Raw genomic sequence first — 72,089 nt, forward strand, 5'->3', positions numbered from 1 at the left:
TTTTTAACTTTCAGGTTGTCATGGATACTTTGAGTTATGTGATTTATTAAAAAAAACGCTACGACTTTAACAATGATAAAAATTGTTATAAAAACAAAAGAATTAAATTTGCTAATACGTTTGTAATACACGTAGTGTAATAATATACTAAAATAATTATATTATAGTAGGTATAATATAAATAAATTATATATATTGGAGAAATCTTAGAGAGAAAATTCCTGGTTACAAATTCCATTAAATTATTTCTTCACTAATGGATAATACAGGCATTGTAACGGCGGATCAACCACAAATATGTAAGCCTGGACCTTTCCCCCTAATGAATTCACGCTTTAAGCCATCAGTATGTGACCCCACACTGACTGTACCTCCGTCGAATAATGTTAGTAATGTTGGCATCGCTTCGAGTTCGAAATCTTCGTTACCACATTTTTTGTCTCATATAACGCAAAATGATCACAATACCTCCACACCTTCAATATCGACTGATCTAAACAGCAATTTAATCCAGCCTCTTCAAGCCATCACTAAACAATTACAACGTTTTTCTGATATCATTACTGCCAATACTCGTCAATACAAATATGGTGCATCTTTCGATTTGCAAGCAGCTATTAACTACTTACAACTACGCCAAAATGAACCTACACTTAGGCATCGAGATGCCATAGAAATTCGTTACATTCTTGCTTTCTTTCCTTTCATTGATCGGTTATTGGAACCAGATCGTCAGTTCCTTATTGAACGTATCAAGTTGTTATGTATTGCCCTTCAATATAATTGGCGTACAGCAGTATTCAACGCCTCTATTACAACTATTCCTGGACTTAACATTCAATTTCCTCGACAACTATTTCAACGGCAGACGGGAACAAGGAAGAAGAATAAGACGAAAATAAAAAATATAATACCAATTCATAGAATGAAACAAAGAAGAAATAAAGAGAGATTTCATTTCAATGGGTAATTCCTTAATTTTCATCAATAGGTATTTTTGAATCAGTATAATATATATACAAAATGGTAAATGGTAAAATGTAGCCGTATTTTGAACCTTAGGTATTCTAAACCATATAAACTATAGCAATAAATTCCAAATCTACACAACATAGAATGTATCATAATGGAGAATCAAACCTTTTATAATTCTCCACTGCACAGACTCTGTTTCGTGGTGGCCACTGCTCTCCAGAGACAAGAATATGACATAATAGAATATACAAAACTGTCGCCATTTATATCAGATTGTATGCGTATTACTTTCAAGCAGTTTACGGAAATATCTGATACTCTAGAAAAACTAAATATATTTAACAAATTCCATTTGGAAAAATTGTTTCTCGCTTTAGATATTAATGTATTTATTTCCTTTTTATATTACCATGTGAAATTTAATTACTTTCAAATCAAATTTCACAATATTAATGATGCATATGAATTTCTAAAATTGAACAAAATTCACCCCAAATTGCATGATATAACCTATAAACAACTCGCAATAATAAACACTATATTTCATTCTTCTGATTATAGCTATAAAAATGTTGTATTAAAAATAAAACATAATAACACATTACGAATTCCTTGGAATCATTTCATTCTTGCCAAACTTGCACAACAGCTATGGCAATCTACCAAATGTATTAGTAACACTACTTGTGGTAATTCGGCTATTGTTTGTATAGCAAATGATCACTCAATTCTAAAAGAAAACATATATACGTTACAATATACCCGGGCAACCTTATACACTGTTGCAGAAAATTATTTTCGAATGTCCATGAATGAAGTACTGAGAACATATGAAACAATATTTCTTGAAAGTTACCAAAAACAATTTCTATTATCGGAGCCATGTTCTCCAATGATAAATGGAACGGCATGCACTGGAAAGAGTACAATACTGGCGGAGTGTATTAATAGAATTAATGAAGAAATTGACATAAATGCTAAAGTACTGAAAACATCAAATTTGGGAGGGTTTGCAGGGAAAGATGAAAATCAAATCTTAGCCTTGGAGTATCAAATTGTTTCTGAACAATGTGCACGAATCTATTATACTTCTGTGTTTGATCGATGTTTTTATAACAATTTAATTTGGCGAATAATTTTAGACTTAATGGATCATACAGAAAATGTTGTAGAACGTTTTATCGATAAATTGGCTTTATTCACACCAGTAATGCTCTATTCTATGACCAGACAGCCTATAATTGTATTTGTTGATAATGATGTGTTAGCTAATCGAGAAAGAATGTTCAATAGAAATAAAGGAAGTGATTTATATCGGTATTCTATTGAAAATTATACTAAAGTGCAAAACATGGTTTATGGTACCCTAGCATACATATGTGGATGGATAGTAGTAAACAGAGCTGGCAGTTATGAAATTAATGAAAATTTAGTAAAGAAAACAATACAAGATTTAATTATTAAAAAAATAAAAGAGAACATAAAATATCATCATAATACGCTCCCACCAGAACCACCGATTTCTCATAAATTAAAGACCAATGATAATAATGGGTTACAGAAAACAAAAATTAGCAATACTACTAGATCTTTTAAATTTTCACAATTATTAAACATTTTTAAATAATATGCAAACTATATTATAGTAAATTTTTATTTAGCTTATTAAGTACCGCTTTATGTTAATGCGAATAAAATAGATAAAATAACGATGTGTGCGTTAACTGTAATGGATCTAAAAAAGAATATTTTTGCCGGTTTTTTACTTAGTTTGGTTTTTATTTACTGTTTTCCTAAATTTGCTGTAATCATTCTAGTTGTTATACTAACTGTTTTTATATGGAGTTTATTGGTCGATTTTGATTATTCTAAGTTTATTACCAATACTTTTAAAACTGCCATAACTAATCCGAAGACCAACAAGAACACGTCAAAGGAAGATAGTGAATTTAGTGATACTGAAGAAGACGAAGAAGAAGAAGAAGAAATCATTGAAAGCAAAGAGGCAAAAGAGTAATGGAATCTTCTCAGATAATATATACAAAATGTTTATTAAAAAAATTAAACAACCATAAACAATGGATAAATTGTACAACAAAAAGTACTCGAAAACAAGTTAAGAAAATTATTAAAACCACATGGCCAAAGACATTTAGAAATTTGGAAGAAATGAAACCATTGTTATACAAACTTATTCGCACACTTTTTCCAAATACCTTTATAGCTTCTCATATTTTTACATATATTATACACTACATAGAACAACAAATTGTTGGTAAATATTAGCTAATCCTTTGGTCTACCAATATTTTCTTTTCCTAATAATAATTTTATATAATTCATTAAATTGACTTTCTGATAACTAATATAATACATGCACATCACAAAAAGGACTAAAATTGATGAAATAATTTTAAAAACTAAATCCATTTTTGAAGTTATTACAATAATTATTAACACAACCAACGGGAATACAATTAATGTCGGATACAGTAAATTATAAGATTTAACATCACTTTTTATATGTTCATGTTTATTCTGCAAAGCATTAAGTGTTGATTCATACATATCTATAGCCTCTTTGCCATTTGTTGCGGAGTAATTTTCATTAACGTTTGGCTGTGTGGTAGTCATTATGTTATACCTTAATTTGTATTAGTTAATATTTTCGGGGTATTTTATAAATTTTATCAAGTTTTTGAAAATGTTTTATATAATTTACTAACGATTGCACAGAAAAATAATCATACAAAGTAGGACAAATATTAAACTGAAATGTACGAACATCTTTTGTTAACGTCAACATTTCGTATGCTATTGCAGTCTTGTAATACACACACAGAATTGGTTCCAAAAAAAGTTTACTACAAAATGCTGAGCCAAGTGTTTTATTAACAAACTTACAAAAGTCAATAAAATTCAAACACTTTATATCTTCTATTTTTACTTTATTAATTTTTGGTAGTTGATATACGTAAAATTGTTCATGTGTAATATTTTCTGTCGTGAAAATTTTGTCTGTTGTGTGTTGTTTTATTGAATTAATACTAACATATTGCGCTGGTGATATGTGAAATAAATTATGAATTTGAAAACTTTGTTCATCATTGTTTGTTTTATTGGTGACAACTAGAGTAGTTGTATATGCGCAAAAGTTCTTAACATTAAACGTCGTAGTAATTTCATTTAAATTCATATAAACAAAGTTGAAAAATTGAAACATAATAATTTTTATTAAAGAGACAAAAACATTATGATGAAATGCGTTATATGCAAATCCTCGATATTCTTTATGTATATATATAACGATATTCTTCACTTTCAATGGCACACAATTTGGAGAATAAGGTTTTTTTAAAATGAAATAATGTGAACGTAAAACTGAACCTTCATTTGTTATTCTACCAGTATTCATTATGTCAAGTTTTTCTTCAAACATTGGACTACATTCTAAACAGAAAATTGTTTTTTGTATAAAAACATTTCAGATGCTATAATTAAAGCGATAAAATAAATTGTAACATTTAGTTTATTTGAAATTTTTAATATGTGCGTGTCTTTGAAATGACACATAGGAATTTATAACTTGTTGAGGACGGAACACTTATAAATTTAAAAGCGAATTCAAAAATTTACACATTAACGAAATTAAGAATTATAGCAATCTTACTTTCTATATTTGTATGGAACAAGTTGAATTCACTCATTTATTGAATCTTTCTGGTAGGTAATCTTTACCAACTCCTTTGTTTATAGTTATTAACAGTACATTGGTATTATTTGTAAAATTATTTTACAAATTTCAGCAACTTAAGCAACTTCCTGTAGGACCTTCATGAAATATGGAACTAAATTATTTGAGTTATTAATTATACTACAATACAAACACATTTATACATTTATATTACTTTAAGTTAAGCATCTCATGTACTTGCTTTTTAATCTCCATCAACTTATATGCTGCCACACGTTTATATTCATTTCGAATGTTTGCGACAAATAAATTTAAAAATCGATTAATTACGGTTTTATCTAACCGCGTATTATCATCATCATCATCACCAAACAAACATTCACGGTGAAGAATAAATACCTCTCGGCATGCTTCTTGACAAATTTGAATTAATTGTTCGGCTGTTATAAATGCCGATCGATCCATAGGCAATAAATGTGCATGGGTTCCTTTATTCAAAAAGTCTGCAATTGCATAGCACAATTTATTTTGAGTAATGCCACCACCGCGACAAAATTCTGGAGCTTTATATTTCCAACAATTAGTTTGTGGTGGCATTGGACGTACAACATAACCTTCAATCTGAGTCAGATATTCGAACATTAACGATTTACTAAATGTAACAAGTTCATTATTATGAATAAAATAAAATTGTTTTTTACTATTACAACGCGCCATCCATAATTGCACATGATCCAAACCCACACAATCCATAGACTTTATAAAATGGTCGTATGTTAGGGCTAAAGTTTTACGCTGACCTTGATTGTTAAAAATGGCATAATCAAATAAAAAGAAATTTTGGTTATATGGAATACGTTTTTGTATATTTGGTCCAATCAATTCACCATACAGTACTAACACATCTTTCGCATTCAATTGCCAGAATTTATATATTTGAGTTAGCTTCTGATTTAACTTTTCCTCACCATTATATTTATCAAAAAGTACTTTATCCACGTTATTGATCACAAATGGATAACAATTGCGCGAACCAAATGTAATAGAACATTCTTGACCTTGTTTCACAATACGTATATTGCATCCATCCAATTTTTCAGTTAACCAAAATAGCATACTATATCCTCTTTCGTCTTCTTGTTCTGTTTCGAATGACAGCCAATGATTCCATTTTGGTATGGTTGGGTATTTGGTAAGTTCGTTCCAATCCATTATGATGATGTTACAGCTTACAGCAAAATGGCTTCTTATGATTTAGTTTTAAAAACAATTTACCTATTCTTCTAGTTGTTGTTCCTAGTTAAAAACAAAACAAATATACACTTAATTATTTACATTATTTTTTTATCGTTTTATTACTGGTTGCAAGTTTAAAATCAATTAATTCGTTTGCAAACGATGGTTTTTACTTTAAAATGTACTCCACCTGTAGGATATTTTATCAATTCCATTTTGTTCTTTGAAGCCCTTGTATATCTCATATCCACCTTTAAGCGCGTTATACAATATGTTAATACATACCTCCTATGCCCATGCTCGTTTCAAGAGAAAATAAACATTCCAAGAGTATTCTTCATAGAACAAAGTAATATTTTTAATTATTCTATTTTATTTACTTATGAAAAATAGAAACATTAATGACAAAACTCAATTTCATGAATATAAAAAGTAAAAAAAGTGAAAACACAGTTTAAATTCATGTTTTACAATGGAGCGTAGATTACCTTCTCCGAGTTCTTCATTAGGTTTACACCAGATATAATATTAACCAGATATAATTAAATTCCCTTCCGTTTGCGATTAAAATAGTGTCCCAAAACTGAAGTCTCTGTCTTCTATTACCCTTGAGGTAACGGACGGTTTTTTACGGGTTACGCTTCCATGTAAATAGCTTCTTCTTAAAACCAATCTATTAGTTTCGGGATGCACACTTTTATTAAGATATTCTGATACCTCTCTTTACAGTTTATGAGGTTCTTGTCTTGGTTTTTTTATTAACATGTAGTTCAATCTATCGTTCGTCTGACTTTGAAAACACTCTAGGTCTACCACGTTTTTGGTTTATTTTCCGCTGACTTAGTTGATTTAAAACGTCTAATAATATCATGAACTGTGCAATGTGACTTATTTACTATTTCCCAAATATCTCGAACTGATTTTCCCTCTTTATAATATTTTAAAATAAGTTCTATTACTTCTCAAGAAGTTTGACCACGTTGCCTTACCATTTTAACTGTTAAACACATAACTTCACCCAAGGAAAATCAGTACGGCCTCAATACGAAAAGGAAGAGAGTGTTGCCACGTGTCAGAGTTCTTTTTGACATAGATTTTATCTGTATTATCACTTTTTGTATTTTCTGTAGTCTTGCAATTGAGTTTTGTTATTGTTGTTTCTATATTCCATAACTAAATAATATAGAGTAATTAAAATATATTGTTTTTCTCTAAAGCATACTCTTGGAATGTTTGGTCACCCTTAGAATGCGTAAGTAGGTATATGTCCGACGTCTTTATTAAGCCACTCTAAGTATTTTTAAAGCATATTCGCCAGTACTACTTACAAATATAGAGACTAGAGGAAAAATTGCCGCCTTTTCATATATTATTTCTCTGATCTAATATTTTGTTGTTAGAAACAGCCAAATCCAAATTTGATTAGTTCCGGATCCTTGCAATCCGGATATCTGATCTCGGAAATGTGTACGATTCTCATCTGAAGATTGTAGTCGATTCTAATGCAAACGGAAGTTACATACACTAATTCTACATGTACAGTAGGCCTAAAGAGGGAAGAAAGACAAATATTTTCTCAGGGATAAGTTGTGCTTTTATATAATAATCGTACCACCATCAATATCTATTAGATATGGGTTGTTATCAAAAGTTTTCGGTTTATAGAAGACGGAGAGAGTATGTTATGATCACCGGAAATATTTGATACATATGACTTATGCCTAGATTCTCAGGTTTTATTTTCAGTTATCTATATTTTTTTTAAAAAAAAAGAACAATGGTTATCTCGACTGTTTTCGGTGACTGTAGTTATGGAATCAATTTCCGAATAGGTATTCAAAAATTCGGCATTTACCCAACATCTTGAGGAGAAATTGAGGTATTATTTGAAGTAAAAGATATCGGACTAAAGCCTACAAAGCTGGTATTAGGAACTTCGAAATTTTACTATTAAATTTTATACAATATTTTGTATTCAGATGATTTGCAGAACTCCGCATATTCAATATATATAATTAATAAATTTTTTATGAAAGGAGAAATTATATACCAACACGAGAGTAAGTTTAATTAAATTGGTTCATTATGGTGTATGTTTATTTAACATATGCAGAAAAAATAAATATAAAAACACATAAAAAAATACAGTTATTTTTAGAAGAACCAAATGCATTAAGCAAAGTACTGAAATTAAATGTTAAAAAACAGACTATTTTTTGTGCACGTTTACAAGATACACTACTATTTTGTACCCTACAAAAAGTTATTCAAAAATATTTCTATCATTGTACTATGCTAATTATAATTGATAACAATTATACGTTTAACAAGTACAGTAAATTAGAATTTTTTATTGATTTAGCTGAACATTGTAATAATATTACCGAATTATATTTTCCGTTTTAATTATTACTATGTTTTCTCAATTATTAACGCCTTCATTTGTTGGTAGGATGACTCACTATATGTTCTAACATACGTCCCAGTAAATGATAAAACCTCATTTTTATCTACATCCGGGGGTCTTACAGTAAATCTCAAATACATAAATTTAAATCGATTACAAACAACATTCTCCTCTCTCACATGAGGAGATATATATATATCATGCAATGTATTTTTTATACGAGGTTTATTCTTGTCATCTCTTACTCTAACCATTGGATTAAATTTCAATTCCACAATATCCCAACTTTCAGTTCCCCAAAGGAAATGAGACTCTATTTGCTTTCCTTTATATAGTTTGAAAAAAATGTAAGATTCAGAATTAAGCCTAACTACTTCTGGTTTTACTTTAACAGGAATGTAACCTCCAAGACTAGGTTTAACTATTTCTCGGTTTACTTCAGTCCCGGTATTAGTTGCATAACAAAAATAATAGGGCCAGCGATCTTTACAAATTCCAACACCTAAAAATTCAATTGAAATTTGCTCGCCAAAACTGGATGGGAAAACGACTTCGTGTTGTAACATATTAATTGAATATTTTTTATTTATATCTAAATTTAGTAATTCAAATAATTTTTCATTTGCTGGCGAATATTGAAACGCAATTGATATGTCTCGAAATATAGGTGAGTTGATATGGCCATATACGTTTATGCTAAAATATTGTAAATTTAATACAGCATCCGGACCTTTATCTCCCATTAGTATGCGACCATTTGCTGACAACCTAATTGGTATACAAGAATTATCGAGTGAAATGCATTGAGCTACATTATTCTTAATAATCATTCTACCATTTGCGGGTCTTCCGGTTAGTGCACAAATACGACATGGGTTTACTAAAAACTCACCATTAAAATTAATGCTAATTTTCGAACTGAAGTTTGTAATGTGCTGAATAGGATGTTGGAAATTGAAATGTTGTGTATCATAGAAATTGAATAATTTAACTGTAAGTGGTTGGCATGTTGGTACATTTGCTGATTCTAACTTTACACTAGTGAAACCAAAGGGACAAACACAAGATATGTTTTGCAAAGGCTGATTGATATCATCAACATTTCCATCACAGATGAAGGGTGTGTTACACGATCCAAAAATATCAGTATTACCAATATAACCAGGATTTGTGCAAACACATAGAAGTGCACTCTCGGCAGAATTTGCTGCAAGTTGAACCAAAGTTAAATTACCATGAAATGGGTTACATAAATTTGAGAGTTTATCAACAACCAAACAATAACCTTCGTTTGTAATATAATTTTTTGGTATTGTAATTTTGTTAGCGTTTATATCGATAAAATCTATGTCACTATCAAAATGAATACATTTCGCAACTAAATTCTGGCAACCGAAACATGATGTGGGATCATTAATGAGACACACACGCAAATCCGCTGGTGTACAACTATATGGATTATTCAAATTTATCAGAGATGGGGGAGGACTAAAGTGAATGTCATAAGAAAATGACTTAAGTTTGAGTTCGTTTGATTTTATAATTTCACTTTTTTTATTATTATAAGATTTTAAAAGAAGATTAAACTTCCATATAAAAAAACATATTATAGATATTACAAATAAAAATATAAAAAGCCGAGATCTCATTAGCATAACGTTTGACTCAAAACGTGAATCTTTGATTTTTTATAAATAATATTACAAATTTGAATGATTGAATATGCCTGTAAGTTACCCGTTGTTGTCTAAAATTAACAACTTAATTCTATTTTACATTTGAAGCATTGTAAATATGAAGATACAAGCACAGGACTTACTCTTGACGATACAGTGTGTGATAAATGGTTTATAAACTAATATAAACTTGGAGACTACATATTTTCAAACAATAATACAATGAGTACGGCTTTTATAACAATAATTGACTCGAAAATAAAAAATAAAAGAAAAATAAAAAGCTACGAAAAGTTTCTAATTCAAATATCCAATATTTATGAAAAAATTAAAATTATCAATAATAATTGCTGTTACTTTCTTTTCCGATCCAAGTTGTTAGAAGGATTAAATATATATACCATAGAATGTATGGAATATTTAAATTCCAGATATAGTATTTGTATATTTATTGGACCCAAAAATGAATCAGAAAATATCATTCACAGCTACCAAAATGAAAAGAAGAAGCATGCATGTATAGATTATGAAATAATTTTTATTAATACTCTGGAGAAGAATTGCAATGATGTTTATGAGAGTTTAATACAAAAAATAAAAGCATTTCAAAATCATGCTATTTCCTCAAAATCTGTAGTTGTTTGGGACTTAGATGATACTATTATTAACAGCGAATATAATTTAATGATAAAAAGATTAAAAACAATATTTTCCCACATTTGTCAGCTATTTGACTATAAGGTTTTATGGTCGCATGGTAATTTGGAACATGTTGAATACGCATTAAAAATGCACAATTTTTTGAAATTTGATTTAATTATTGCTAAACCTAATGAAGATGAAGAGAAAGAAGATCAAAACAAAGGATTTGGTTTTATATTTAAAGAGTTAAATAAACGATTTATGGTTGAGTACGTTTATTGTAGTTGCTTAATTGACAACTGTGCACAAAATTTTAACATGGATTATCATATTTTTATCAATACTTGTCAATTAAGTAAGGATTATATGGAATGGGTTTATGACAATTTACAAACATTGATAATAACTATGAATACTAACAATAGTAGTACTATAAATACCAAAAAATTATCGTTTCCAATTATATTTACGAAGTTAAAATTCTTAAAAAAAATAACAGCAAAACAAACACTACTACCATATTGGTAAATAGACGTATTAACTATTTTATATAGTTTATAACTCATTTTAAACACCTTGAGAAGAATTGGTCACAAATTGATAACAATAAATATTGTGATAAATAAACTAGGATAAATTAGCTTTAGTGACAAATTCCAATTATCCGTCGATAAACCTATATAATACTGAAAGGATTTTCTATACCAAAACACACATTACCAAATTAATCCTTTGATATTATATTGACCGGTAACATATTCTACTAAAAATAATTTGCGCATACCATCGTCACAGTAACTCAAGTAAATATAGCTAGTGCAATTTTGATCCACAAACAAAACAAGACTAATAATTCACCGCACTCTAATGTTCTACATTTTGACGGGATAAATTCTTGTTTCTTTTTGTTATATCGACAACGCAAATAATAAAAATGCGAAATAACTAACCCATAAAACTCATTTTCTTTTATAATACTTTTTTTTCTAAATGCTAATAAAAAATATAAAAATGTACTAGTTTTCTTTTACAATCACTTTCTTCAACCCAATTATAACAATACACGTAACAATATAATAAACACCTATACGCAGGTAAACGGCGCATACCCCCCTCTAATTTTTGAAAACTATCATATCATCATCATCATCATCATCATCATAGGTATTCTACTTTTATTGGCGGGTCACTTGCCGCAGCTGAGAAGCTTCCATGCTCCACGGTCCTCCGCTAACTTCTTCGTCTTCGCGTATGATCTTTCTGTTTTTATATCATCCATTAATTGTAGTCTCCTTCGCACCCTCCCTCTCTTTCCCGACACCATACCCTCTAGGACGTCCCTCATGATACAATCTCTTCTTAGGCAATGTCCCAACCAGTTTCTCTTGCTCTTCCTAATAATATCTAAAAGCGTTCTTTTCTCACCCACCATTTCTAACACTCTCTCATTCGTTTTGCGCTCGTCCCAACTAATTCTTTCCATTCTTCTCCACACCCACATTTCGAAGGCTTCCAGTCGATTTTCATCACCTTTACGTAATGTCCACGTTTCTGCCCCATACAGTACAATACTCCACACGAAGCATTTTATGAGTCAACTATTTCTTCAAGGTCCCACAAAAACAGACTTTTCTTCCTCCTAAAGGCTTCTTTCGCCACTCCTATCCTTGCTTTTATTTCACGTTCGCACTTCATGTTATTACTAAGAATACTACACAGATATCGAAAAATATTCTACTTGTTCTATTTTCTTCCCTCCTACCTTTATATTTGACACAGACCCCGTTGTTCCAATCACCATGTCTTTTGTCTTTCTAACATTTATATTCATCCCATATTCTTCAAAGCCCTTTCTCATTTTTTCTAACATTTTATTAATTTTCTTTTCAGATTCTGCAAGAAGCGCCATATCGTCTGCAAATCTTACCCATCTAATCATTATACCTCCTACCGAAATACCATTATGATCATGTAAACTCTTTTTCACTCTCTCTCTTCTATATAGACATTAAATAGCGTTGGCGAGAGGCAGCATCCTTGTCGAACTCTTCCGTCAGTTCTCCCACAATCCTAACACTTACTTGTTGGTTCATGTATAAGTTTCTTATAAGTCTTCTGTCTTTCCATTCCAACCCTATCTTCGTTAGAACTCCCAACAATAATTCCCAATTCACTGAGTCAAAAGCCTTTTCTAGATCAATAAATATAACATACACCTCTTTCCCTTTTTCTACAAATCTTTCACCGATCGCCCTTAATAATCCAATTGCATCCTTTGTGCCCTTACCTCTTCTGAACCCGAACTGCTCCTCCTCAACTTCTTTATTTCTCTTCGTTAGTGTTACCCCACCCATTACTAAACAGTTACCAAATGTTAGGTTTTAAAGTTAAAATGAGAGAGTAGGTATAAAATATTAACGAGGGTTCTATAGGATATTAAATTCCCGAGGAATTTTTCAGTGTAGGAAACTTCTAATTTATATTTAGAAATGCGAAAATATTACGCACTCTAACTTATTTTGATTTTATGTAACATCAAGTGTTTTTCGCTACCCTCATTTTGGCTCTCAACCTTTAGCTATTGATGTCTCTGCCTCTTGCGAACAGAACCCTATGCTAAGTTGTGGGTCACATGCTGTGCTCCTGCTCTGAATCGGTTAAATATCATATTTAACTTTATCATATTTATCATATCATATTTAATATCATATTTAACTAATTTTAGCTTTCCGAATATTTTTATTAGTTTTGAAGATATTATAGGAAAACTAAAATTAGCGGTAGTTTAATTTCGCTGAAGTGAAGACCCTTAATGAAAGTCCTCGTAAAGTGAATCTACACTCATGAATGCAATTCGTACCCTGAGAAACAATTTTTAAGGTATTACGAATTAATTTCGGGAAGAAATAACTACATATAACAAGATAGCAAATGATCGTTCCATACACATCATATACAGGCATATTGTCAATGTGTACGCAATAATCTGAGCGTACGCCAACGTAATAACATGCCAGAACATCTTAACAAATCCTTTAAATCAAGAAAAGTGAAAAAACGTTTTTTTTTTAAAAAAAAGTCATGGAATATTCTCAATCTACGTCAATTTTGGGAAGTCGCCTGTGGTACTTAGCCCTAATATTCTTTAATTTTATAGTTATACAAAACAGATTACTGCTAGTATGCATCAAAATAATGTCAATTGCTTTCCGTGTCCACATACTCAATTTTAGTGCCACCGCATAGCGATTTTCGTTTGTTCTCTTTGATATAATGTTGGATAGAAATAGAACAAGTTCTAATTTAGAGCAGTTGTGTCAAATGTTGTAACGAACCCAAAAGTTGCATACAACTTGGTATCATAAATGTTCAAATTCCACTTTGATGAAATATTTGATACAATATATGATGGAATATTTGTTCGTCTATAGCGTATTTAAAAAAGTTGAGAATGTCTCCATTTCCCGTTTCTAGCCTACTTTAAAGAAAAATTCCAGCATTCCCGCTAATGCTTAGAATTTCGCATTTTACGGGAAATTTCCCACAAACTGGTATCACTGGCTTAGCTGTGCTTACCTCGTGACGTCATACGTGTTCGGCATAGTTCGTAATCTCAGTGTGAGGCACCCCCCCCCCTTGCCCTGGTGGAGCCCAAAAGGTTCGTAAGAATTTATTCAATATGTTCTAGAAGTGAATTCTATTACAAGTATGTTGTATACATTCTTCGAATATACTTTTATCAAGATTTTCTTTTTCTTAAAAAAAAATAGCTACATGGAAACTAAAATATAGTGATGAGAATATTAAAAGTAAACGAACTTATATAGTTTTTTTTTTTGGTGCAAACAACTTATTTAAGTAATCACAGCATACATGCCTGAAAATTTCGTTAATTAATTACCTATAACTTAATACTGTAAGCAGATCATTCTTGGATGTGTTCTGTGGAGTTTCTGAAAACAAAGCACGTAAAGTGTATATATATGTGTGTGAAAATATTCAAATGACCACACGAAACAAAAGATTGTTTAAAAACCAACAGCCTGTGGTTATCAAGACCCTTCGTAGCTATGGGGAGCCATTATTTTATAATTTATGTTATGTAGTTAAAGAGGCAACTACAAACAATGTATTGACTATAAAATGTGAAGAATTTTATAATTATTTGTTTGTATGCAAGTTAAGTTGTGCTACACTAATAATATGCCAACAACATGGATTACAAGGAAATCAGACGAATGTATGCAATCACTGTGTGTTTATGTACCAATTTAATTATGCTTTCTGTTTGCAAACCACATTCTTTCTCTTTCCACTCCCTCCACCATGTATGTGGACACCCAAAAACTTTAACTACTTTCGAGCTTTAATTAAACGATGTATGCAAACAAATAATAAATCAATTGAGTTTAGATTTTATTCACAATTTACGAAACATGCGTTTAAAGGAGGTGCTATCAAAACTTTACGAGCAGGGAAAAGATCAATCATACGAAATAAAGTTCTCGCATATCAAAGTTGTGGATTACGATTAACATTAACTATTGACTGTAGTTTGGGTCCGCAATATGTAGCCATTCCAAAATACATATATGAAAATTTAAATCTAGCTACACCTTTGGTTGTTATAAATAGAGCTCCCAGTATTAACAGTACCTGCATTTATGTTTGCGAACTATTAGCTTATGAGAGTGAAAATGATTCAACAATTCATATCAATCCATGGATTATTAATGGTCTACATGCAGATCAAGATGGTGATGATTTAACAATATATTATTTACAGACAGAAGCACAAGAACCATCATTTGAATTAATATCTGCCATAACAGAACTAAAAAGTTTGTGTTGGTCGTTTGGCCGACGCCATTCTGTAGTGTACGAACCAAGATATAGTTTTTCGCAATTTCATAAATTACTAGTTTTTCATACCAATGAGTATTTAGAGAACGTAAGTAACCTATGGGCGTCCATAGAAGGAACGCCATTAGAAAAATGTAGAACTATAATGAATTTAGGATGCTCAATTTTGCACGATGAAGTTGATGAATTTATTGAGTTAGTGTGTCATTTAACACAAACACATCCACTCTTTTCTGAAATTTCTATTACTAGTATTCTTTCGGGAAGTCAAATTTTGTCAGAAATTGTAGAATCCGGGGCCAAAGGTACAACAAAACATATGGAACTTTTTATTAAGAATTTATTCGAAGATGTGAACCGTACTAAATTTCAAATGTCATGTACTGATGGATTTAATAAATATATTACCAATAGTATTCAAATGCAACAAGAAGGAAGTAGGCAATTTAATTTACTTTATGCTCTACATTCACTCACTTATCACAAAGAAATTATCTCAATTGCAGATTTGATTCTATTTACAAATTTCCATAACCAAACTTCAGCAAGCGTAATGTTCTATAACTATCATTCGGTAAAGTGGGTGTGTAACCAATTACTTCGGCATAGTTTTCCTTCTTTTACGTGAATTGCATAGTGAATAACAACGATTATCTTTTCTCTTGGGTTCTATAACAATATCAAAATAGTCACTATCAGCAAAGCAATAAACTGGCACGTTCCCTGATTCCACAATTGCGTGTGATCCCGTTAAGGGTCCATTTCCGTTGCATAAATAAAATCGATTATTAAGCTGGTCGTATCGTATACATAATCCATATAAATTTAATAATTCAAAGTCAACATCGACTAGGTGGTATATAGAAAAAGAATTTAATCCTAATGACGATTTTATAATTTTTGAATTACAAAAGAAATAAATATTTTTCATAGCATTATTTTTACATGTGTTTGATGTCATAATGATTTCTTGTTTTATATACTTTAGCGCTATGGTCCTCTTAATATTAGTTTTTGCAATCATTTTCTTTATTATTAGTTTATTTTATGTACATTATTTTACACTCTGTCACTATCCGAAATACATTGCAGATGCAAGAAGTACCAAGAACAGATTAAATTTAAAAGAGTATGCACAGTTTCTGTATAAGTTGTGGTCAAATCAATGAGTAAATGGGAGAATTTAGGACACTTGGAAAAATTGAATTGCATTAGAAAGTCTACCGAATGGGTACAACGGTTGCCACTATTTGAGGACGTAAGGTTTTTCGTTCAAACTACAAATGGTCCTTTTGGTTTGGCAACACCATTAGGTTTGTTAGATAAGAAAGATGAGGAAAATTCATTAAATGTTTTACCTCCATTGCAACGGGATCGCAGTTTATACGAGAATAGAGAATTTACTTGTCAGCATAAATATGAAGAGACTTCTTATGTCCAAATTCGATGTGGTGATGAAATTATATCGCAAATACAAACATGTAAAATTTGTGGGTTTAAATGTATAAAATGAATATGCAAGTAGCTGCTGGAAGGATTAGTTAAAAACCAATACTACCGTTATGAAGAATTTTCTTGTGTTAGTTTTCTTTTCTGTGTTTCTATGGTGTCATAGTTTATTACAAAACCGGAAATGTCCAGATGGTATTCATTGTGAATATTATGAAAACAAAAGCTTTTATAGTTGTGTATTCGATGCAGAAGAAGTGCATGAAATACCAAATGTTCCAGCAATTGTAGTGACTTTAAAATTTTCACATATTATTATTGGCGAAATTTACAAAGACTATTTTTACGATTTTATCAAATTGCAACATTTAATATTAAATAATGCATCAATTAATTACATAAATCGTGATGTTTTCATAACGTTAACTCAACTGAAAGTATTGGATTTATCTTGGAACAATATCCAGCGTATAAACGAGGTAACCTTTGAGAACAACATCCAATTGGAAGAAATAAATTTGAGTTACAATCAACTAGAAATTTACTCCAATGATCCGTTATTTGAGAGTAAGACTGTAAAAAAATTAATTTTGGATAATTGTGGTATTCATAATTTATATAATAGAACGTTTGCAAAACTTCCCGAATTGATCGAAGTTAATTTGGAAAACAACTTTATCTACTCGCCTACCGACATTATAGTAGCTTTAAATTCTCTAGGTTATTTGAAAGCCGTCAATATCACTTTTGCTCAATATGAGTATAATGTAGATTGTAAATTATTCAGAAAATGGTTTTACCAATATAAGCATAGTAATGTATTGCAACGTAATGTTAATTGTAGTAAACCTACAAGACATTTCACTTTTAAGTGTCCAATAATTACCCCATCTGTTAGTGATTTTATGTTTTTTTCGGGAATTTTTCTAATATCATTAGCAACTTTTTATATATTGATTCAATGTTTAAAGAAGAGAAGTTGTAAACCAATAAATAAACTATTATATATGAAGAATTCAGGGAATGACACAAAGGTAGTAAAAATGTCAACGAAGAGTAATTTATCTACACATAACATAAACGAAAATTCAGATGGTTATATGAAGATGGAAGCAAATGTATTTATACGAAACACGCATTTCTATGAGAATGAAAATCCTAGTAACAAATAAAAAAAATACCTCAATTCAATTTAGGTTATACTTATTTAATTTTCTATATTAAATTGTTATAAAACATGAAAGAGTTCCTTCAAACATATGAAAAAAATAGCAAATAGAAAATAACGTTACTTTTCTTATATCTAAAGAATGTAAATTTGTTTTAATGAATACAATATATGTAAGAAATGTTGTTAAGTATATAATAGAGTACATGGTATATTGTGTGGTGGAAAAAAACTAAAATGCCTTCAAAAAAACGATCAAGTAATGAAAATAATAAAAGAAGAAAGAAAAGTGGTATTTCAACAAAAAGAAAGAGAAGTGGAGACAATAATAATAATAAAAATAATAATAGGAAACGGAGTCAAAAAAGAAAGCGTAGCAGCAGTAAACGTCGTCGCAGCAAATCCAGAAATTAATATTAATAATTTTAACATATGTTTTCTTTGGTTATTTTAGCTACTTTCTTTGCACTTTTATTTCTAACATTTTCATCAGATTCATTTCTAAATAGGGAATTTTTTATTTGCAATCTAACAACTATATTGCCATATTTGAAGCGAACATTTATAAGAAACACATACTTAACTTGGTATGGCTGATGAATATGTTGAGTTATATGAAAATATTATAAAAAAAGAAAAAATTTTTACAGATATATTTAATTGTTTCACTCTATGCAATATTCGAAATCTCCCCAACTATTTTAAAAACTATACTGTAATTTGTTTTAATGATTATGATAAAAAAATATTTTCCAAATGGTTTAAGGTAGGACATGAAGAGGATATTGCTATTAATATTATTAATAATACTAATAATTATATTTATATTAATCCGCATTACCCAAATAACATAAAGGATAATGCAATTATATATACTATACCAAATAAAGAGTGTTTTATTTCTAAAATAATACAACATCCATTAAATTCTTTATTAATATATGCAAATCACAATGAGATTGAAGAGCCTCATCATTTTATTTCATTTGCATGTTTAGATTTTCAAAAAGATACAATAAAAAATACTATTTTTATAGCTAACGAAAATGTTAGTGCAATAGACTCACTAAAAATTCTTATACAAATGTTAGTTTTAACTAATATAAAAATGGAATTTATGCTATATAAAAAAATTTATCATCATCTCATAGACTATAGGCAATATCGCCCATTTCCAATAATTCCTAAAAATAAATATAATCGCCACCTTAACGGTTTGGAATTCTTTTATGAATCTGATCAAAAGTATAGCGAGTCAGGAATACCGTTATTGTTTATAGGTTAGAATGGAACGTAAACGTGGTGTAGAGTTACTTGATGCCAAAAAATATCGTAAAGTTTTAAAATCATTGAAAACTCCAATAATAAAGAACAAAATTCCAGGAAAAGTTCAATCACTAATATATAATGCTGAATTATCGAAAATTACAGATATTAATGAACGAGCCAAAAAGTTTCTACAAATAATGTTTACACAACGAATTCGAGGTGCAACTATACAGAAATATTACAAACTTTTAAAACCAACACTATTTCCAGGAACGGTAATTGCACCAAATCTTTTGGTATTTGATAACAATAGCAAAGTACAACAGCGCATACCCAATTTTAAACATATTGAAACAATTATAAACTATTGTTTGAAACATAAACATTTAGATCCTCGAGTGGATCCGATATTGTTTGCATATTATACAGGTTTGAGAATAAGTGAGGTAATACGATTACGTGCTTCACATCTTGTAATGTTAACTGAATTAAGGCCGAGAATTCCACTGAAAAGAAAATTTACAAAAGAATGGGAGGTAGTATATTATGATGTATTTGTTGATTTTATTTCTTACTTATATGAAAAACACAAAGACGCGTGTGAATATAGTAGACTTATGCATGATTCTTTAATTTTTGATATTAAATCTTCAACGTTACATTTCCATTTTAAGGAAATTTATTATCAAGTCATAAAGGAGACTCCACCTTTGGGTTTTGGTATGCATTTTTTTCGCTACTATATGGCGTCAAAGCTAACTCAAGAGAATAAATTAAACTTAGCAAAAGTATGTTTGGGTCATCGAAACTTGAAAAGTACTTTGAGATATATTAAGTTGGACAATATTCATTTTGAAGAACAATTACAGAGTATAAATAGAATTTCTTCATTTTTCAAATCATTACAAAATATTAATAATAACCAAGTACAGGAAATAGATGAAGAATTGGCTCATTCTATATAACAAAACGAGGGTTCCCAAAATATATCATCTGCATAATTTGTGCTCAAAAGATCAGTAAATTCTGATACACTAAATTCTTTTCTTTTTGAATCAAGATCTTTATTAAGTTGTTTGTCAACAAAAGAATGTTTATTGCATGTAATTAATGGAATGCACGTGAACTTGAAAAGTTGTTCTCCACAACGATTACACCAGTAATTATACTGATTGGTGTCTAACAAGTCTAAAAACTCAACATTGTCTATCATCCATATTCTTTCAGTTTTCTTTTCAATTTGTGTATAATATTTGTTGTAGTTATCCCATAAACATTCATCACTACAAAAGCGTTCCGAATTCTTATTTATAAAGGTAGTAAAGTTTATTTCTACACCATAATTTTCATCTGGCATTTCAATATTTTCTTGTATTCTGTACAAATCTATAAATTCAGTAAATTTCATTATTTGTTGGTTAATTGGAAAGCAACTTCTACTCTTGTGCAACTATACTAATTTAGCATAGTGAATTGAGAATACGTTCTGTATATGAAGTGAGGAAGGTCGAACTTTTAATAAAATCATGAAGTATGTATTTGTAATAAGTATATTAATTATTATTTCTTTTCACTCGGTTTGGTTGTCATACTCAGTTAGTTTACCGAACAAGTGTGCGGCAAGTGTTAATTGCACTTTCAATTTGTATAATGACACCACACATTATAGTTGTATATTTATTCCTGATAAGATTTCTAGCGTGCCAAAGATTTCAAATACAGTTAGAAAATTAAAATTTTCAAAAGTTGTTCTTGATGATGCATTTATTAAACAGTTGTTGAATTTTTCTTTGCTGCACGTTTTAGCCATAACTAATGCTTCATTAAAAAGCATTGTACCTAATAATGTGTTTACATTTCTTCCGCATTTAAGAATACTAGATTTGTCCTGGAACTTTCTATATCGCATAAATGAAGTTAACTTTAGCGGAAATATTGCATTGGAAGAAGTAAATTTAGGGCATAATACACTATTGTCAATAAACCCATATGAGCCTTTATTCGAGAGTGGAAGTGTACGAAAACTATATTTAGACAATTGTGGTATTCACAGTTTGTTTAACGTAACATTTGCAAAACTCCCCAAACTAATTGAAATAAATTTGGAAAACAACTTTATTTACTCGCCTACTGATATATTACAATCTATACACCCGCTACAGTATTTAAAGGTATTAAATATTACCACGGTACAGTACACGCATAATGTAAATTGCAAATTATTTAAAAGGTGGTATCAGTATAAATTTACCTTATTGAAAGAATTTAATTGCAATAAACCACGAAGAAGAGAAGAGTGGTTAAAACGAATAGAATCTTTGGATTGTGGTCTTATTTCCCCAACCATTAGCAAATATGTATTGCTTATAGGTTCTTTTTTCATATCGGTTACTTTGTTTCATATTTTACTATTATGTCTTAGAAATCAGCACGAAAATTGTGTCAGAAAGTTACATTCACGTCATATATATAATATACCGAAGCCATTTAGAGTGGGGAGTAGTAGCGATATTGCATCAGATGGATATGTGAAACCAAAAAATGAGTCTAGATATCAATTTGATTTTAGCAATGAGGAATTTGAAAATTTAGATCCATTTTATGAAAATATAGACCAATCAAATCCATCAAATACAACAGTTTTAACCAAAGATGAATTTGGAAATGTAGATCCGTTTTATGAAAACATAGACCAACTAATTCCAACAAATAAAACAACAGCCACGGAAATTTAATAGAACTGAACTAAATTAATTTCAGTGCTTTGTTTATTATCAAAGTAGTTCAGTTTTTGGTATTGGGAAAGAAAAATAATACAAAAAATGCCTAAAATAAAAAGCAATGCAAATGATGATTATAATCAATGCGTTTTTATTTCCAAAATTGTTGAAATAGTTTCTTGTTGTCTCACAAAAGACCAGTTTCAAAAATTAAAAGAAACATGGCACTGTTGGAGTGATTTATATGAATTTGCTCTTCTAAATATGTATTGTCATCTAATTAATAAAACTAGAATTGCTTTCAAGCGTGTATATAATGATATTATTGAACCTATTACTATTTATAAAAAAAGTAATCAAAGTGAAGAATTAGTTCATATATTAAGCGTATCTAAGTTATGTAATTTTTTTATTAAGAAACATTATTTCTCCGTAACAGAAAGTCAACAACAAGTACAGGAGTATATTATTCCGAAAGCGTTTGTTATGAATGCGATACCGAGTTTAGAAAACCAAACGATGAACGCTTTGGAAATATGTCCCGAGTTGTCGGAAAAATTATTAAAATTATACATTATTGCTGAACATGCAGCATATCATTACTACGCGTATTCTTTGTATTACAATTTTGATTATTTACATAAAGAAAAATATAAAATAGATACTATGGATAATATGATATTTGCATGGCAATTGTTTGATGAAAAACCAAATGAAAGTCTGAATAAATATATTGATGATACTTATGTTTACAACTCGAAAGATAATATAGGAAAATTTACTTTTAAAACAGTAAATATAAAGAAACAGACCAATTTACTGTTACAGGACACTGATACCAATAAAAGTGATAGTAGTAGTAATAGTAGCCAAGATATACTATCAGCATCGGAAGAAGAGGAAGACGAGGAAGTGGAAATAGTATAGTACAATATTTTTAAACGAATGGATAAACAACATTCTTTGTAGGTAAACTACCGTATCGTGGCTTTCGAAATAATTTCAGTTTCCAACAAATATAAATAGAAAAGAGCAGAATAATAATAGTAAACCCAATTTGAACAAATTGTTTTATATTAAAGATTGATCCACTACTAAGAGTGGTTTTAGCATTATTAAATATATTGGAACCTAAAGATGATGAGTAGTCTACTAATGCTTCCAGTAATGTTGAATTTGTAATGCATTTGATTGTATAATTTATTGGTAATGTACTTGTATCAACATAATGAATTGAGTTTGTATCTGCAGCAGGGTTGCAAGATATACATTCTAATAATTCAGATTGAGTAAATCGGCAAGGATTCAGAACTAGACTATTATATTGACTATGCCTTTTGAAAAAGTTAACTAATTTATTTACGTTATCTACGTTTTGTAAAACGTTGTTTACATCTTCATTGTTAATATTTAAATTAAGTTCCTCTTTAATTTTTTCCAATAAAGTTTTCGCATTATTATTTCCAGGTAACAAAGCATATTGAAGAAGTATATATATGTTATAACTTAATATTTCATTTGCAGTTAAATTATTACTACATGGTAATCCTGAAGGATTCTTACAAGATCTCCAGGATAATTTACAGCTTGTAACTTTATTATTATATCCATCTAATTTTATTAGAAAACATCCGTTTCTTTCTTTAAGAGCTTCATTTAAACTTTCCCAAATGTTGATACCAATAACAAGAGTACCGACTATACCGGTAATTGTCGCTCCAATTTTTAGACTTGTTGTTAATTTGCTCCATATGGATAACACTTTTGCCTGACTGGCTTCACTCAGGCTGTCTTTTAGTGCTTCACCATTTATTTTAGCACCAACACATAAGTCTTGATGTACCTTTTTAAGCTCTGTAACTTGATCTACTAATTCTTGTATATAGATATCTGGAACTTTGGTTTTTAGTAATGTCTTAATTTTCAAAGCATCACTATTGCTTATTGTTGTAGGTATATTAAGTGTTTTGAACACCTTTTGTATGCGACCTAATCTCAAATCTTCTTCCAAGCTTCGAATAGGTTTCCCGTTCACTGTTATTTGATTATCTACAGATTTAAAAGATAAAGTTGAAAATGTATTGTCAATAGATGCAATATTAGTTTTAGCAGTCCTCAAATTTTTAATTGAATCTGTAAGTTCAATCTTGGAGGAAAATGTTTTTGTCGCATTTCTAATTGAACTTAGCCAGTGCATTATTTTTTTAATTGTGGTTGTATAACTAATTTATAGAAAATATATATAAATAATGTAAATATAAGTATAACAGGAATCATTTTATTTATTTAATAATTACTACTATTGTTGGTATTTGTGTTGTTATGCTTATGAAATGTAATAAATTTCTGTTACATATGACTTTCACTTGCATTTTAATTATAATTGTTTTAGTCTATTATTTTCTAAATAAACCATCAAAAAAATTACCAATTACATCGCTTATCACACAATATGTTCTAGAAAATAATGAAGTACCTAAAGCATTCACTTATAGAAAATTGTCAAATAATACCTATGAGAATATTTATGTTAATCTGGATGAAGGCAATAAAATAATACCGTTTTACTCCGTAATTGAGGAAAACCCCGTACTTATTGATGGTAGAAAATATAATTTAGATAATAAAAATCATGGTGTTATCTCATTTAATACAGATCAATCTGGATTTAGAATTAGTGGAATAGACACCATATTTAGGTGTCCAAAAGAATGGTATTGGCATAGCGAAAATAACACTTGCCAACGAAAACACATATGTAATAATGATTGGGGTAAAATAAAAGGATTAACACAATATCATTTTCAAAAGTCCACTGATAAAGAAGGATATAAAAAATTTCATGATCGAATCTATGCAATTTGTCAGAATGGGCATGATTATGAATTGGCTACATGTAAAGAAAATTATATGTTTAATCAAATAGAAACACAAGACCATAGTGATCCATGTGTCTTATATGACATTTGTATTGAAAAACCCAATTATTTTATTCATACAGATAATATCCCCAATGCCCCAAATCTAACTGAAAGTCAATATTATGTATGCCAAAATGGTATAAGTATACTAAAGCAATGTCCAGAATTTCACATTTTTTATCCCACTTTAGTTGGGTGTGTTCCTGAACGCGAATGCTGGAAAAAACCTGATGGATATACGTATTATATTAACGAAAACTCATACAAAATATGCAAAAATGAAGAACCACACATACAGAATTGTACCGACGGGGTGTATTTAGGAAAGGGATATACACAAATTACTTGTAAAGACCCTAATTGTGTTACAATTTTCGATACGTATTTTGCGACACAATTTTTCAGATATCCCATTGGTGGTAAGTATTGTAAAAATAACAAACTCTTTAAAAAATCATGTGAAAGTGACATTCAGTATTTTACACATCCTCTGCCTACCTCGAATAACAACGAAAAACAACAACTTTACGATAAGGAAATAAAATATGAAAAACAAATTGCCATAATTAACCATGAGAATGATGAAATTGAATGTATGAATGTAGACAAAGAAATATTACGGAAATATGCTCTCTGTGACACTGTTTTGGCATCATATAGCACATACTTGCAAACTTTTTATTGGAATTTTTTCCTTAATCAACCCAAAACGACTCGTAAGTATTTTAATATTGAGGGGATAATATATGACATGACTAATCGTGTTCCTGTAGGTAGTGCAAAAGGTTATCTTCCCATATTGGAAAGTAACCGTTTATACAAAATAATTAAACCTCCAGATGTAATTGTGTACAGCGAAATTCCAGCAGCAATTAATTATCAATTTGCAATTAAATTTGGGGAGGTTAAAAATTTGAATACTAATCATATTATACAATTTGCATTTACTTGTTACCATTTTTGTAAATTAAATAACTATGTTTGGCGATTATTTTACACTAACAAGGATGCAACGCACTTGAATATATTAGACTGTAAATCTCGTTTAATTAACGTAAATGTCCTTGATTGGGATAGAAATCATAGTGATATAATCAAGTCAAAATATTTACCAAATATAGAAAATGTAAAGTTTGACAAATATATAGTGTATTTAATTTTTAGTAATGTAACTATGAGTGGAAACATTTTAACCGATATTCAAATATTACCGCATTTTTTAACAGTTCTAAATATAAGAAACATATTGGAATTAAGTGGTTGTATACAATACGTGACTTCCATTCCGATCACGGATGGTATTGCTATCAGAACAATTATTGATCAAATAAAAGTCAAGCCTAGTGTGAATTTTACTTCCACTTTAGAAACGTTAGATATACCAACATCGCTGCCACATTATTTTGAATAAACATGACTACTGAAAGCAATAACACATACTTTAAACAATATTCATACAAATTCCATATTGATGAAAAGCGATCAGACTTAAAGGCTCAATTACCCTATATAATATCATATTTTTTCCCAGCACTTAAACCAACTATTGACCCTCTTGAACTTTTACTAAATAATAAGGATTTTCGTAATGAAACTATATATCGCTATTATTTACTAAAACTTGTTCGTTCTTCACTAACAATAAATGACAAAATTCAAGATTCTCTATCATTTGACATATTTAAAAATTACAATTGCCAGGAAATATGTAATGCAATGAAAATCCCATTCATAGAATTAACATCAAACGACTACTATAAAAATGTGTGGGGTAATAGATATTGGTCCTTTTTGCATACGTTATCATTTTGTGTATATGATAACCCAATATTAATTGAAGAGTTTATGTATTGTATGCTAAATTTTTATTCAGTTATTCCATGCGGCTTTTGTCGATATCATTTCATTAAAAACAATCCGTTTCAGACATTAGTACTCCCCATCAAAAAAACAAAGGACAGCATAACAGCAATATATGATTTTCATAATTTGGTAAACAAGTCAATAAATTTAAGAATTTTTACTGAGGAAGAATTTGAAGAAAAATATAGTTGTAAAATAACCGAAAGAACTATTATTTCTTTATAAAAAGAAATGAAAGAAAATGTTATCGCAACACATGATACAAAATATTTGCAATTTTTGGAAAATATATTTGGTAAAACTGCTATTCTAGTATTTGGTTCGATAATTTGTGTATTTGCATTATTTGTTTGTACGTTAATTTTATTAATTAACTCACTAATATTCACCGAACCAAATACAAATAGTGCATTAGCAAAAAATATACTCATTCAATAAATTGTGTTTTCTATTATATATGTATATATCCTATTTCCTAATATATATAGTTAGAATAAATAACATTAAAAATGAGCAGTAATAATCGGTATGGCAATAACCTTTTTAAATTTCTGGAATGTCTAGGTATGGTTTTCCAGTTGAGCTTTTCTTTGCTAATTTTAATATTTTGTCCTTAAACAGTATTTCACCTACATTAACTATATTAATGTTTAAATACATGCTGAAAATAATTAGTATTCCAATAAAAAAGAACATGAATGATAGAAAATATAGGTGTATTGTGCAACAAATACTACCAAAAATAAATGCAATATAAATGTAAGTTTTACATTTTTTTAGATAATGTAATCTTTGAATATGCGTAAGTTCATAATTATGAAAATCACCCTTTGTATATATTTTAGTTGACAATATAAGTTTATCAATGTTAATATCTTTTATACTGTTTTTTACATCTATAACTACACCCTTTTCTATCCGTGTGCCATTTGAGTTTACTTCTAATGAATTCAGGTAGTCCTGTATGTAAGCTAAAGTGTAAATACTCAAACTAATGTAGTCACTGTCATTTATTAACAATTTGGTAAGTTGGTCAAAATTTATAGATAAATCATTACTACCCAATTTATTTCGTAGTGCGTATTCTGAGTTTAAAACCAACTGTGATAAAATATCTTTTGAATATTTATTACTGAATCCAAGGGGATCCCAGATTGATATTATAATGTCAAATATTTGAGTTATCAATAAAATAGCACCAATTACCGTTGTTGTACTTGCTAAAAATGAACATAATTTTATTAATGTACTTCCGAAAATTTTTATACTAGTTTTTGCTACAGTCACTGCTAAGAGAGCTACTACACTTTTCTGAAACATTTTCGAGAACATTTGTGGGCTGCTTATATTTGTTAATGTTGTAATGAGTTTGGAAATTATTTTATCTGATAATTTTACAAAACATAGCTTCATTTGAGAAAGTACTCCATCAGACGATATAGATATACCTAAATCTTGCCAAAATTCCACTGTTGTGAGAGACGTAATTAATCTTTCAACTATTTCCTTTAATTTATTGGCAGCATTTGTTTCTGGTTCATTATCACCGCCATCATCGTTTTCCTCCTTTGAATTAATGTGAGGTGAAAGTAATGAGTTAAAATTGTTTTGTATTGCAATTATTTGTTCAACACCTTCAAACATATTACATTCAAATTTTTTGGTACCTTCATGCAATTCAATATTTATGTCTGGTAAAATAAATGTACTATCAATATCTTTCAACCAATAGTCGACTATATATTCGGATGATATTTCAGGAGGATCGGGTAGGTTTAAATTTGGTAAATAAGAACCATTTTCAATTATTGAAATTCCGGTTTTAAACAATTGAACTATTGATTGTCCAACCACTGCATTCAAACCTTTTTCATACCATGGTGTAAAACATTCTTTCTTGTCATCATCCCACTTGTCAAAAAATGACTCACAATACGATTTGTTATATTCATATGTTATTCCAGTAGAAGAATTAGGGTTTATGGGACCACGATTAAAGCCAGTTGGTAAGTCATTTATACGTTTGGCATAACGTTCAGTGGATCGATAAAATGGATGTTCAGCCCAAACTAAATTGTGTGGAACGGTCATACATTGATTTTTGTGTGATGCCCATATTGTTCTAGCCATTTGAATTTTATCAGTATGTAATAAATTATAGCATGCAGGATTACACTGAACTTCAAAGTAGTCAGCATCACCAATTCGAAAAAAGGAAGCTGACTCTTCACGAGTGCATGGACCATCTCGTTTAAGTGAATTGCAAGATATTTTAGAGCATACTTTTTCATTAACTAAAACCCATACTTTTATGGCTTTTGATGCAAAGGTTTTTGGATAATAATAATCATTATCAGGATTCGCTCTTCGAATACTATATGTAAAATGTGATGCTATATGAGGATAATGTTCATATAAATATTTTAAATGTAATAATTTTAATCGTTCATTTGCATATGAAATTGCATTCTTCATATCAAGAGAAGTGTAACTCATTGTGACCAATTATTATACATATCCAACTGACCTTCCAATGTAATATTCCCACAATTGTATGAAAACATAATAATACCCTTACAAGTATTCTCCTTCCTTTTATAAATTCGCTTTTCACTTGTTTGTTTATTAATTACAATATAATGAAAATCTGTTTGTCGTATAAATAATAAAATATCATGCCACTGCAACTGTGAATGTACGAACTTTAAAAACGTTGTTGTTTCTATTGGTGAATTCAAATTGCAATTCTTAGAAGTACGTAAGAGAGCATGATATATTATGTATTCTGCACTCTCGCTAATAGATTTTAAATTCAAAATAAATGCATACACTTCTAAACGATATACATTAAATATAATTAATGGTAATAAATTATGCATTTTTTGTTTTAATTCTCTTAAAAAATCTGATGATATTTGAATTTCAAATATTGATACAACAAATTGTTCTAATTTCTTGTCAATTTTTGTAGATTTTGGTTGAGGTGGGGTTACTACAAGTATTTCATTTATAATATCAAAACATGATGGCGTTTCTCTTTTTGCTGATTTTAAGAAGCTTAACTTAACACATTCATCAAAATTACTATCATAATCTATTTTTAACATTGTTTAGGTAATTGCGTTATTTGTATATGCTATTATATTACCTAAGCGAATAAATAATATGCGAGGAGAGAAATAAAAATTAAAAATTATTGACATTTTGATACATAATGCAAATCAGACAACATCGGCAGATTCTAAAATTGGAGAGTGAACAATGACATTATTTATGGAATGTTTTGGTTTCATTAATTTCACGAATTTTAAATTCACATGTTCTAGTTAAAGCAGTTTAAATAACATTACATTCAAACAATACGAGAAATTAAGTTTTGTAATAGTTTGGTGCTTAAAAATAGTTTCTTATAGCGTTGCAAGAACTAACCCTGCTATCATTGAAATTACTGAACCATATCATAGCAATGTCTTTAAGTATAATATTTTATTTTTGGCTATACTTTGCGTGTGTGAGTGGTAGTGTTGTTAGTAAACGTTGTGGGGTTCCTGGAATAGGGGCTGCTATAGATGGACCACAACAGTACACACTTAGTGGTTATAAGTGGCAAAAGTCTACAATAACATGGAGTATTAAGAAAAATTCAACCAAATTAAATTATCAAGCTGTAAGAAATGTATTGTATCGAGCATTAAATGTTTGGGCTCAAGTTACTGAACTTCATTTTGTTTATACGAACAGTGATGAATCAGATATTTTAATAGGCTTTTATTCTCGAAACCATGGTGACCATTTTAGCTTTGATGGCCCAGGTGGAATTTTAGCACATGCCTTTTATCCTGGAACAGGTATTGGAGGTGACGTACATTTTGACGATGATGAAGATTGGACTTTATTAAACGCTAAACATAATAATATTATAAAAACCGATTTATATCAGACTGCTGTTCATGAATTTGGACATTCTTTGGGTTTGGCACATTCTGCTGTTAACAATTCAGTTATGCATGCGTTTTATTTCTATAAATCTAATTTCGTATTAACTAAGGATGACATTTTTGCAATTCAACAAATATATAATACTAGACGTAAGAAGGAATGGGGTATAATTCCAAAATATCCCTCGCTTACTCCGACAACTACAAAACCACCAAAGTGTGAATGTAAGAACCGTCGTAAATTCAATACCGAAAATACTAAACCTAATATGTGTAGTCCTGATTATAATGCCATTTCTTTAATTAGAGGAGAATTGTTTGTGTTTATTGGTACATATTTTTGGAGACACTCACATTATCCATTTTCTAATGATTCCTATTATAATATTTATAGATTTTGGTATGGTTTACCCAGAAATTTAACACACATCGATGCAATTTATGAACGATTTGACAACAAAATTGTAATATTTATAGGACGACAATATTGGTTGTTTAACGCTAATGTTGCAGAAGAGAATTATCCCAAAAATTTATCTAATTTAGGGTTACCAACAACCCTTAAAAAAATAGATGCAGCCATGACATCAAATATTGATAGAACAACATATTTTTTTAGTGGAGAATTGTATTGGAAATTTAACGAAGACAGAAATACTGTTGATCCAAACTATCCTAAACTAATTAGCTCTCAATGGAAAGGTGTTACTGTAACTTCTCTAACCACAGCACTAGAATGGAGTAATGGGGTAATTTATTTAATGAATGGGAAATATTTTTGGGCATTTCATAATAATAATAATAATAATAATAATAATAATAATAATAATAATAATAATAATAATAAATTACCATTTTTGGTAGGATGTGGCATGTTTGTTGCAAATAATAAAAGAAGAGGTTTATTACCATACGAAGATTTAAATATAAAAAATATGGGATCAATTAATAATAAATTTAGTTTGTATAAAATTTTTACCGTTTCAACATACTGTATCATTATTTTCATCTTGGGCTAAATGCAAATTAGATCAACTATATCAGAGTTACTTTTAGCTGATGTAAATAAATAATAATACATGATTAATATATATAATTACAATATAGATTTCTATCTTCGTTAACAAAAGTTCCCACGCATACTACATTGTAAGAAAGTCCAAAGGAATACAAAGAATTACTTTACATACACTTAGAGTCATTTATATTTTAAACATTACATTACTGTTATTTGTACCACCGTAGAACCAAACTCTTTTCCCAAACTTATGTAAAGAATACTTTTACAACAGTAGAATTTTTTTCTGCATACTACACATTTTGATACACTTGCTGCACAATGCACACACGTTGCTATATGCCTACAGGGTATAAACAAAATTCCTAACTCATTTACATAGCATACTTTGCATAGCTTAGCATCATATTCCGTGAATTCTGATGACGATTTTTCAATTTTAGCCGATGGGGTGCGACTGATTGCACAGCAGGATTAGATCTATGTATATGTTTAATAAAATTATCATATTTCTTAAATTTAACGAAAAGGCACTCGCCAAACCAACGAGCGTGTTCGACTTATCATTATCATTTTTCCATTTTTTTCACGTTACCACCACAGTAGAAGTAAATGGTTAGGTCGCCCTTTCCTGTATAAAAATCCCGCACTATTCAAGTTCCCAGGGTGCTGTTTTGTTGATATTGACCAATCCTCATACGAACGAAATCTCAACCTTTCGATACAATACTGCATGTACTGCGGTCCATGGCACACAATTGTACCTGAAATATTGACGTTTTTATCGCTATTGTCCCCATGGCCCAATTTCTGGTTTGCAAAAACATATTTTCCTCATCATCAAGATCCCTCACAAAATTAAAGTATATTACGACAATTGATTCATATTGACGGTAATTATTATTATCCTTATAGAATAAAGCACAGAGAAAATTGATTTAGTTTTATTTATCCAGTTATATTTTAGGTACAAAACTAAACTCATCCAATACATATACAATTTACCTAGTGGATAAGTACCATTCGTGAGTTATTTTCATATATTCTATCCTATTCCTTACTAAATAACTTTAGTTACTCTGCAATGTACAAAATAAACCTTTAATTTAGGCTGTTTCGTATTAAAGAATTACGCGGGTTTGTTTCTTCAACATTTTTGGATACACAATAAAGGTATTTTCACTAATTTTTAAATTAAGTATTTTTTGTAAGCAGAAAAGAGAAAATTCAGTCAGATTATAAATAAGTTTTACAAAACCAGGATTTGTATAAAAATTTCAAAACTTCTAGCCATAGACTATAAAATATTTTCACCTTACATTTTTTAAAGAAATTTTTTTATTATATAAAAAATTTTTCATCATATGATGCACGAAATAAATCGGCAAATATACTATTACATTCTCGATGTTCTCGTTTAGTTTGAGTTGCTGGAACAGGACAAATCATATTTTTGCACGTACAGTCATATTTATTTGGAAATTTTTCTACATAATTGATTTCTAAAGCAGGAGATTGTCCTAAACACATTTTGTTGGGTTCACTGCTGTGTATGGCTATGCCTGGATCAATAGATTTACATACATACTCATATTTACCAAAACTGATATTTCCCACCAAGAATGCCCAAAATCCCTTCTTTGGGTCGCAATTATTCTCCTTGGCAGTTGTATGAGTAATAATGGATTCATTTCTACAAATTCCGTTAATACAATTGTAAATAGTATTAGCAAGACATGCAAGTTTACAATCTGTTTCGGTAAAACAATATGTAATTGTATTATTACAATCACTTCGTTTGGGAGATTCAATTTGTATAGGTAAAGTATCGATACTTAATTCAGACAATGGCTGGATATTATTATTATTATTAATATTATTATTATTATTTATATCTTTGGATATGGAATAGCATACAAGCACAAGGATTAGTAAACATAATAACACTAAAGGATAAATATGCATTTTTCTTAAAGTTTAGTTACTAAAAAAAACAGTTTTTTTAACATGTTTAAATTACAATATTTATAAATTTCTTAGTAAACATCTTGCATATTAATTATTATTAACATCAATAACTGAAATAAATGGTGTAATTTTAATACCTAAATTTTCACTTTCTCTTTTGTGAATAGCTTGTAATTGAATTATATTTTTAACCAAATTCATTAAGATAGGCCCTTTTAAAGTTATTTCTTGAGGAGTTGCGAAATATGTGAAAGATTCCTCATCGGCATTTTGGACAGCAGTAAAAAATTGATTCTTCACTATTGTTTGTATATCGATAGGGTTTGAATATTGGTGTATGTTTGATGGTTTAAATTGTGTCTGAAATCCCACATGTGCTGTACCAAATGTAAAACTATCAATCGTGTTTGGAATTGTTATTTTACATTTCATTAAAGCTAGAATTTTATTTTTAACTGTAATATATGATATTGAACGATCTTTTGTTATAGCTTTGAAATAAATATCAAAACTTTGTTCGGCTTGTAGTAAGTTACCAGCATCATTATCTTCCATATATGTACGAAAAATTTGAAGTTTTAATAAAATATTGAAGTCAACCAAATCTTTTATATTGTATGATGCTTTTTTTCCTAATTTAATAATTATATCTATTATGTAGGGATTAAACATATTATAGTCAACTTTATAGAATTGTTCAAGTACTTTATTTCCTGGAAATTTTATAATAATATCATCATATGTAGCCTTACAGTTCGCTTCTTCATTTATACCCATAACATCGTCTGGAAAATACATTTTCAAATCAGGCAATAAATTCGAAAATGTTCATATCGTGACTAATTAATGCTATAAGATAGTTGTAAAAAATTATACTATATACTCTATCAAATAAAATTTTCATTTTGAATGTTTTCTTCATTAAAATTACAATCTGTTTGGATAGAAGTATACTCTAAAAATGATTACAACATATGCAGCGATACCAAATTGACATCATTACAACTAAATGCATTTCCTGATACTATATTCAATTTATCAATTTACAATAAATGGAAGCATTTTGTAATTCCATTTCTTACGCTGGAACCTCCAATTACTGAAAAACTGTTATACAAATTAGCAATTACTAGTAAAATTTTAGCATTTTCGTATGCTTTATTGTATAAAAGTAATTGCTTGCAGGTGTGTTTTCGAGTAATACCACATCCACAACACAATTTAAATAAAGTATTCGAGTCTCATTATATACATCCAATAGAACTCGATGATTTGGAATATCAAATACCACTAAAAGTATTTATGCCAAAGAAATTATGCATATGTTTAACAAAAACAAAAGTTCTTTGCAACGAATGCGGTCAGCCCACATTTAACGATTATTTTTGTGCAAATGCAAAATGCTACAGCTTTCTTGTTGGTAACTTTTTGAGTAATGTTATTAATGATTATGGCAATATTTTATATGATTTTCAATATGTAGAACAAAATATTGGAATTATAAAAAACAATGCAATATTAAAAATATCAAACTGTTTTATTTGCAATTCTTGTAAGAAATGTAATAAGCTTCACCGTAAATGTAAATCCCATATCATTTGCAAACATAAAATACAAGAAAAACGCAATTTAATAAAAAAACGACAAGCTTGTCATCAAATTAGACAATTAACTTATAACAACACTCCGTAATTTAATTGCGTATTCATTAATAATAGTTTTAAACGTATCCAAATTAACCGCATTTGGTTTATAGATAATTCGAAAATTATTTGCATCAAATGTTTCAAGTATATACAAGTAAAAATGGAGAGGATTAATTCTTCCATCAAATTCAAATTGGTGAAAATATTCAGCATATCGACAACCAATCAAACTATAATTTGTACACCAAGTTAATTGGTCCAAATAGTTAGTTATTGCAGATTTGTTATACACGTCGCGATTGTTTGCTTGACTCCATATAATTCGTTTGGTATTTTTTTTATTAAGTTGAACATATATGAGTACTTGTAAAAATACAAGTATAACGTTCGCAACACTCTCTCGCGTATAAACACCAACAACTGTTTTGTCAGATATATTTATACTATTACTATAATTTTTTGCAACAAACCCATACGTTTTATCTACATTAATAAGCTCACGTATTTGCCGCTCTTGGTTAGAAAATCTTTGACATATATGAGAAATTTTGTACCGAAGATATTTTGAAACTTTAGGTATAGTTTTATTATTTCCACTTTCCATAATAGTTTCAGTCATAGTGTTCGTGAATATAGGTTGTGTAAAATCCGAGCCACGTAAAAATAATAGTACCCGGAATGCTAAAGGTGATAACCAGTTATGACAAGTCTCTATATTAAATATACTACTAAAATGTCTACTAGTAACAAAAACATGATCTTGTAAACTTAAAGCTTTATACTGATACGCAATGTGTAAAATATCTGAATCATCTGTTAAAATTATTGTATTATAATGTCGGTTTCGATGCAAGAAACACTCACTTTCAGCTTCTCCTATTTTTAAATTTACACATTCAACCCGCGGCACGTTAGTATCATATTTGGTAAGTAATTTACATAATAGATCCAAAGCTTTGGCAACATCAAATCGCATTTTTTGTGCCCGTTGTTGACTCGTTCTGCATTTAAGTGCTGGTCGTTGTCCATCTGTAAAAAGAAATATTTTACGAATAATAACGTCATATTGCTTTAATTTATCTATGTGATTGTAGATAACTTGTGCAGCGGTCTGTGCAACTTTCTGTTCAACAAACGTATTGCAATCAGTTTTGTTTTCAAAAATACAACCAGAGAATAGCATTAAGTTTCCATCTATGTATATATTAACAGCAGAATTAAGATATGTTGATAAAAGTTCCAAGGGAATAATACTTTGACCAAACCACTTTTTTAATTTTGAAGTTATTGAAAGAATACCCATAGTTTAAATGGATGATGGTTATAAATTTTCACCTTATAATTGTACGTGTAAGCATTCACTTCTTTCCTCTTGGCAAGCTGCTATCTTAACTCAAGAAATGTTTAGTTGTATTATAGATAATTATATATTATATGCCAGAAGTAGGTGTTTACTAGACAACAATATTCTTTCACAATTGAGTAAATTAAAAATTCTAAACAAAGATAAATATACGCTAAAATGGGTTATGTATGAGAATGAGAGTACCTTTAGTGATTCTTCAAATCTTCGGTTACCACTTTTAAACCATAAATGTAATAACAAATATAATAAACAGTTGTTTATATATTATTTAGATCTATTGTGTGCTAAAGAATTTATTTCATTTGTTAAAACTCATATATGTGTATCAATTTTAGAATACGAACTTGACGTGGCAGTTAACGAGATTGGAAAGTTAGTGTCATTTTAATGGAGAAATATTCTACTTTTACTGATAGTAATAAAGCATCATGGCAAATTTGCAAATACTTAAATCGTGGGGCTTTTGGTTTTGTCTATAAAGTACGAAAACCAAATGAGGAAAAAAATCGACACCATCACTATTATCATTATTATGCGGCCAAATTCGAACAACAGCCAGCTAAAACTTTATACAATGAAATTGACCATCTGCGTAAACTTCAAAAGAATTTCAATGTACCTAAACTATATGCTGTGGGTAATTTTAAAAATTTTCATTTCTTTGTAATGACATATTTACCATATTCATGGGACCGAATAAAGGATACATTAACATTTACAAATAAAATAAAGTATGGCATTTGTTTGCTAAAAACAATACAAATTATACATGTAAAATATAATTTTGGACATTTCGATATCAAACCTGACAATATAGGTTTTAATTACAAAAAGAGACTTATTTTAACTGATTTTGGTTTAGCTCATTCTTTTGATAGAACTTATAAGAAAAAACATTTTGATAACTGGTTTGGAACTTTTGACTATATGGGAATTGATGCTCATGTTGGATTGCGTGTAAAACAAAACGATTTAGAATCATGGTTATATACTCTATTGGATTGGTTTAATATTCAATTACCATGGTCTGAAATTTCTTTTAAAGACACAATGAAACTTAACAAAGAAATATATAAATCCAAACAAATGTCCAAACAAGAAAATTACTCTTCTTTAATAAAGTACATAAACAGTGAACAAAAAATATTACTGCGTATTCCTCAATGTATTGAACGTGTAGATTATTTAGAAATTATTAACATTTTAAAAGCTACACTTTCAGATCTGGTTGACAAAAGTTAGGTATTTGTTCCCAATTAATAGATAAATTTATACTAGTGTTATTAAATAATTTGCATTGACCTCTAAAAAATCGCTGGCCAGCTAAAACTATGGGACTGGCAAACGTAGCTGAATTTTTTAAAATATATATTGGATTGGGTTCATCATCATTAATTTTACGAAATACTTTTCGATTCAAATCTAAAATTACGTTTGGTTGAATTACCATATGTGGTGGTTCTGTTTTCCCTTTTTCTGTATGTGTTGATATTTCACAATGATAGAATAATATTTGGTAAAAAAATGGAAGTTTATTCATTTGAATAGTAGTAATATTATTGTCTGTTTGATTATCTTGAGAAGTGTGAAAAGTTACTATTTTGGTATCTTCCCAAAATTGTTCTAACCGTTTCAAGTTTGTTTGAACAAACGCATGATAATTTGACAGATTTGTGCAAATTGAACGGTCAATATAAAAAGCGCCATTCATAAGCATGCCATGCAATACACCTGTAACTTGTCTGGCAATTTTCTCAGGAAGATTAAGTAGTGCTACATATTCTGTAATTTGAGAAGATATTAAATTCTTATCAACACAAATTTTAGGATCTTTTGATGCCTGATCTATTGTAATATCAAACGGAAATGGAAATATTACTTCTTTGCATTCGGTGAAAACTTGTTTAAATGCCCGTTTCTCTCCAGTATTTGATACCAGTATATCTTTTACAAAAGCAATATTCAAATACAGTTTAGCATGAGTGTCACATATTATACCTAAATGTTTGTCCCTACTACAGGTTTGACCAATACCGGTAAAGACACATGATAGAGCATTACTGTAGTCTAACCCTAACGATGACGAAGATTGCATTATGATACTCTATTCTTGTATGTTTATATAACATAATCTATATTTTATATGGGCTATTAAAATTTTATTGACATTACGCAGCCTCTTCTTCTTCTTCTTCTTCTTCTTCTTCTTCTAGTTCACTAGCTTCTAAAGTTTCCCAATCGTATTCTAAAAATTGTAGTTGTACTCCACTCAGTACTAAACATTCTTTTATAATATTCATGAATTCATGTACATTATTTGTCTTACATTGGCGTTGTAAACAAAAACTTGTTTGAGTTAACAAATTTGATACAAAACCGTTCTCACCAGTCATTAAGTCTATTTTTGGAGTACATATTTTTGCTTTTAAAGTATCTTCAATATGATGAATATTAAAAGCCATAGGAGCAACCAAACCTCCATACTCAGTGTATGCGCAATTTGTGTTAAATATCATATTGTATAGTTGAGATGATACTGTACGACCAATTATTGAACAAGGTGAAAATAGAATTTGAGGATGAACACATCGACCATCTCGAGTCCACGCTTTAATATTGCTTAAATCTACAACTTTTGACACAATTCCCTTTTGGCCATGAATATTAGCAATTTTCACACCAACATCCAATTTTCGACAATAATGGTAATGAATAGTTAGTTTGTTGTTTTCCATATTGTAAAAACTATCTATTTTTTTTTAAACGCATTCCCATCATCATAGCTAACTATATAATTAAATTGACTCCGTAAGCTAATTTCATGTACCTTGACATTTTTTGATCTAGATATCTTAAGCTTTTGTTTACTCGATAGAATACCAAAAATTATAACTGATTGTAAACATTTATTTATTGGTGTATAGTTCAGTAACGCATCTTGGCTATTGAGTTTCTCTCGTCTAAAACTTTCTTCATTGTATTTGAAAAATTTTACTTGTAGCGTCACCGATATTAACTTCTGAGGACCATTATTAGCGAAAGTTTTGTCCAATACAATTCCATCTTCGTTTGTACCACCTCCAAAATCTCCAAAAGAACACCATAAAATTATTTGGTTTCGATGTATATAATCTAAATCTAATTTTAAAAATTGATTACAATACTTTGAAAAAAAAGGAAGATTTTGCTTCCTGGAAACAAATAGAAGACGATTTTTATTAATGGTTATAATATCCTTATCATTTGGTGGTAATGTTGTTGATGAATCCATTATTTTATTGAATAACTTTACAGTTAGTGTCGTTATGTTATCTTTATTCTCAATATATTCTACATCTTCTGGTGTTGTCCATTGTTTTTCCGGATAATTTGAAAAGATATATATGTTTTGTTCAACTTGTTTGTAGAGAGATTTTAAACGTTCCATGGTAGTTTCGTCAATCCTAATTGATCGAAATGACAACCCCACAGTTTCCCCATAACTACTTTCCAAAGTTACATGATGTTTATCAAGTTGTGAGAACAACGTTTGAATTATTTTGGGAGTTGGTTTCGAGCACTTTGTTTGTATGTGTGCCAACTTTAAATACTCGTAGCAACTTTTATTATCAGTAAGAGGATATTTTCCTCCTCCGGGAATATCAACATGTGGATTTTTGAAACCAGAATGTATTAATGCACAATTATAACCGATTGTGTGAAAAAAAAGTTTTATTAAAAATGCACACTTTGCTTCAAAACAGGCACCTTTGCAATTTGATATAGCTACAGTTAACTTGGCTGGTTGTGCCTTCATTAAAGAAAGAGGTAAACGCATAGCAAAAGAGTTAAATTGTGTTAGAAAATGCATACTTGCAAACGCATTTGGCCAAAAGTGTTCCAATTCATACGGTGTTACAAAAAAACTTAAATCTTGTGAATATTTCATAGGGATCAAACCTTTTGATGATATTAAAATAAACTTTTCGAAACGCATTACACTTACAAATGGTAACTTGCTTTTTAAGTGTGCGATGTTGTCTAAATTGGATTCCATTGTAAACTTGGTAATGATTCCCTCCCAGCAAACAATCCAACATTTTTTCAGCATTACGTTTTGTAATAGATGTAAAAATGTCTCATTTTGCTTGCAATTTTTTTCTAAATATTCTAGTACTCTCTCATTCGGAATTATAGGTGAACTTACCGTGAATTGTGCCAAGCAGAGAACCTCTCCTGCATCTTTCATTTCTTTAATACTTAACGGGCAAATAAAATGAAAACCATCTTTTGGAAAGTATAGTGCATTTGAATTCCTTGCTTTATTCGAAATAAAACGACGGACCAATCCACATAATTTACTTGCGATTGCAAGTTTCTGACCATCAATTGTAAGATAAACACATTTATATTCATTCAAAATATTATTCGCTGTTAATTTATTTGAAAGAGCAAAGAACATGTTACCAGTTTTAAATATACATTTTAGTTTTGTTGCAAACTCGGTCATTAAGCGCTTATCAAGTTGTAGGGAAATTGTTCGATTAACGTAACTTTCATATATTTTATTCCACAAAGTTGACAAGACCTTTTGAAATAAGTGCGGGGCTGTAATAATTGTTTTGTTTGCCAAATCATCCAGTTTCGGTGCATGGTTTATATTTGCTTCAAAAAAGTCAAGATATAGCTGCTCAAGACACTGAATGTTTGCGTCATTGCCAATTGCTCGAGATTCGTTATGCGGGCTCTGTTGCTGAATGTATTGAACCCATCGATTTGAATCTACAAGTTTACGTTTTTTCCCTTCTCTTCTGCGCTCATTTTGTACTACATCTATACTAACTCCACCACTTTTTGTGTATGTTAATTTAATCAATTCATTATTCAAATGATCGTATGCAGATGTTTTATAGCTAATGAAGTTTAATTTGCGGTCCAAATAAATGTGACCAGAACGTAGGTTATTGGTAATAAAATTAGGTACCAAACACAATGCCCCATCAATAAGGAATGTACCAAAACATTTTTTGTCTTCTTCACAAAGAAATGATTTACGAATTGACACATCAATAGCACTACCCAATAATATGGGAAAAGATTTATGTATAATTTTATAAGATCCTGTTTTTCCTAACATAATAATACAGCAAAAATATGAATTTCTATTCCTAAAAATAGTTGTTTCAAATTGTTTTAATGATTGCAAATTACTATAACACTTACAATTAAAAATAATATTTTTGCAAAATATATTATTGTATTCATATACTATATGATTTACAAAAAAATCTTCCATTTTAGGTAGATTGCAACTAATAATGACGATGCCAAAAAAATGGTTCACAATATGTATGTCAATCGCCTTGACTATTCTAGTTCTTTGGCTAGTATTTTTAACAATCTACATTATGCTTCCCAACCTCTACAAGAATCCACAATCCGTTAAAAGCAACACAATTATGCCTATGGAATCACTACAGAATCAACTCCAGGATTTGGATCAGTCACTACTTAAATACAGCGAAAGTGTTGATAAATTCGATCAAGAAATTACATCTAGATTGACACTCATACACAAGCAACTCAGTGACCATAACACTCTACTAAGTCAAACACAAGATGAACTTCAAAATGTTGATGAACAGATAAAAGAAGTTGTCAAAATGCAAAATCAATTGGATGAATTAGAAGAGATTGTAAAATTTTATAATAAAACAATACAAGAAATGCAAAAACAATTACAGAAGTTCGATGAATTAGAAATTGAAACAAAAATTGAAAGGCTTGCTTCGTTAGTTGAAGAAATAAAAGGGAATGTTAATAAATCAAATGCTGAATTTCAAATCATCAAGGAATCAGTGAATAGTTCAATCCAAAATACCTCTAACGAATTCAAACAGCTCAAAAACAAAATAATTCCAGACCAACTTGAGAGTTTACGTGGACATATTTCAGAGGATTTGGAACGTTTTGTCACAACAGTTGAACAAGTGTTACAAGAGTTAAGAGTTGAAGTAAAAAATAACGGAACTTTAATCAACAATCCCACAGGTTCGTAATATGTTAGCAACCCCGAGGTTACTAGTTCGAACTCAAGCTTCATATTTAGCATACAGTGTGATTTTAAATGAAAGTAGAGGTAGTCTCATTACTGATAAACTTACTATATCAATTTTGTGTTATTGTGAACAAGCGCCTATTAGCCCAATTATTTTGGGTATAATTAAAACTATTAATAATTTTGATAGCTATTGTGATGTAGCAGATGAATTAATAAGATCTGATAAAACTTTAAAATGGAATTATATACTAATGCTTTTTGCATTCACGTACCATCTCACACAAAATAGTTCTTACTTATCACCACACAACTGCGCATGCTATTTGAGTCGATATCTCAAAAATGATGTAGTGACCGATTTTGTGATACAAGAAGGTGGCTGGGAAAATTTAGTATATTTTGTATCTCAAAAGAACAAGAGGAAGTATGAAAGAAGACCTATTGTTATAACGTTAACAACATTTGTGACAATTTTAACTCTAGGTAGTCTTCTATGGTGCCATGGCCATTGAGTTTGAATCCTCATTGCATATGCTTATTAACGATAGTATATATAATGAATTCAAGACCAACTACGAAGTCAAAAAAAAGGAAATAGTAATATATTTTACGGAAAATGTACGTAAATGTCAAGTGAATGAAATATGTCAAGTACAACGAAAGGATATTGTATACCGGCAGTGTTATTTGGCATTGTTTTATGTTCCACAAAAAAAGAAATATTTATTTTTGCCAATAACTCGGAAAAAATCTATGGAAACTCTTGTAGATTTTCCTTACCGTTTTTCCAATACAACCACAATTGTTATTAGAGATATTCTTTTTAGTCAACTCGTTTCTCATAATAACCGTGAATATCAAATAAGAATAGGTATCGAATATCATGTTAGTGATATAGGTGCAAATTATTATTGCTGTGCTGAAATTGAATATCCTGAAGAAATTGCAAAATCTTGGAGTACCGTAAAATGTTGTGAAACATTATTAATTGATGTGATACTGCAATATTTTTCAACAACGTTTCTAAAAATAGATTTGTTTGATCAATTTGATGATGTAGGGATAGAAACATTATTGTGCGTACCGAGTCGAAAATTTTCTAAATTTAGTACCAAATGTTTTGATGGCGGTAATTTTAAAATAAAACCAAAATTAGATGGATATAAGGGACGATTATGTTTAACTAGCAAAACAAACACACTTTTATATACTGATGATCTTTTCACAATATGTGAAATACCAAATACGAATGTTAAATGTTTTCATAACACACCTAAACTTATATTTCAGTTTGAAATTTTGCTATTGAATAATGACCAAAGCAAATTAGTATTAACAGACATCCTGGGTGTGTATATTTCAAATACTTTGTATACTCCAGAACCATTAGAAGTATTATCATATTTTGAATATGTAAACATAAATAAGCAAGATATTTGTATAACTGTTAATAATAAATTACATTTACTTCAAACTCAGGTAGAATTGCATATGGAAGATTATTGTACAAGTCAAAGTCTTCAAAATATTAACAAAATTGATGGTTTTATTGTTATTTCGAATGATAAAGAATTTAAATTAAAGATACCAACTATAGATGTACGCCATGTCGGACAGTCACTTTATTTGGATGATGAACTAGAACCTATTTGTAACGAAAAGTTCACCAATTTAGATAATGATGCTATTTATGAAATTTGCCACATACAAAGCCAGGTTCTTATCTTGAGAAAACGACTTGATCGATTATATTCATCCTCAATTGAAGAATATAAAGAATATCAAAACGAATTAAACTATTTTCGAAATTTAAACCAACAGCAAAATGAATATTCACCCTAACTATGAGATAGAAAGATATTACAATGGAGGCGATGATTTAAATTATTACTATTCCCGTAGCCCCATTAACTCAATACAAAAAATAGCATATTTCTCAAACAAATCACCAAGAAGTTTAGGTTTTGTATTTTCTCAAATAAACAAGTCAAAATTGCAAGTCCTTATAAAAACAGTTCTGCCTTTTGCTACAATTTCTAGTAATATCTATTTGGTTTGGTTAATATATACAAGTTTAAATTTCGAACAACGTAGAATTTTTTGCGCAACCCATCGGCATATTCAATGCAATCTGTTAGATATTGGACCTACAGTAGACGAAAATGGAAGAGATGATATCACGTTTTATTTTTCAAAACATCTATGTATTTGCATCGATGCTAAGCCAGGAACTGGAAAAACTTATCTTATTGCTAGTATTGGGGCTACATTTATTGCACCTATTAGGTATTTAGTATATAGTACAAATTTGGAATTAACTCTTCTTCCTGTTCAGAATATTGAGTCATTAACGTGTTGTAAATTTTTAATGAAAAGTTTTAACTACTCGTACTATAAAGTTATATCGTTATGGAGTGAAAAAAATAAAACTTTCAAGGATATGGTATTTCATATTTTAACTTTGCTAAAGCATAATTATTATCATAATGCCGCCGCCATCAACACCAATGTATATATTCTGGACGAATACACAACAGTCTCGCCATGGGTAATTATTTTTATTTATTTAATAAGTAGAATTTTTTCCATGGTAATTATATTTGTTGGAGATAAATTGCAACAAGATTCTATAAATAAAAGTAGATATCACAATAAAAATAATTTTGCTTTGGTTCAAATTATATGCCCACATAATTGTTCATATTCACTTACAAAAGTGATTAGGCAACAGGGAGATGTTGAATTTACTCAAAAATTACATAATTTTGCAAATTGTATACAAGAACAATCTGTCAATTATAATATTGTAATGAATTTTCAAATAAAGGTCTTGTTATTCCAATTATTTTTTTGTAATTTTTTTAACGCACCCAATTATAAAGCTCTATACATGGCTCACTGGCACCGCAAAATCAAATATAGGTTGATTCAGATGGAAAAATATGCCAATGATCACAACCAGAAAATACGAAAAATGTATTTTTGCATAAAAAATAACAGAAACGAATATATTGAATTAAACTGCATCCAGGACAAACTGAAACAATCAAAATTTTTAACATATTTACTTTTAATACAAGACAATTATTACATATATGTTAGTAAAGAAAAAAATACACATATTGTAAGACTACTTAATTTCAATAACAATTCAGTTACTATATGGTTGACAGAAGAAAATAAATTACTGGAATTAGTACGAGAACGCATAACCTCGGATTTTGTTCATCAAGATCTCTTAAATCAACTTAAAGAGTTTTGTAAACAAAAATCTATTTATCAATTCCCTTTAAAGCATTTTACATCTACATACTATGCAATACAAGGCATGACATTAACTTCAGAAACTATTCTGGATTTAAACATTGATACTCAGTTGGTAAACTCCATTTATGTAGGTCTTACTCGAATTAAACACTCCAAGCAATTAAATCAAATAGAGACTAATGATTTATTTAATTTATTGATAACGTCATATTTCAATAATAAGTTCTATTATAAACTTTCATGCAATGACGGCACCCAACAGCTGAAGTTAATATTAATAAAAAATTGTAAAGAATTTACTGTTTTCATTAATCGATATGAAATTGATAAGTTCCTCCCTAAATTCAAAATTTTAGTAAAGCCTATAGAATTTAATAAAAGTACTAATAGAAATGTAAAAATCTTACGCGACGTTTATAACAGTTACTATAGTAGTATTTCTTATCACAAGAAATCTCAAAGTGAGCTTGAAAAATTTCTGCTCTATTTAGAATCATCATCATTTACCACACGTGATGATTGTGAACATAAATGTTTAGATTTTTTTCAGTCCAAATAAGCAATTTCAGATTTTTATTTATAATATATAAATTCAATTATTCTAGATAGTACCTACATAGAATCCTATAATAGAGAAAAGTTTATTTTTTAAAAAAAAATGAAGGATTGGATTTATGGCTATCGTAGCTTTGAGATAACCTTAATAAATGCAAACGATCTGAAAATTGTAATTAATACAGAATTCAATCAAAACAAGAAAGAATTATGTTTACTCGAAAAAGATATACATTTTAATAATGCCTACATAGATATTGGAAGTATTTTAGTTTCAAAATCCAATTTTAAACACTTTGAAGTTTTAGGGGAACATAAATCAAATTTTAGGCAAATTACCACAAAAAGTAGTGATTTTGCAATTAGCGTAAACCCAGAAGATAAACTTGCAAAAGATCTAACGGCGAAGTTGAAACAAAAGAATACTCCATCTCAACTACCACCATAAAAATACATGATTATATTTATGGCTATTCTAATATGTGTTTGAAATTAAGTAATATTGATGAGAAACAAAAAATTTATATCAATAGGAACATTTACAATACTGATCTTGGAGAACAACTTTTACACCGAGATATAGTATTTCAAAGTAATTTTATAGATTTGGGTGGTGTTATTCTATCACGAGGAAACTTTCAATTGCTTAATATTATTGTGGATAAAGACTACTTCAATGTTGTGGAAGCAAGTAACGGATACAACAATTCGGAAGATCTTTTAATTAATATTAATATTGATAATGCTGTTTTTACTAACAAAATTGCACAGCAATTAAATATTTTATTGAATAAAAAAAATAAAGGTAAAGATGAAACTAATAATAATGAAGAACCATTTCGAAAAAAAAAAACTGAATTTAATGATGATGTGTAAAATCTATATAGAATTAAGAAACACCCACAACAAAACGTTCAATATTTTGAAATGTGTAGAACTCTTATGAAGAAATATCAAAATGATGACAAAATGTTGAATATATTAAAAGCGATATTGTAGGTAAAGTTTAGTTAATTGTGTTTTTTAACACAACTTAAAAATTTCAGTATAGTTTAGTAATTTTCTACCGTCAATGTATAATGAGAAGGCCATTTTATGTTTAAGTATGCATATTGTACTAAATTATTAGCTTGTTTGTAGTGTTTCAAGCATGTAATATTGACTAAAGTATTTTTATATGGCTTATTAATATTTCTAGATTTTTTGAACAGTAAATATTGTAGCAACGAACCAAAAGTTACATTTTTTGTAATAACAACATATTTGGAATAATAATTTTGAAATTTGTTCATAATAACAGTTCGCACATGATTGCGCGTATAGGTCTTGGATTCTGACACTTTTATCTAGGTTATTTTTCACCCGATTTTGTTCATCTTTGTTTTAAAGGAAAAGTCTTTAGTAGATCTACACTCTTGATTATTACGGCCTTTCTGCTATCTACTTTAGTTTTGACATAAAATGAAAAACTCTCGTTTTCGATCTTTTCTAATACTTTTTTCAATATTGTTGGAAAAAGAAGTTTTGAATGAGATGAAATTGATTGTGAATATGGAGAAATCGGTTTTATTGGATACTTAAGGTGTACGAGACGCTATACTGAAGGTACTGGACTCTCTATTGAAAACATTGTATCCAATTCGAGCTGGCGGACTGACGGAATTTAAACCTATCTCTGTCTCATTTGTTTAAACGAAAGCTCTTTTCAAGGTCTATAATACTTGACTACAAAAATGTACACGGCTACAAACCCGCTTGGGATCTAAAGTTTGGAATTGTTATTTCAATGATAATTAAGTTTAAAGTGTAAATATACAACAGCGGCGATTGAACTGGTATCTAACTTGTATCAGCGCATTGATTTATAAAAAAATTGGGAAGCTGTGGAAAGACACTACATGAAGATGTAAGAAGATTTAGAAGAAGAATACGTTTCTGAGAAGCTTATACCTCAAAACCATTTTCCCGACCTGACACATCAAAGTATGACCAACAAATTTCTTTTCCTGTAATAGAGAATAGACCAGAAAACATCCTTTCCGTTATGTTTCATGTGAGTGTATTAGTCCAAACGATGCCAATGCAATCGACATTTTGTATTATCGACACTGTTGGATAAAAAATTATTACAAATGTGAATCATAAGGGAAGAGTCTACGAATAACATACTTATTGTAACGTCCGATGCGGAATTTCTCAGCATGTTGGACGATTTTCTTATTCAAAGAAATGTTACAAATATGACCGAGTTCCATGACTATTTTATTACATTAATATCTGGACTATAAACCGCCAATCGACTATGAAACTCCTCGACTGAAACTTGCAATATTGTATTCTGATCATATGTCGTTTAAAATACAAAACACTCGTACCATAGCAACTTTTCGATAAGAATACATCAAATTTCTTATCGAATTTCTAATCAGTGGTAAAGTAAGAACAGGAAGTCAACATGTTTGGTAAACTAATATAAAATTATCATTATTTGCGCGCACGTATTTATACATGAAAACTTTTATTATATAAAGGTACATTATAATTGATCAGAGGATTATTTTTCACAAAATAAAATGTAATTTACTACACTTTCTTTATACCATTTCCCACCTCACAGTACATTAGAAACGTAAACTAATATACCTACTACATTAATGACCCATAATCTCAAAAAATACGAAGACAAAAAGGTGATTTCTTGAAAATTATTAAGTGAGGAAAATAATAAATTTGTGAGGCAGTGAACGTGATAACGTTCAGTTTTGTCTTCTTCGTTGTTTCTTTTCCGTTAAAAGGATGACCAGGTCTCTGAAGATGTTAATAAAATCAATGAAGAGAAAAACTGAATGACGAATAAAGTCTCCGTCACCATGTCGCTTCTTTTCCATTATCAATTGGGTATCGTATAAAATAAACAAACACATAACCAGCAAGCCGATGTACAAATTCGCCTTGAAGAACAGGCAGGACCCAAAAAAGACATTGGCGAGGTTACATATCAGTAATGCATTCAGCATAGTTAACAGAATTCCACCTAAATATAGCCAAGATCCACGATCAGCTAACATTGCACTCACACTGAAGGCAAAAAACACCAACGTCGTTCCAATCAGTGATGTGGTAATAATGACCGGATCCACATGAATCGCCAATTCCAGAAGCGGACAAAGTCCGAGTCCTGTACAAAAGGCGAAGCCTAAGAGGTACCCTAATCTTAACTGAAGATTTGTCACGTCATCAGGTGTACTGAAAAGTGCGAGTACAAAGCTTATGGAAGCTAAAGCAGTAAGAAATCCATTAGAAAACAAATTTGTGTACATACAAATGTATGCGCCCAGAGCTGCAACGATGGTAGATATCGTGAGACAAGCGTAGACATTTTTCAGATGTAGTCTCATTGGCTGATCAATTTTCTGACTAAATGATCGCAGGAAGGAACCCACTGTCACAGACACCATTTCGTGCACGTACTTACAAATTTTACATAGAATAAAGTATATCAATACTGCACCATAGCGTATGTCTTTATAATACTACAATGGTGAATTTTTATAACAACACAAGAAATACAAAAAAGTTACAACAATTCGATGAAATAGAAATTGAAACAAAAATTGAACTACGTGCTTAGTTAGTTGAAAGAAATAAAAGAAAGCGTTAATAAATCAAATGTTAGATCTAAAATTATCAAAGAATCAGTGAATAGTCAATTGTGCTTTAATGAATTTTTAAATAAAGATATTATTATTCAATTATTTTTTGTACAATTTTAACACAGCCAATTATAAACCTTTATATATGGTTCATGGTACTGCAAAATTAAACATAGGTTCGTAAACTATTCTGGATTTAAATATCGACACTCAGTGGGTAAACTCCATTTATGTAGGTCTTATTCGAACAAAACAGTCTAACCAATTAAATCAAATAGAGATTAATGGTTTGTTTAATTTACTGATAACAGCATATTTCAATAACAAGTTCTATTATAAACTTTCATGCAATGACAGTACTCTACAACTGAAGTCAATATTAATAAAAAATTGTAAAGGATTTATTGTTTTGATTAACCGATATGAAATTGATCATTTCCTCCATAAATTCAAAATTTGAGATTCTTATTTACAATATATACATCGAAATATCCTAGATAGTACCTATATAAAATTCTACAATAGAAAAAAGCTCTTGGTATAAAAAAAATGAGTGATTGGATATATGGCTATCGTAGCTTTGAGATAACCTCAATAAATGCAAACGATCTGAAAATTGTAATTAATACAGAATTCAATCAAAACAAGAAAGAATTATGTTTACTCGAAAAAGATATACATTTTAATAATGCCTACATAGATATTGGAAGTATTTTAGTTTCAAAATCCAATTTTAAAAATTTCGAAGTTTTAGGGAAACATAAATCAAATTTTAGGCAAATTACCACAAAAAGTAGTGATTTTACAATTACCGTAAACCCAGAAGATAAACTTGCAAAAGATCTAACGGCGAAGTTGAAACAAAAGAATACTCCATCTCAATCACCACCAGAAAATGCGTGATTATATTTATGGCTATACTAATATGTGTTTAAAATTAGGTAATATTGATGAGAAACAAATAATTTATATCAACAGAAACATTTACAATACTGATCTTGGAGAACAACTTTTACACCGAGATATAGTATTTCAAAGTAATTTTATAGATTTGGGTGGTGTTATTCTATCACGAGGAAACTTTCAATTGCTTAATATTATTGTGGATAAAGACCACTTCAATGTTGTGGAAGCAAGTAACGGATACAACAATTCGGGAGATCTTTTAATTAATATTAATATTGATAATACTGCTTTTGCTAACAAAATTGTACAACAATTAAATATTTTATTGAATAAAAAAAATAAAGGTAAAGATGAAACTAATAATAATGAAGAACCATTTCGAAAAAAACAAACTGAATTTAATGATGATGTGGAAAATCTATATAGAATTAAGAAACATCCACAACAAAACGTTCAATATTTAGAAATGTGTAGAACACTTATGGAGAAATATAAAAATGATGACAAAAAGTTGAAACTATTAAAGGAGTTGATTGCAGGAAAAGTTTAGTTAATTGTGGGCTTTCTGTAACATATAATTGAAAATTTTATACTGGTTCATTAATTTTCTACCATCGATGTATAATGAGAATGGTATTTTATGTTTTAGAATAGAGCACCAATAATATGTAATTAAAGAATCTCCCAGAGCTGTGTGTGCATATTGTAGTAAATGATTAGCTTGTGGGTAGTGTTTCAAGAATGTAATGAACAATGAAATATTTTTATATGGTTTTGGAATATTTCTTGATTTTTTAACAGCAAGCAGTGTATCAAAAAACCGAAAGTTACATAATTTTATATTTTGTAGTAACAACATATTTGCTATAATAATTTTGAAATCAAACGAAAATCCATTATGTGCTATAAAAAGAGGCGAATCATACTTTTCATTAATAAATATAATTTGCTCAATAAATTGGGTTTGATTTATGTGACGTTTATTGTTCTTTTTATTTAAATAAAGTTGTTCAACTATTATATTTTCTGGATCGATCTTCGATTTATTAAAAAACTTTCTGCTCTCTACAACTACTATTGCTAATTCCGTAATCTCTGGAATTTGTTCATAAATAACAGTTCTGGTATGATTCCGTGTATAACAATACTTAATTAATCCTGTAGTTTCGCAATCTATGAACGCTAGATATTTTGGTACGAATTTATTCACAGACGATAATGAAAATGTGGTATTAATATTTTTTTTGTGATATAAAGTTTTAAGTGTTGCTTCATCTAAGTTGTCTTGATTTTTTGTCGACCAATTTATATACATGTCGTAGGTACAATATGAATTCTAATTACTAAGTTACGAAAAGATCTACAAATCTCATGTTTTATACAATTCATATAAAAAGCAGAAACCATGTATTACCTACAAAATCAAATGATCAATATATAACACAAGTCATTAACAAACTAGGATACACTTTAATTTACACACCAAATTATCTTATAGTTCTCAATATTAAAAATAGTGTGTTGTATTTTACAGTTTCTTGTTTTATCTCTAGTTTATTCAAACAATTTAAGGGAGTGAGGATAGAGGGTTTGCGCTTGGCAGAATATTGTATAGCTTTTTTAAAATGATTTAATATGAGTTTTGTTTATTTTGTTATTTTTATTTTGTACGAAATGTAATTGGATTTATTAGCCAAACTTTAAATGTATATAAGTAGGTTACTGCCTCCAACAATAAACAATAACGAGTCATTAACATGCATATATACTTAATACATAAGGAGTAAAACCTATAGGCTACATAACACGGTGAATTTTTATTTCATATGTTTTTTTGTGTAAATTATAAAGATTTTGCTTCATATTTTAGCCTCCCACTCGTAGGCTTTTTTAAAATCATTTTTTAAACCATTTTTTTTAAACTAAAAATGTCACATACATATTTTGTTTCAACACAAGTCATAATGATTGTCTATGATTGCAATCTGTTCGTATCATACAACTTTCATGTGCGCTACAAAACCTACCCTACAGTCTTTGCATCAATTTTGGCATAATTCTATAGCGAATGACGTTCTCTGTCCATTGTCAAACATCACCTAACCAACTGGCAGCCTTAGGTAGGTATTTTTCTACTACATGTGTAAGAAAAAAGTATTTTTTTTCTTCCGTCATACTACCTTTTGCCCTTTTAACATTACATTTGTATTGATCGACCAAGAAAACTTCTCATGCCCACTTTCAGTTTTATAGCAATGCTTTGCATTTTATCCGCCATTTTGAATTTTACATTTTGATATCCGATTGATATATGGCGATGTCGTGTGTCTCTATATATTCAATTTCCGATCCGTCGCTTGTTTTTGGTAGTTTATACCCGCCATATTGATATCCAGCAATCTTTCAAACTTATATGTACCAGCAACCTTTCTATTTTGTCTACGTTTTGTTGTGTTTCGGTGCGTGCCTTGTTCTGATGTTCAAATGATCGACACGCCTCTCGTACAGGACCCATTCAAGAGAGTGGGATTCTCGCGTTTCCTTCCACTTTCTTCATTCCGCCAGTTCATTCATTTCTCATAATCACCGTTTCCTTTAGCCTAACCAGTACAACCGTGGGGCGTAAAACTTAAAGATTTCATTTCATTTCATTGTGTAATATTAGTATTTACTCACCCACCAGAATAAACCTAAAAGTCTGATCCCCTGATCCTTTACAGCATTGTTTCTCAACTTTATAAATATTTTAAACATTGCATACTACTTAATAAGTTACAAACAAAATACCTTAATCGAAAATATTGGAAACATAGCCGTTGTTGTAAAATGTAATCTATCGCTGAACGTTATGGAATTTCTTAAAAACAAGATCAGTTTTATCGATTTAACAGTGGCAGACTTAATGTTACCTACCAGACGAGAAGAGATGAGAAATATCGCAATCGTCGTCAAGCTATTGGAAGCAAGACGAGATATTTCGTGGGCAATAGGCCTGCTAGTTAATCCAAACCGTAAAACTCAAACACTGTTCCAGTTTTATACGATTCATAGTATAAAAACTATAAATTAATCAAGTGATTGTATGTTTAAAAATGTGTAAGTCATTAGCTATAAGACTCCAACTATAACCACAATTTACACGTTGTTATATCACCCTTTTCATGGACCTCTCGTGACGCGGAAGGATTATTATAACTTTTAGATGAAATTAAGAAACAAATTTTATATAATATACACTAGACAAGACGAAAATATTTAATTTCTCCATATCATCCCGGCTCGTATGTAACACTATTTAGCATTTCGATACATATACAAGATGGTCCATAAGTCGTAACTAGCGGCGGACGATCTTGGGTAAAGGAGCTACCGATTGTGTATGAATGGTCTTCAGGGAGTATGGAAGTAGAATGATCTCCCACCACAATCCCATAGCCCCTAAAAGTAATGTACTCTGGTCATATATAGAAGAAGGGGATATACTGGGACTTGTGTTCTCACGAAGACAAATATTGCTAACTCTACATGATAACAGTCGGTGGTGTTTGGGATCTCTGATACGTCAAATTGAACACGATACGCGATCGTAAGTTCCAAACGAATACGTTTACCCGGTGGAGAAAATGAACACACTGAAACGAAAATGCAAAAATAGCTTTTTATAATTATTATTATTGGTATTAGTATGACTATTCTTCTTCTTCTTCTTCTTATTATTATTATTATTATTATTATTATTATTATTATTATTATTAGTAATAGTAGTAGTAGTATTGTTGGTAAGGTTTTTACTACTAAAGGTATCTCAGCCTAGGGGTTTCTCAACCCTAGGGGTCGCGAAGGTAAATGAAAGAGATAAACATAATTAGAATCTAATACCAAAAAATTTTTTATTTTTTTATCATATGACCCAAAATTTAGGGAATTATGAAGTTTTACAATTGTCAAACGGCCTCAATTTTGGTACAATATGACGGATCGGATTCGATATTTGTAATATGAATGAATGCCTCGATTTGTTCTAATTTGTTCTACATACTGAAATTTTGTTCTTTAGCCATTTCGGAAAAAATAAAGAAAAATAATTGTAGTGGGGATAGAAATACGTCATACTGGACCCGCTACAATCTTGAAATTATCGGTTTATGTAAGAAAGTATCTTCGGTCGTTTGTGATCGGTCGTTGCGGAACAAAAATATAAAAAATAATTGTGGTGGGGCCAGAAAGACGTAAAAAATAAAATATAAATAATTAATTCTGAGCTCCGCCCAGTAATTCCCTAAAAGACAGAACTAGTGATGAAGGATATCAACGCTTCTATCTATTCAAGTTGGTTAATACTCATATAGAACAATCCAATACTCCACTTAGGAAAAAACAATATAGATACACATTTAAATATATATCAAATAACAACACAAATTTCAATTTTGAATAATAATTTTTATTTTAATAACAAATTCAGGATAGTGTATATGTATCAAAGCATTGAATGATGCATATACACTTTATAGTCCAACAACAATAAATAATTAATGAATAAATATATATTTATTAATGAGTATATCCACAATTATTAAAGAAACTAAATCCGAAATCTGACTATAAATATATATATCTTATTTTCTTTAAAAATCTGAATAACGAATTTAATAGTTCAAATAAAGAACCACCCTAGTCTCTTTTAATATTCTAAATTATAATTTCATTCCACTTTCAAAATATCAAAGTCTAAGCTCTGATTCAAATTCTAATACAACTCTATATTTCTGCAATCATGAAATAATTGAATCAAATTTAGTTTAATAAACAATTAATTTCAATGCTAATAATCTTCCAAGACTAATTCTGAATTTTTTTTTTACTTTCATAAGGCTTCTCCAATCGAACAATTCTTAATCCAGGCAATAATCCGTGTATATCATTCGGACACCCTATATATAGAGTAATTTTCAACAATTTATTGTAAATTAACTGACAATTATTTCTATAATTTAATCAATTCTGAATTTCGTACTCTAATATTAGAAAAATAAGGAGATTGCCAATGTATGTTTCAATTAAAGCTGATGAACTCGATTTGGTCGAAATATTTATACTTAATAATACAAATCATATAAATAAAAAATATAAGGAAGAATACATCAAAGAGAAGTATTGGATTTGGGTCGTCGAATTATTTCAAAAATAAATATTGTAATGATAATGTGGGAGGAAAAAATAAATTTCAAATCTGCAAGATCCAAATTCGAAAGAATGAGGATAGTGAAACAATAAAAAAAATTTAAAGCTGGAATCCAAACCAAAAAAATCTATAGAATGAAAATGTGGGAGGAAAAGTAAATTGGTAAAACTTTCGTAGTCAAAGCGGAGCAGAACAGCGATCCAATCAAACAACCTTTCACACACACAAAGATCGACGCAACACTCACTATTAACTAGAACAAAAATGTTCACTCACCTTATCAAAAAATACTTATTTCCACCTTTTACCTCCTCTTTGCTACTTAGCCACATCCGTAAGTTGTTATCTGACTTCATTCAACACTCACGCCAATCGAGAAAATTCAATTTGAATGCTTTATAACAAATGTAATTTATTTGGGAGGGCTGCACAAGTAGCTCAAGAGTCCAAGAAGAGTTAGCTCAAAAAATCCCAGCAATTTAGTTGGCTAAAGGAACCACAAGTTCATAAAGGGCCATTGTTTTATTTTACAAGTTATAATAACCTAAATTGGCTTTTAATAAGGCGCCAAAGCATGCAATCACTGAGCTACTGTGCGAACCTTCAAATAACAATATTTAACGTTATCTACTGTAATCCAATTGGTCTCTGAATAAGTTTTTTCAATGTTACATAGCATGCGTCTTTTGTAAAATATGATCCTTTCTCCCACATTCGCATGCCACCATTAAAAAGCTAGGTGAACAAAAAAAATTGTTCTTTAAAGAAAAAATATTTTGCCGATTATTCACAATTCTATTACTGTCTAATAGATAACTTGATCAAGGCTTCAGGTTCCGTTTACTTTCCTTTTTAAACAAGGCATGTTACCATTAAACCACTACTGATTCAAAAACAGGAGCTAAGCTAGTCATATGATTGCAGCCAAAAAAATTTACTGCCTCATTAAATTCAAATCCAGCTGTCATAAACAAGGTAGTCTGACTAGTCTTACTATCATGTACAAAAATATCGGCTACAATTTAAAAGCCCGTTGCCAACAACTTGACTAATATAACAAGTCATTTTTTCCATTCGAACCATAACCTCTTAGAACATTGTTTATTTCATTCTTTGGAAAAAGATTACAAAATTCGTTAACCATATTATCAAAAAGAGAAAAAATATAATAACATAAGTTTCGGCATTCAAACTATTTTCCTTGATACTCACTTGCTCCATTATACAGTCATTCTCTACGAAGAAGAACAAAGCTGGAAACGATCGCTCCAACAGGAATAGACAGAGCGGAAACTCTTCCTCACGTCAAGCCGAAAACGTTAAGACAAAACAACCAGCTGGCGTATCGATGAGGAAGGTTTGGAGAGGAGGGAACCGCGCCAACAGCGACTCACGCGAAATACCGAATCGACTCATATATTGGCACTCTTCATTTTTTATTCTTTTTTTTAAACACCTATTTAAAAGGAGAAAAATAACCAATATATTTTTTAAAACAAAGCGATTAGAAGACTCTTTCAACAGTTCTTTCATTTACATATTTTCCAATTATTGACAATCTTATTTTACATTTTCTTTTCTTCTTTTTTTCTTTATATTTATATTGTGAAGAAGCATCCTGGAATGGAAGTTACATCAACGACCGCAGGATGGTTTCTTTACAACCACCACCGCATTACTTTCCTGATAGTTTCCTTGTGAGTTTCTAGATTTGATGAAGAGATCAAAACATCATCAAAATAAAATTTAACTCCCTCTATTTCAAGATCTCCAAGTATTTTACTCATTACCCTTGAAAGTATATTACTCCAAGTCTTTATTCCTACTGGAACCCTATTAAATTGATATAGACCCTTTGGTATCACGATCGTAGTGATGTACCTTGACCTCTTATCTAACTGGATTTGAAAATATGCTTTCCGTAAATACAGCTTCGTATGAAATTGTTTATCAGCTAAACCAGTTAGAAATTCTTCCAAATTAGGCGATGGAAAAGGATCATTTGCTATTAGGTCATTCGCTTTCGCAAAATTTCCAACTATGCGATAGGTGTTATTTTTATTCCTAACTAGGAAACAACTACTCGCGTAGTTAGTATGATCGACTTCTGTTAGGGTACTTTGAATTATCAACTCTTGTATTTGCTCATCAAAAAAAATTCCTTATTTCTTGGTATTGGGAAAGGAGTCTGTTTGAAGGGTTTTTCTTCTGACAAATATAAATGACCATAATAATCCTTTATGCATCCTACCCTTTCACAGATTACATCATCATATTCCTTTGTGATCGAGTCTATGAACGATATAACACTTGGGTCTCGATATTTCCAAAACCAAAATTATGGTTTTTCACCTGTATTTCATTTTGGTTTTTCACCTGCTTTGATCGTCTCGGTTTGATTTGTTTTCGAGGGATAGTTTCACTAAAATACTTTTTGTTCTTATTCACCAACGAATGAAACTTATCGGCTAATTAAATATCTACGTCGGAAGCTTCGGATTCACTGTCTTTCCAACTCGTAATCGGTTTCTTCTCTTCATTTTCATTCTGTATCTTCTCTAAAGTCTTAGCCCCATCGTTAGTATCTTCTTTAACATCGACAATGATGCAGTCCTTTGTAGCCCTCTTCATTCTATTCTTCTTCTTGATATTTTCCACTATTCACAATGATTTCCTTATCATCAATCTTCTTCTACATCTCTGATTGAGTACCGGAAGTATTCAAAGTCTCATTTTGATTCTCGAAAGAAAGAGCGGAATTACGTCTATCACTGTTAGATTGTGCACACTCAATTAGATTCTGAAGTTCCAAAAGCTGTTCTGAACTTGTCACGTTAATCGTTAAAAGTTGCTCATCTAGTGGATTTAAGTCGAAGTCACATTGCACTCCTTTGCTTGACCATCCCGACGTATTAGTATCGGTTCGAAAATATAAAGATGTTTGTCCAAATTCACCTCGTTTGTCATTCTGATTCATACTTAATTTCTTGTCCCTGAGATGTTTGATGGTTAACCCAAACTCCAGACCTTATTCTACTTTCATTTCGTCCAACAGAATATTGCTGAAAGAAAAGCTGAACTCTCTTCTTACCCTGATTCAAAATCATAATTCGGTTATGATAGTCCAGAACTACTTGATTAGATTGAAGAAAAGGCATCCCCAGTAAGCAATCACACGGCAACTTGGACACTACTCGAAAAGTTATTACCTGGAAAAATCCAGATAAATTCACGTTCAAAACGATTTCTTCGTTCGTAATGAATTCATGCCCCGAAGTAGCATTCACTAACCTCTCATCAACTTCCTTAATAAATCGTTCCACATTACAGCGTTGCACCAAATCTTTCGCCAATAGATTGAAACTAGAACCACCATCAACACAGATGTTAGCAAAAACGTCATTAACTTTCCCGGACACAAAGGTTGCCACCATGCCGTCCAACTCCGAAGGAATTTTCTTAAAACTCTGTTTATTTCTCTCAACCGGACGATCTTTGGATTTAAAATTACTCCTTGGAAATAACGAATCCCTACATGCTTCATTCATTAAGCCCGATTTACAATTATGATTAACACATCCTGATTCCTTAACATTTTCAAAGGCATTCTTAATTTCTGATCCCTTACTGGTCAATGCTGAAAATTGTTTTCCCTTAGAAGTCCCAACTAGTTTATAATACTCTACGTCCTCCCGATGTCTTTGAACAAAGTGTTTAGATATATTTAACAATTCTGCTCTACTAGAAGGAAGATAATATCTCAGCATTTTAAATTTCACACTAGGATTAATCCCATCTAAAATGATCTTGGTTAATTGAGATTCCTCATAAGTTAATCCTAAAATTTTCATCGCGATCATCGTTGATTTCACATAGTTATCTACATATTCATTTAGCCTTTGCTTTCTATAAACCCTTTCGCTAATTAGCATATGAGCAGTTATAGGAGTTATAAATTTACTAAACATAAATTGTCTAAAGGTATCCCAATCTAAATTTTGACTCATAGCATCGGTCACTACTCTCAATACAGGACCTTCACACTTGGTCATTAATATAGATAAAATCATCCCAAAGGAATAACTATGATCCATCAAAGTTTCTTCTATCTTAAACAAAAGTTCAAAAATCTTTAAGCTACATTTACCATCTATTTTCTTTAAATCACAAAATAATTCTTCAAGACTCGCATGAGTATACTTTACAATTAGTTTTTGTTCCAGGTTTCTTTCAAAGCGATGTGGATCTAAAAGCATTTCATTATTACTACTAGAATCTCTGACATTAATACGATCACCGACATCTCTCCTATATAAATTATTAATCTGAGTAACCCTACTTAAATAATTCTCAAAATTAATATATCTATTGTCAACTCTTTCATTAGGGTTTACCTTTCGCTCAAGGGACACACCTGAATATCTGTTATTATGACAAGGTTCCGCAAAAGAAACATGACGCTGTTCTGATATCATTGGTTGGACATTAGACGCATTTGCCATTCGGCTAAAACCATATGAAATACTGGAAGAATGCACAGCTTCATCCCAAGGATTGGAAAAAATTTGCGGAAAATGCCTTACATCAATACTTTCACTACACGGAGGAGTTAAACTCATGTTCACGTTACCAAAATTTGAAAATCTTTCCGAACCACTCTGATCGGTCGCATCTACAGTCACATAATCCATCTCTGGTATGTCAATACTAATGTAATCTCTGTTAGAACTCATATTTAAATTAAACAAACAAACCAAAAATTTTGAAACAATATACAAAAAAACAATATATATATTCAAATATATATTAAATAACAGCACAAATTTCAATTTTGAATAATAATTTTTATTTTAATAACAAATTCAGGGTAGTGTATATGTACCAAAGCGTTTGAATGATGCACGTACACTTTATAGTCCAACAACAATAAATAATTAATGAATAAATATATATTTATAAATGAGTATATCTGCGATTATTAATGAAACTAAATCAGAAATCTAACTATAAACTAATCTTCATATATATTTTGCGTAATTTTTTTTTTTGCAATCGACTTGGTTTAAAATTATAATAGAATATTTTTTTACATATAAATTGGAACATATTTGACATTTTTTTTTTACAGACTGATAAACAGCAAATTCTGAACAGTTAATTATAAAAGAAAAACTTCTTCTAATGATTTTCCAGGAGGTAATGTACCTAAAATGGAAGCCACATTTCCTCGCTGTACTGCTATGCTGATACGTTGTATCAGAAAAGTAGAAGCCCGCTTGTCACCAGTAAGGTGTGCTATACGTTGGCCTACTTCTTTGATGAAATTGAGCCCTTCGAGACCCCAAATGCCGCTCGATTCAATGGCTACGGGCACGAACATGTATCTATTGAGCAGATCTTTATATTTTCTTCTTTTCTCGCATTCTCTGCGGGCTGCAATAGCTCCTTCTCGAGATGAAGAAAGAGTCAAATTAGATGACGCGAAAGTGTCAGAGCATGTGAAATCCCAGAGAAGAATCCTTCCCCTCTTCCATGGTACCAGCGTCATGCCATCTGGTCTTTTGCCATCAGATCTGTTACACCCCACAGGTTCACGGACAGATGGAACTTCCGCCGATGTGAGTGCTCTCCAGATAATGTCATTCACGTTCGAATGCCTCACATGTCTTCCGGAGCTACTTATACAAGACAGACCGTGTAGACCATTCTGCTTGACTGATGCACCACATTTAGAGCAGTTGTGTGATTCACAGATGTCTACTCCTAGGCGAAGTGCAACTGCAATACGAAAACTTTCGTTTGGAAGGTGCAGTCCTAGGGTGTGTGAAGGTAATGCCTGTAGCCAAGCACCTGAAATTGCTGATGAGGAGGCGAGAAGTCTAGCCTTATCCTCTTGACTGTCTGCTTCTTGTAATAACACTGATTGATGTAATTTGATGATTGGCTTGTCCCAAATTGATTGCGAACTTCTGCCCGTTATTTCAGGAGGGCTTAAACCAACTAGGTTAGACCAGTCAGATATGCAGTCTTGGACATCAGATTCTATGTGAGGCTCATTCAGTTGGTTGAGGAGTATCTCAATGGTATGCCGGGAGCCATAGAACGACGCTAAAAATGAAGGATACGCCAAATCGACAGCCCGACGAATACCAAGACCTCCAGAATCAACTGGAAGGGAGGCCTGTATCCATGCGTTGCTATTTAGGTTACAGTTGAGTAACGATTCCAGTCCACATTTCAGAACGGTGTCAAACTTCTCTAGTAAATCGACTTCACGCCAAGAAGTAGAACAGCGTAAAAAATGGATTATTCTTGGTATGGAGAACGACGCACGAAGGAGATAAAAAGCTGAATGTGCGGAGACTAGGGCCAGACGTGATAAGAAAAAGTCTAACTTTTTAGTTTTCTCGACTAACAAACTACGTGTTGCCTCAGGTGAAAGGGCTGCACCAAGTAGAAAGGCTGACGAGGTTGTGATAAGTTGTATTCCCGGTGCTGAATTTTTAAATTGTGAATATAACACTTCTATTTGATCTTGCGAAATTCCTAAAAACCCTACTTCACACTTCATAAAATTTAAGTGTAGTCCGATGTCTGCTGCCATAGTTCGAATATTGTGTAGTTCACTTATAACTGTGTCAGGATCTCCTGCTATAGTGCCATCATCTAAGTACCAGATATTTAATTCAGTGTTAATCCTAGACACTATGGACTGAATTGTCATGGCGAACAAAGCGGGACCTAGAGGATCGCCTTGTTGTACTCCACGTTGCGAGAGTATAATCTTATCACCTAGAAATAGGTTACTTGGTTGCGCATAACATTGATATACATAGTGATAAATCGATGGAAAATTAGTTTTAACTGTGAGTAGCATAGCGTCTCGGTTCAGTTCATTAAAAGCGTTACGAAAGTCTAATTTTAGAAAAGCCTTTTGTTGTGAATGGGGAGTAGAAAAGTAAATGCGAGCTGCATGTGCTGCGGCTTCGGCTCCATTGGGAACGCATACTCCCAATTGGTGAGGGTAAAGGAAACTTACGACGGATTCTTTAATTCTGGAACATATAACTTTTGCTGATATTCTTCTCCAAATGTTCCCCACTGCAATTGGCCGAATTCCACCGCTCTTCTTATTAAGCGCAATAAGTGATGCTCCAAAAAAGATTGGTCTTATTTCCTGAGGTATATTACCTGAAAGGATTAAATGAAGTAATTCTAGAATCATCGTAGTTAACCTTTCTTTTGAATCTGACTCATGATGTAAAAGTAGATCCTTAAGAATCGAGGGACGGAGACCATCAACACCTCCAGCTGATCCAGATGGGAAGGATTTTACAGCGTATCGTAATTCAGAAACTGAAACTCTTGGTATTTTAGGGTAATCTTTAGGAGGGTCTGGTAATGAAAAGGCGTCTGAATGTGAAGGGTGCTTCTCCTTAAGTGCTTCTAAAACAGATGCATTAGGTGTGGCGATGATATCTTCAGAAATTAGTAATCTGACTGCACCTCTTATGTCTCCATCGTTGAGTTTGTTTTCGACTCTTTTGGTGTTAAAGGATGCTGAGTCAGAAGAATGTTGAGATTTGCGTTTGTATTTTTTGGAATAATCATGGGGTAACGCATCTTGGTGAGAATCATCCCATTCGCAAACTCGTTGCTTAACCCAAGTCGTTAAGTTGTTAATATGATCTGATTGTGACGGAACATTGAGTACTGCATACGGGAATAACAACAGATCCATCCATGCGTCTAGGTCATTTCTGTTTACAATACGACGGATGACGTCATAGAGAGAGGTAGCTACAGATGACCGAGCACCTCTTGGGACTCTTCTTAGTAAAGGAACGGAGGATTTTAGTTCGGCTATTAGGTTGCAAAAGTCGGAGATCAGATGTTTTTCGTTGTGATTATCGCATTCAATTCCATTTGATGAAGAAGGATTATAATTTAGAGATGACTTATGTTTTGATATGGAAAGCTTACTTTTTTTACGGAGAGTTTGGTGACTTTTGCTAATGTGGATAGCAAGTCCTCTTTGATTGGCCAGATGTCTTTCACAATGAGGGCAGGATACATATTTTTCATCGTATGAAAAATTATCTAATTCTTCGTTGTTTGTAACTGACACGCTTCCAATGTCAGAAACTTCCTCTATGTTGTGACTCTCCTGGCAGTAATCATTGGAGATTAGATGATTTACGTCATCATAACTTTGATCAAGCCTCTGCTGGTCAGCCGCTACGCTGCGCAAACACAATTCTTGATTGTTATATTCATGAACCGACTCCATCCACCATTGTTGATTAAAAATAAAATATAATTTTAATCACTTAAACAATAGAAAATTTTAAATCTGTTTAAAATAACAATTTAACATATATATATCTTATTTTCTTTAAATATCTAAATAATAAATTTAATAGTTCAAATAAAGAACGATCCTATTCTCTTTTAATATTCACTAAGTCGTATTCTATAAATAAATTGTAATTTCATTCCACTTTCAAAATATCAAAGTCTAAGCTCTGATTCAAATTCTAATACAACTCTATATTTCTGCAATCATGAAATAATTGAATCAAATTTAGTTTAATAAACAATTAATTTCAATGCTAATAAGCTTCCAAGACTAATTCTGATTTTTTTACTTTCATAAGGCTTCTCCAATCGAACAATTCTCAATCCAAGCAATAATCCGTGTATATCATTCGGACACCCTATATATAGTAATTCTCAACAACTCATTGTAAATTAACTCACAATTATTTCTATAATTTAATCAATTCTCAAGTTCATACTCTGTCAGAAAAATAAGAAGATTGCCAATGTATGTTTCAATTAAAGCTGACGAACTCGATTCGGTCGAAATATTTACGCGTAAAAATACAAATCATATAAATAAAAAATGTAATGAAGAATACGTCAAAGAGAAGTATTTGAATTTGGGTCGTCGAATTATTTCAAAAATAAATCCAATCGGATTATCCAAAAAATAAATATTGTAATGATAATGTGGGAGGAAAAAAATAAATTTCAATTCTGCAAGATCCAAATTCGAAAGAATGAGGATAGTGAAACAATAAAAAATATTTAAAGCTGGAATCCAAACCAAAAAAATATATAGAATGAAAATGTGGGAGGAAAACAAGTCAACAAAAAGTAAATTGGTAAAACTTTCGTAGTCAAAGCGGAGCAGAACAGCGATCCTATCAAACAACCTTTCACACACACAAAGATCGACGCAACACTCACTATTAACTAGAACAAAAATGTTCACTCACCTTATCAAAAAATACTTATTTCCACCTTTTACCTCCTCTTTGCTACTTAGCCACATCCGTAAGTTGTTATCTGACTTCATTCAACACTCACGCCAATCGAGAAAATTCAATTTGAATGCCTTATAACAACTGTAATTTATTTGGGAGGGCTACACAAGTAGCTCAAGAGTCCAAGAAGAGTTAGCTCAAAAAATCCCAGCAATTTAGTTGGCTAAAGGAACAACAAGTTCATAAAGGACTAACATTTTATTTTACAAGTTATAATAACCTAAATTGGCTTTTAATAAGGCGCCAAAGCATGCAATCACTGAGCTACTGTGCGAACCTTCAAATAACAATATTTAACGTTATCTACTGTAATCCAATTGGCCTCTGAATAAGTTTTTTCAATGTTACATAGCATACGTCTTTTGTAAAATATGATCCTTTCTCCCACATTCGCATGCCACCATTAAAAAGCTAGGTGAACAAAAAAAAATTGTTCTTTAAAGAAAAAATATTTTGCCAATTATTCACAATTCTATTACTGTCTAATAGATAACTTAATCAAGGTTTCAGGCTCCGTTTACTTTCCTTTTTAAACAAGGCATGTTACCATTAAACCACTACTGATTCAAAAACAGAAGCTAAACTACTCATGTGATTGCGCAGCCAAAAAATCTACTGCCTCATTAAATTCAAATCCAACTGTCATAAACAAGGTAGTCTGACTAGTCTTACTATCATGTACAAAAATATCGGCTACAATTAAAAGCCCGTTACCAACAACTTGACTAATATAACAAGTCATTTTTTCCATTCGAGGCATAACCTCTTAGAACATTGCTTAGTTCATTCTTTGGAAAAAGATTACAAAATTCGTTACTTAAATACAAAAATCCATCAACCATGTTATCAAAAAGAGAAAAAATATAGTAACATAAGTTTCGGCATTCAAACTATTTTACTCGATACTCACTTGTTCCATTATACAGTCATTCTGTACGAAGAAGAACAAAGCTGGAAACGATCGCTCCAACAGGAACAGACAGAGCGGAAACTCTTACTCACGTCAAGCAAAAAACGTTAAGACAAAGCAACCAGCTGGCGTATCGATGAGGAAGGCTTGGAGAGGAGGGAACCGCGCCAACAGTGACTCACGCGAAATATCGAATCGACTCATACGTAAATACATAAATTAAAAAGGCTCCAAATCGTCGTAGTGTCGTGGTACAGTAGTCGAATGAATCTTATGATCTTAATTTTGCCAGTTAAGGTATCATGTTTAATGTATTTTTATTTATGTAATTTGTAAGTTTATGAGCATAATTTCAGAGAAATGTATCAATAATGATGAACGGTCTCAGTATGAAATGTAAATGTATGCACAAAAATACCAAATAACCATATCCTATACTTATATTTTACACAGGGTTGATATGTTTAAAACAAAATGTTTAAAACAAGTGTTTAAAACATGTTTAAAACGAGGGCTGTTGTTTTATTCAGTTTGTTTTAAACGTTTTAAACAAATTGTTTTAAACGTGTTTTTTTTTTTTTCGATGCTGGTTGGACATGTTTAAAACAACTAAAATATCAGATTGAAGAAGCTAATTTAATTTTCTAACAAACAATCAATCCTCCGCAGGATTTGGGCATGAAGTAAATTACAAGCAGAGTTATATTCTTATTATAACCGCAATTACTGAACGAAATTCTGCACATCAGTGTGCGTATAACTAAACCATCAGAAATTCAAGTGAAGTATTTGAACATTTCTTAATTTCCAAGAATAACGGAGGTTAAACACACTATACACTATTCTAAGATCCAAATTCACAAATTCAAAACTTGTGTATTTTTTTGATCACTATCATTTCCATAATAATGAACAGTTCTCACATCAAAAGGTAGAAGAAATGCTCCGACAAATATAACTCATAGAAAAGAGCAGTGACTAGCCTACAAGGATCAAACGACATATTTTAACTGAACAGTGTTCAAGATAAATCTCTATCTGCAACATGGGTAGCTAATAATGATTAGTGTCTACGGTATAACAACGCAATTAACTCTAGACGCGCGCCCGCCAGGGATTTTAACAAAATGGTAGACTCTCACGTTCGGGGCTCTGGTGACCCCCCTAATTATCACAGAGTCATGAGTGTAGGGGATGAATACCCACCAAAGCCTGATGAAAAAATTTTGATAAAAATTAAAAGAAACTACTTCATCCTCCCTCTCTCGGCCGAACATACGTACCCCCTATATACATAAAATGCAACTGACGGAAAGCTTCATCCCTCAAAAATACTTTGGTACCAAATCATCTTTCTAGCTCAATTAAGGACTGAATTATTGATGTTTGTTGTAAAAATAAATGTTATTTTCGTCAAAAAACTTAAACTCCAAAAATTGGCTAACTTTGCCCCCCCCCCTCCCTGCTACCCCAATATAAGCAAGAAGTACAAATACATGATATTACCATGTAGTGGCCTACTTCATTGCTTCACGTAACAATTTTTATGAATCTATCCCCCAAGAGGGGGAATGGTCCCCAATAAAACTGTTGTAAAAAACAAACAAAAAAACACGATATTTACCCTCCTCCCACGTACATGAAATCCACAGCAGCAAAGCTACATCTTTCAGGAATAAATTGGTAACAAAACCATCTTCCAGCCTTAATTTGAGGTTTAAGAATGTGCCATTGAGGTTTAAAGCCCTGACACAGCAGTTGCGTCAATGGATGTTTAAAGATTAAGAATGCAGACGACCAGTAGAACGTAACACAAAGAAACTAAACTACATATTCGGTGAACGGAGATCGGGAAAATCCCGATTTCTTTCAGCGGAATTGAACATTTGGGTAGATCGAGATTAGGGAAGTTCCCGAAATTTGATCTAGCGGTTGAATATAGATGGCAAGCAATACCTAAGAGTGTAAAAATGTAATATATATGCCTATTTAGATTATTGTTTTTAACAAAATAAACATTTTAAACATGTTTTTTTGTTTAAAACAAAGTACTTTGTTTTAAACGTTTAAAACGTTTTAACAAAAAAAACATGTTTTAAACATAAAAAACGTTCTTTTTGATTAAAAAAAAACATGTTTTTTTTTTTCAACCCAGATTTTACATACATTTAACACATATAATTATATATCAATAAAATTACTGTTTGAAATATTTTATGCTTGTTGCAAAATAAATCAAACCAAAAGAAAAATCAAAGAATATTTTAAAATTAAAACAAATAAACTAACACTATGTTAGGCGGAATGCGTTAAGGATACTGAGGAATTCTCAAAAAATAATAGAGCTGTATTCGCATCGTTACTATTTCTGTAACTTTGCTTTGGACGATCCACAATAAGCCGTAGTTTCTCCTTTAACTCCAAAGCAATTTTTGCTTTTCTTTCATGGAAAGCAACTCTGTCAGTTGAATATCTTATCTGTCACTTTTAAATACTCAATTTGTAAGACAAGTGGAGACATTCAAACAAACATATCTATACGTGTAATGTATTTATAGATTATCCGAAATGTAGAGAAGCTACATTTATATCTTTATGAAACATTTTTTGACACTTTTGTATGAGCTCAATACTTGCCCTTTCCTTCGGATTCAGGATATGGACAACAGCATCTTGGGTTTCGATTACCTTCTTAAATCTGTGGTTTAAAATTCCTTACAACATTGTTGCAGCTTTATAAGAAATTCCAGACTCTGTCTCAAGTGTCTCGTCAGTGTAGTACTTTGTTTTTGCTTGTAAAACAGTTCTGTATTCGAGAAAAAAATATTACTATTGGCGTCATTTGCAGCTGATCTCATGACATTATATTGAGATTTGGTTAGCTTGGCTTCAACAGTAAGTGACAGTTACTTTCCCCATATTAATGGAACTATGGAATCCGATGTTGCTATATATGCTTTCTGTCTTGGAAGCTCTGGTGAGACTTGTAAAACTAATATCTTTACTACTTTGACAGCCTCGGTTTCTCCTGCAGTCCGTAGGCTCATTTGCGTTGCATAGATATGCAAGTTCACTTTTAGTTATTGTTGTGCACAATGTTACTGTTTCTCTCTTTTTTAAACGGCCGCTACTTTCCTTAAACCAAGTCACTAGACGCCAGCCTCTCTGATGCGTTTCAGTAACATTGACAGGAAAACTGATACTTCTTTGCAGTCACTATTAGATCTGGTCAAGAAATATTTTTATATTTCTTCTTATATTTTGCCATCTACTTTTAAAGTCGCATATTAAGTTATTCAACACAACTTTTAAATCTCTAAAAGTGTTTCAGTCCTGTCCCGGTTAGGTTAACTATATATTCCCTCAAAAATTTACATTCCCTTGAGATTTTAGTGATGTCTTTTCTTACATAACATCAAGTAATTCCTTCCTTGTTAGAGTTATATATCTGCTTCCTGATCTGAAGGTAAATAAAAGAAAAAGTACTTTTTGTACAATTTATTCCAAGAATTAGCAAACATTGACGTAAACCTAACTGCGCAGTTTCTGGTAATATGTACAATTACGCGTAGAATGGCAGCTAAAAGCAGCAGTTTTCGATACAATCATAAACAACAATACCCATTCTATGAAACTTGAGCCACAGTGTTGTTCGATCGCGCAGGATCGGTAACTTTAAAGCTATAAGAAAATTAATAACAAGATGCATCTTTGAACAATAGACATATACGAGGGTCATTCGGAAAGTAAAGAACGTTTGCGCTAGCGCGTGCGCGTGTTCGCCCACCTCCGCTGCCGCTGGGTTATTGACCTGGGCATGCTTTAGCCTCAGTATGGCACCAGCTGCGATCCGCTACGGTCCGTTATTGCTTCGATGTGCGACTGTAAAATGTGCGATACAATTACTGATCCCGCCAAGTGTGAGGTTCGTGGTGTGATAAGATTTTTGAATACATGAAAAGTGCGTCCGATAGAAATTTATAGACAAATCACTGAGGTGTATGGAAATGTAATGAATGAAGCATCAGTTCGTAAGTGGTGCATTATGTTTAATGACGGACGGACGAATGTGCACGATGAGGAACGCTAGGGTCGGCCTTCTGTTGTGACTGACGAACTCAAAGGAAGAATTGAGCGGAAAATTCAAGAGGATAGGCGATTCACTATTGATGGGTTGCACGAATTCTTTCCTGAAATTTCAAGAACTGTGTTGTACGAAATTGTCAGTGGTGAACTTGGTTACAAAAAAATTAGTGCAAGGTGGGTGTCTCGACTGTTATCGGAGGAACACAAAACCAAGCGAATGGGAGCCGCATTGACTTTTCTCAACCGTTACCAGGGACTTGCTTCAGCAGTTTAAGTGGGAAGTTTGGGAGCATCCACCCTATAGTCCAGACCTAGCCCCTAGTGACTTCTACCTATTCCCAAAGTTGAAAGACTTTTTGGGTGAAAGCCACTATGGCAGTGATGATGAACTTAAGGAAGCTGTTAGTGATTGGTTCAACAGTTTGGCGGCAACTGTGTATGTCGAAGGCATAGAAAAACTTGTACCACGGTATACAAGTGTTTAAATTTACACGGCGACTATGTCGAAAAGTAACTTAAGTATCACATAGTATGTAACACAAATTTTGCCTTTGTATATCAGTTATTAAAGTGTTTATACAAAAACGTTCTTTACTTTCCGAACGACCCTCGTATAAGAAGGTTATGGGAAAAATAAAGAAACATAATTGATTTTGGACTAGAAAAACATAATCTTGACCACACCACAACCTTGAAATTATCTGTGTATGCAAGAAAGTAGCTTAAATCGTTTGGACTCGATTTGTTCTAATTTGTTCTACACAATGAAAGATTGTTCTTTAAATGTTTCGGAAAAATCGTGTTGCCACGTTTTGCCTAATCCTCGTTTCGCCTAACCAATTATCTTACACTTTTATGACAGATAAATGATAAGATTTCAGTCCACCATTTTAGGCGAAAAAAAGGATCCTCGTTTGGCCTAATCCTCGTTATGCCTAAAATGGCGGACAATAAAAAGAATCACGGAAATTCAAGTAGAGGGAAATTACAAAAGAAACTTCCCCAGAAAGAAATGCAAATTTTTTAATTAATATTGATATTATATTAACCCGCGGCTAATATTTTCAAGCAGTTAGGATTAGCAAAACTCCTTTATGTATTTATCATGTCCGTATATATAATGTGTGTATGTATATATATATCTGTATGAGAGAGAGTCCGCTCGGGAGACAAAAAGATCACTACTATGCAGTAAGAATGTTAGATTCACTATTATGCACACCAGTTAAATTTGATTGTATCATGCGTGTCTTCAACTCCGGATTATCCTTAACTAGTATAATTAAAATTTGTTCAATTTTTACATCGTCTCCGAGACGTAGCAATCTTAATAAGAGAC

The 72,089-nt window shown here is 30.8% G+C and overlaps 8 protein-coding genes across 8 annotated transcripts; 3 read left to right on the top strand and 5 right to left on the bottom strand.

Annotated features, from left to right (window-relative positions):
- Positions 1-5,944: 5,944 nt before the first annotated feature.
- Positions 5,945-14,232, bottom strand: LOC145683642 (uncharacterized). The gene is made up of 3 exons (XM_081754982.1): positions 14,207-14,232; positions 8,687-9,761; positions 5,945-5,965 (listed from the first exon to the last, which is right to left on the bottom strand). The coding sequence occupies exons 1-3, from the start codon at positions 14,230-14,232 to the stop codon at positions 5,945-5,947; spliced, it is 1,122 nt and encodes a 373-aa protein (XP_081611108.1).
- Positions 14,233-14,891: 659 nt separating this feature from the next.
- LOC145683643 (uncharacterized) lies at positions 14,892-19,395 on the top strand. Its single transcript, XM_081754984.1, has 2 exons — positions 14,892-15,930; positions 19,262-19,395. Exons 1-2 carry the CDS (start codon positions 14,892-14,894, stop codon positions 19,393-19,395), a joined length of 1,173 nt encoding a protein of 390 aa, XP_081611110.1.
- A 3,641-nt stretch (positions 19,396-23,036) lies between these two features.
- Positions 23,037-24,296, bottom strand: LOC145683645 (uncharacterized). The gene has a single exon (XM_081754985.1). It carries the CDS (start codon positions 24,294-24,296, stop codon positions 23,037-23,039), a length of 1,260 nt encoding a protein of 419 aa, XP_081611111.1.
- A 607-nt stretch (positions 24,297-24,903) lies between these two features.
- Positions 24,904-29,379, bottom strand: LOC145682686 (uncharacterized). Its single transcript, XM_081754073.1, has 2 exons — positions 28,332-29,379; positions 24,904-24,914 (listed from the first exon to the last, which is right to left on the bottom strand). The coding sequence occupies exons 1-2, from the start codon at positions 29,377-29,379 to the stop codon at positions 24,904-24,906; spliced, it is 1,059 nt and encodes a 352-aa protein (XP_081610199.1).
- A 970-nt stretch (positions 29,380-30,349) lies between these two features.
- LOC145682687 (matrix metalloproteinase-24-like) lies at positions 30,350-34,304 on the top strand. Its single transcript, XM_081754074.1, has 2 exons — positions 30,350-31,570; positions 34,299-34,304. The coding sequence occupies exons 1-2, from the start codon at positions 30,350-30,352 to the stop codon at positions 34,302-34,304; spliced, it is 1,227 nt and encodes a 408-aa protein (XP_081610200.1).
- A 3,725-nt stretch (positions 34,305-38,029) lies between these two features.
- Positions 38,030-38,914, bottom strand: LOC145682688 (uncharacterized). The gene has a single exon (XM_081754076.1). It carries the CDS (start codon positions 38,912-38,914, stop codon positions 38,030-38,032), a length of 885 nt encoding a protein of 294 aa, XP_081610202.1.
- Positions 38,915-38,987: 73 nt separating this feature from the next.
- Positions 38,988-41,260, bottom strand: LOC145682689 (uncharacterized). The gene is given in 3 exon segments (XM_081754077.1): positions 38,988-39,574; positions 39,577-39,957; positions 41,161-41,260. Coding segments are annotated over 3 exon segments (1,068 nt in total).
- A 4,039-nt stretch (positions 41,261-45,299) lies between these two features.
- On the top strand, positions 45,300-46,746 carry LOC145682690 (uncharacterized). Its single transcript, XM_081754078.1, has 3 exons — positions 45,300-45,555; positions 46,015-46,238; positions 46,732-46,746. The coding sequence occupies exons 1-3, from the start codon at positions 45,300-45,302 to the stop codon at positions 46,744-46,746; spliced, it is 495 nt and encodes a 164-aa protein (XP_081610204.1).
- Positions 46,747-72,089: the final 25,343 nt, after the last annotated feature.

This window comes from Thermobia domestica, chromosome 4, assembly GCF_964235325.1.
Source record: "Thermobia domestica chromosome 4, izTheDome1.hap1.1, whole genome shotgun sequence".
Classification (NCBI taxonomy): domain Eukaryota; kingdom Metazoa; phylum Arthropoda; class Insecta; order Zygentoma; family Lepismatidae; genus Thermobia; species Thermobia domestica.

Coding starts and splice junctions, on each gene's coding strand:
- LOC145683642 (XM_081754982.1), bottom strand. CDS start 14,232: ATGCCGAACACGTATGACGTCACGAG. Junction 9,762..14,206: donor AACACGTATGACGTCACGAG/GTAAGCACAGCT, acceptor TAATCCATATAG/TTGTACACCAGCGGATTTGC. Junction 5,966..8,686: donor CTGTTAAAGTAAAACCAGAA/GTAGTTAGGCTT, acceptor GTTTTTAACTAG/GAACAACAACTAGAAGAATA.
- LOC145683643 (XM_081754984.1), top strand. CDS start 14,892: ATGTACCAATTTAATTATGCTTTCTGTTTGCAAACCACATTCTTTCTC. Junction 15,931..19,261: donor TCAAATGCAACAAGAAGGAA/GTAGGCAATTTA, acceptor ATCATCTCATAG/ACTATAGGCAATATCGCCCA.
- LOC145683645 (XM_081754985.1), bottom strand. CDS start 24,296: ATGCACTGGCTAAGTTCAATTAGAAATGCGACAAAAACATTTTCCTCC.
- LOC145682686 (XM_081754073.1), bottom strand. CDS start 29,379: ATGAGTTACACTTCTCTTGATATGAAGAATGCAATTTCATATGCAAAT.
- LOC145682687 (XM_081754074.1), top strand. CDS start 30,350: ATGTCTTTAAGTATAATATTTTATTTTTGGCTATACTTTGCGTGTGTG.
- LOC145682688 (XM_081754076.1), bottom strand. CDS start 38,914: ATGCAATCTTCGTCATCGTTAGGGTTAGACTACAGTAATGCTCTATCA.
- LOC145682690 (XM_081754078.1), top strand. CDS start 45,300: ATGGTATTTCATATTTTAACTTTGCTAAAGCATAATTATTATCATAAT. Junction 45,556..46,014: donor AATTATATGCCCACATAATT/GTTCATATTCAC, acceptor ATAACAATTCAG/TTACTATATGGTTGACAGAA.